General features: G+C 44.3%; 1 protein-coding gene across 1 annotated transcript; it reads left to right on the plus strand.

The window, feature by feature from the left end:
* Positions 1-6,822: 6,822 nt before the first annotated feature.
* Positions 6,823-57,702, plus strand: WFIKKN1 (WAP, follistatin/kazal, immunoglobulin, kunitz and netrin domain containing 1). The gene is made up of 2 exons (XM_069210487.1): positions 6,823-7,635; positions 54,987-57,702. Exons 1-2 carry the CDS (start codon positions 7,402-7,404, stop codon positions 56,475-56,477), a joined length of 1,725 nt encoding a protein of 574 aa, XP_069066588.1. The 5' UTR covers positions 6,823-7,401; the 3' UTR covers positions 56,478-57,702.
* The last annotated feature ends 14,387 nt before the right edge of the window (positions 57,703-72,089 follow it).

Consider the following 72,089-nt stretch of genomic DNA (forward strand, 5'->3'; position numbering starts at 1 on the left):
GTGATGCAAGTGCTAGACACAGGCACAGGAGAAGGCAGGTTTAGAGACTTTGATATCCCTGAGTCTCAAGCAACAGGAAGCAAGCCAACAAGCCCTTGGAGAACACTTCAGGTAGAAGGCAGAGTCCAGCCCTCCTTCAGAGTCAGAGCCCAGCAGACAGCAGGGCAACACAGAAGGAAAGCAGGCCTTCCAGGTCCAGCAGTTCAGCAGATGAGTCCTTTAAGCAACAGAGCAGTTCTTCTGACAGGGTTCAGTTGAAGGTCCAGAAGTGTCTGATTTAGTGGGGTCAGAGACCCATTACTTATATCCACAAGTGCCTTTGAAGTGGTAGTGACTTCGAAGAACAGTCTTTGAAGTGTACAGAGGTCCTTTCTTTCTAACCCTGGCTCAAGACTATTGGTAGGAGGTAATCACCCCTTTGTGTGGGGACGGGCACTCCCTGTTCAGGTGTGCCAGCTACCCCTCTCTCTTCCTGCTCAGGAAGCGCTATCAGAATGCAGATGCATGCACATGAGTACTCAGACACACCTAACCTTCCTGCGTTTCTGACTGTCTAGAGGGAATGTACAAAGTGTAGCTGCCACCCACCCCAGACATGTTTTGGAGACTGGCTGCAAGACACAGAGAGCAGTAAGAGCAGACAAATGACCAATTTCTAAAAGTGGCATTTCTAAAATAGTAATGTTTAATCCAACTTTATCATTAAAGAGGATTTATCATTCCCATTCCAAAGATATAGAATCTGATGCAACTACTCCTTTCTAATCAGGAATTACAGCTTAAAAGTGCATTAAGGAATTCCCAATGCTAGCCTATGTGAGGAGTAGGCCTCAAAGTAGTTAAAAAACGACTTCAGGAGTTTTTCACTACTAGGACATGCAAAACTTAAAAGTACATGTCCTATCTTTTACTTACATAGCACCCTGCCCTTAGGGCAACCTATGGCCTACCTTAGAGGTGACGTGTGTAATAAAAGGGAAGTTTAAGGATTGGAACTTAAAAGTACATGTCCTATCTTTTACTTACATAGCACCCTGCCCTTAGGGCAACCTATGGCCCACCTGAGGGGTGACGTGTAAGGGAAGTTTAAGGATTGGCAAGAGATCTTAAATGCCAAGTTGAAGTGGCAGTCAGACTGCACACAGACTCTACAGTGGCAGACATGAGACATGTTTAAAGGGCTACTTAAGTGGGTGGCACAATCAGAGCTGCAGGCCCACTAGTAGCCTTTAATTTAGAAGCCCTGGGTATATGGTATACCACTTTACAAGGGACTTACAAGTAAATTAAATGTGTCAATGGTGTGTACACCATTGTTACCATGTTTAGGGGAGAAGCACATGCACTTTTGCACTGATCAACAGTGGTAAAGTGCTCAGTCTTAAGGCCAGCAAAAAGAATCAGCAAAAATATGAAACAGACAGGGAAGAAGTTAGGGGGAAGACCACCCTAAGGCTGACAGGTCTAACACAAAGCCATTAGCTATTTCATAGGAGAGACCTATTGGCTTTACCAAAGCTTTTTAATAAGTATGAGCTGAAGAATACAGGGGTGTAGCTATCAGTGGTTTCCTTGGTGCAGTGGCACCGGGACCCAAACAGCAAGGGAGCCCTGCCTGCCCCACACCAGTTGGAATTTAAAAACAAGCATTTGCAATGCAATGGGTCTTGCATTTGCTCGAGTTAAAGCTATTAGCATTGTAAACTCCTAACTGGATATTTCTTGCCACATTAACTGAAAATGAAAAGTAAAACAGTTTCACATAAGCCAGCCGACGGCCACCATGAGCGTTAAGTAGACACACAAAAGGAGACAGAAGTTTGCTCGCAGTCAAAAGTTTTGGCAAAAAGTGCAATTAGCCATGTAACCAGCAAAAGTGCAATTATCCATGTGACAAGGTCGATGTCATGCAAAGTGCTTGACTACTACCCAGCGAGATCGCGCTGCGTAAAAAATAAAAATAAAAAGTAAACCAGAAACCATGCTGAAATCATGGAGCCTTGTATGTTTTCAGTAGTTTACTGGTGCGCTTAAAGGGTGCTAAACACCGGAGAAGGCATGATGCATGCATGCCTTTCACTAATGAAATCAAGCGAATTTTAAAAGGCAAGCCCACGAACCAACCAAACTGATGGGCATGATTAAAAGCCCACAGAGAGATTACAACAGGGGCCAAAGCGCTTGCGCGCTCAACCCTAAAAACAGGTCACATGTTCAGAAATTCTTTTGGAAGTCATTCCATAGGTCTGGCTCTCGGGGAGAGTGTGGTAGTCCCCAGGAAGGCAGTAGTACACACAGAATCAAGTGGGACAAGATTAGAGGCTACATAGCTGGACTTGACACTACCTGAGTTTCTTTGTTAATTTATCTGCATCCAGTCATCCATTTACAAAGTCGCTCAAGCCAGCGCCTAGGTGGAATACTAATAGGTGTTGGGCTGTGTCACGCATGCAGCTCCTGGAACTAGAAAACAGGGTGAGATAACGGCGCAAGGGAATACGAAGGAGAGAATATAATGGAACAGCAAGTGGGACAGAGAAAAAAACTAAATACATGGGAAAGAGTGAATGAAAAGAGAGGCATAATAGGACAGACATGAAGAAACGAGAAGCACAAAAATAATGTGAAACATGAGAGGGGGAGGAGACAGGGATAGGAAAGTACAAAAAAAAAGGTGGTTTGGTTGAGAGAGAAAGAGGGGCCAGACTAGAGGATAGTAGAGAGAAAGACAAAAGATTAGCTATGTAGGTGAGCTAAAATGGGAACACTTTATAAGAGCGGATAAGGGTAAAATGGAGAAGAGCGGAAATAGCAAAAGAAAAGGAAAGTGAGAATGTAGCAAGGAGAGAAAAAAGAAAGAGTTAAATGAGATATAGTTGGGAGAGAGTGATGATAACAAGCAAAGGAACATAAGTAGAAGGAGAAAGTGGTCGAAAAATGGATATTGTATAAAACAGTAGAAAGGAGATATCATGGATAGTGAAGGATAAGTGAAGACAAGATATAGATGTGTAAGGGAGGAATTAGTTAATGAAGTCAGTGGATAAAGAAAAGCTGTGTTGGGGGAAGGGTAGAAGAAAGATATAGGACAGGCGACAGGAGAGAAGCCGGAGAGCGAAACGGAAAGAAAAAAAGGAGCACTGAGAAGAAAACGTAAAACAAGAAGTACAAAAGGAGGAGTGGAAAAGTGGAAGTTGAAGGTGAGGATAGACATGGAAAGGGAGGAGGGGACGAGAAACGAGAGGAATGGAAGTAGGAAAAAGAGGGAATAGGCAAGTAGGATGATGAACTCAGAGATGTGTAAGTAGGGGTGTAGTTATATGTAATGCTGCAAGTAGAGTGGCATTAGTTGCCAAGTGTGCGAGGGGCCAACTGGCACAAATATGACCGCCCTTTAATACTGAGCCTGGGGGCGAAGGGACCATTTTCCTAGCCTGCATTAGAGTCCAAGGCCACGTTGTTAGGCTATTGAAAGTATACCAATGAAGAGTTCACCAGTTTTCCCATTTCGTGCATAAATGCCTTTCATTCTGGGCCTAATAATCATGTTCAGTCTTTTAAAAATGTACGACCATAAGTACACTGCAAAAAAATTACCAGGAGTGGGTGAGTTAAGGCACGCATAGGATTAGCGAACATGCTACTACCCTCAGTGCTTAATTTGTAAATAAAAACGTGCCTGTGCCCAAATCCCTCCTCTAAAACTCGCGGTCGCTGCATTTAATGTGCGAGCACGGAATACTGAGGCAGGTAATCCTGAAGCCATCTCAGACCTCTTCAATCCATTTGCAGCCACTCTCTGCCCCTTCAGCTAACTCTTGCACCTGTCTACTTTCTCCCTTTGTGACACTTTTTCGTTTTTCCCTTCCTCCGTCTTTCCCATGTGTGTCTTTTGCTCACAGCAAATGCTTGAGGCAGAAGAATAAGCCCCGGTCCTCAAAAATAAGTGCCGGTGCTCAGCACCGGAAACAACAAGCACAAATTAAGCACTGACTACACTACACCAACACTAATAAACATTTACTACAAACACTCACCCATCACATTCTGCTAATCTCATGGCGTGTGACCTGCAGTGTTTATGTGACCTGTGTCGAAAAATCCCTGACGACCTCCCACGTGGTCTATATGACCATTCACCTAGCCGCTGGTTGCCTAACGCTGGTGCCCTGCTCTTGTGTTGTGTGACCAGCCCAGACCTGGTGGTGCAGACTGACCGTGTTTATATTGACACAGAGTAGCGTGCTCACTTGGAATAGGCAGGGCTGTGAAGACATTAACGAGTCCTACTCTACGCTTTTCCGGAACACGCTGACCTGGTCCACTGACACTGGATTCTGTTTACTGTTTTTGCGTCACTTGCTCCGGTTGCTGGTTGGTTACGTAGACAGTGGCGGCCGGCAGCTTTAGGAGGGAGTGGGGCGGCGGGTCACACACACACACTAATTCTTTCACACACAGACACGCACAGACACGCACGCACATCCATTAACAACACTCATACCATTCAAACATGCACGTGCGCACCAAACATTCAATTTAAAACATCACACACATACATACACACACACTTACCTTTAGCGTCCAGGTCCCAGGAGGGTTGGGACTGCTGCCTTCCCTCATTGGCTGACCTGACCTTTACTTTGTAAATATAGCGCAAAGTTTTTGCCCTTCCAAAGCCACATTAGCATCACAAAATGACGCTAATGTGGAGTTGGAATGGCGCAAGCCCTCATAAATCTGGGCCTTAATGTTTGTCACATTTAAATGCTATAGGAGATAGTTAGTGGAGAAACCCGTGGTTGAAGGTTTTGTAGCTTCATGCGTGAACCGCTCCCAGATAGGTATGGGGAGTACATCAGGTGGCTTACTGACATTGGTGTTTACAACAATTATTAAAGACGTATCAATAGTGAATGTAGTTGAGAATGGTGTTTTCATGTTTTACATATTCAAATTCACTGGTCAATGAAACACTTTGATGAATGTATATATGCATTAGGCAATCACATTGTTAAAAATGATGAAATTATGTTATTTTTAAGGAAGGTTAGAGTAGCCTCAGTGTGCGTAGTTTGAGAAAATGAGTTTATATTATCATTTCCGGATTGGTCCATTGTAGAGGGACCCTGTGTAGGTGTATCAACTGTTAGAATCGGGGCGTGGTGAACCCCCCGCTGAGTTCTTTATGGGCCTCTTCTGTATGTTGGCAGACGAAAGCTCACAATTAAAGGTGAAGAAATAAGGGTTGACAAAAAAAGGGGAAAAATGACATAATGTTAAAAGGAATGACAGGTTAAAGAGTGAATGGGTGAAAGGATATGTGGATGAGTGAAAGGATGGATGAAAGGGTGGATGGGTGAAAGCATGGGTTTAAGGAAGAGTGGGTGTGCGAAATGATGCATGAGTGGGTAGGTGAAAGGATGGGTCAAAGGGTGGATTGATGAATGTAAGCATGCGTGGGTGAAAGCCTTGATTTGTGAAAGGATGCATGGGTTGGTGAAAGGATCTGTGAGTGATGAAAGGGGGCGTGGGTGGGTGAAGGATGTGTGGGTGGGTGAACAGAGGGATGAGTGGAAAGAAGTATGTTTGGGTAAAAGGGTGGGTGAAAGGATCTGTGACTGGATAAAAGGATGAGTGAATTGATGAAAGGATGACTGAGCAAGAGAAAGAATGTGTCGGTGGGTGAAAGGGCCGATAGGTGAAAGGATGCATGGGTGGGTGAAAAGATGCTGTGGGGGGTGAATGGATGAAAGGATGCATGGGTGAGTGAAAGGTGGATGGGTGAGTGGGATGGATGGATTGGTTGGTTGGTGAAAGACTGAATGATGGACGAAAGATTGAATAGATGACAGAATATAAAAGCAAAATGGTGGATATCCACGAGTGCAAAGGGTGCAAAGATGGATAGATGGATGCTGGAACTGGGCAAAGTTAAGGGAGCTCTTCTCGGGAGAGTCGGTCTCACATGCTTGGTGCTATCAAAGCTTTAGTTCAAAGTGGGGTTATTTTAATTTCCTGCTACTCCTTTGGTTAGAATTGTCTGGTTTGAACTGATGCAATGTCAGACAAGAACTGAGAAGCCTCTTTGCCTGGCTCTTAGCGAGAATCGGTTTTCCTGACTTAATAGCAGAACCTTTCCCAACTTAGCAAAGTATGGGACTCTTTATATGGGAGAACTGATTTCACCTCATCTTTCCTTTGAGACAATTATAGTTTGTCTTTGCTTTATGAATTACAATTTCATTAAACTTTACCTTGACTACTGCGTTCATGAATTAATTATGGATCGATAACAAATTGGATGAATTTGAAATTTGTAACGATGCTCTTCATCGCATCTAAAGATATACACACAGCAAGGTGCCACGCATGACTTCTTATGGGCATAGTAATAGTCCAAACGTGCTCAGACAGATAAATTATTCTTCATTCTAAACCGGGCTTTTGTAGTTCAATAAATTGTCTGGTGCCGACAAAACACTTTTCTTATCCTTTAAATCTCTTAGCTGCCATAAATGATAGCACTTAGAAGCCTTATCCGGTGTTATTGTGGTGGCCAACGTTTTGTGAAGTAGACAAACGTGTTTTGTTATCTGCGTTAACATAGAGTGCAACAGATAGAGGCATCCAGAACTTGATACCCGGCCCCCTTCCTGAGCGCGTGACGCACTGCCAGGCCTTGCAGGTAAGCGGTCTTTCCAACGGAAGCGGATAACACTGTCCCCTCCCTGCCAGAGTAACTGAATCCCCCAGTGTTTCTTTGTGTGGGTGTGTTTTTCTCCTACCGTCCAAAGCCGCCCGCTTTGATCTTCCCACAATGTTTGCCCGGGCAGCCTAACTCAGACAGAGGTTAGTGTCTGAGGTCAGACCTAGTAGACGAGCTCATTCACGACCCCCACCCCTTCAATTCCCTCCCATCCTCGGAGCTGACAGCCCCCGTCCCCTCCCCAAAGAGAATATCCATTTCCCGCAGCATGAGGGGTGTTTTGGTGCCTTTTCCCTCTGCCCTCTGTGAGGGGCGCAGCCACGCTGAGAGGTGGACCGCACGCGCTGTTATCTCCCGCCATTGCAGAAAGGCCGTACCAGTGTCCAGGTGGAACCTTCGGGTTTGGGTATTTGAAGGACGGGGTGATAGCGCCCTGAAGGGAGACAGATTTTGTGAAAGCGAGGATAGCCCATCTGAGAAGCAACTTGCTCCAACCAACTCTTTGGGAGGACGGGCAGTTCCCGCAGTGGATGCCTAGAGCCGGACCAACTCTACTCTGCCTCGCGCCCTGAATCTTGGTCGAGGAGCTACTGCTTTACATTGGAGAACCAGAGAGGAAATAGCTGTTTGGGTTGGTGGCGGGAAGCACATTTTCACGTTTGTATTGCTTCCCTCAAGCTTCAGAAGCCAGGATGGGACAGGAGTCTAACAAGCAGCGACGTTCGACAATGACTTCAAGTGGCACAGCGGTAGGGCCGGGAGCCTTGTGGGCAGCATGGGGACTGGCACTGCTGATGGTCCTGGCAGACGGGGCCATCATGCGACCGGTCAGAGTGAGCCACATGGGAGTGTGCCCCAACCAGCTGAACCCCAACCTCTGGGTGGATGCCCAGAGCACGTGCGAGAGGGAGTGCAAGACCGACCAGGTGAGATAATCTGCTAGCCTCAAGCAGCATGTTGGCTCTGTACAATTCCATAACAGAATACCATATTTCACAAGCTCCGAAAACTAATCGCAAACTGTAGACCGACTATACAGTGTGGGCTATATCCACGCCCCCCTCCCGCCCCACCACACACACACGGTTAATTGAATGTGTAGGTCTTATGTTGCACTCTGCTTTGACGCCCTCATTTGTTATTATTAGTATAGAAATAAATATACGAGAAATAAGATGCATTTTTTGCAGTTTTTTTATAGCGCGAATCGACCCGAAGGGTTTGGAGCGCTTTACATGAGCACCAGTTACATTACACGAGGACACATTATGCTTGCCCTTTCATGTACACACTTGTTGTCTACTTTTGAATGCACGTTTGGCTTTATTTACCTGGCTTCCCACTTATATCTCCATCACATTCTAGGAAAGTCCATTACAGAAGAACACAGGGGCAAATATAGGTTTGAATCCAATCTACTTTCCATACCTGCTTGTAACCACCTCCTCTGCTGTTACATAGCGCTACTTTTTCCTGACGAAGCGCCAAAGCGCAATTGCTGAAATATAGCACTCTACTTCGTGTGAGTGCTGTTGATGGAAGAGTGTCTGTCAGGTGGGATATATGGTGAGTGTATGATGTCCTGTGTGAGGACTAGAATTCTGTTATAATATTTTTGGTTATACATACATATGAATAGAAAAGGGCGGGCGGATAGGGCACAGGCATTAGGCTGGCTTCCGATGAAGTGAGAGTGAATTCTAGCTTCGGTGGTAAGTATTTTGTTTTTGTGCGTGTATGGTGGAGCCTGCTTTTACCATGTTGCCCATAGCCAGGGTCACTGGAATTGTGCAGCAAAGGTGGACCAAGTTATGCGGCAGGTTGACTAAATTGAAAGAACAAGTAAATTGTGAGACGTAATGTACCACATTTTGTTTTAGTATTACCTAATTATTTTGGCTTTTTTACATACATAAGCACTTTCTGACCAAAGGTTTTGTCTCGTTAGTACTTCTTTGACACCCAAATACAGAAATAAGCAACCGAAGGATGACCAGTCAATCTTTGTGAAGGGTCTTCCAGTGCTCGGCCACAAGTGTTACTGCTTTTTTAGTAACCTTTGATCCGTTTGAATAGAATTTTCTTTTACTGAAGCACCAGTTGATAGATTATGTGGCAAATACATAACTGCAGAAAACACAAGAGCTACGAAATTGCATAACTCCAGTGGCCAGTAGCTTTGCCTAAGCATGGGTATAGGAAAAATTGTGAGGTGAGGCGTGGCCAAGCAGACGGTATGCTGGTTCCATGTATTTTATGAGCACCTTCACTTTGCCGGACCCTGGGAAGGGAAAGAAAGATGTTGGACGGCCATGGATGACTGATGAATGAATAGACAGGTAGAAGGATGTATGATGGATTGGTAGATGCATGTATAGGGGTTGGTTTTTGAATGATGGACGGATAAGCGGCTGACTTTGGGATATGGTGGTGGGTGGTTTTGGGGGCCAAAGGATGGACTGATAAATAGTTTGTGGCTAAAGTGCGCAGGTGGATGGATGGGTACATGCGTGTTGTTTTAGATAAACTATTGGTGGATCTGGGCTGCATGGATGGTTAGATGGATGGGTGTTGGAACAATGGACGGATGGATGCATGAGTTTGGAATACTGGTGGTGATTGACTGAGCTTGAGTTTGTGGAAGAATCAATGAATAGATGGGTGGGTGAATACATAGATGTGTGGTCAGACTAGATATTTGGTTGTATCTGGGTTGCATGGATGAGAAGATGCATGTATGGGTGAGTGTATAGTTGTTGGAATGATGGATAGGTGGATGGATGAGTGATTTGGAGGCAGGACTGGACTAAGAACCCAAAGCAGCTCTGCAAATGTTGTCAGACCAGCAGCTTTAGGGTGCAAAGTGGGAGAGCCTGACCACTACAATATGGCTTGGGGCTCCCCAGCAAGAAATTATGGGGAAAAAACAGTGCTTTCTACAACACATTTTTCATTATATATTCAGTTATATTAGATTTTAAAGCATAGTAAAGGTTGACCTTACAGTGCACAAGGATACAGCAATCTTTATTGTGTTTTTTTTAATGATTTCCTCACCATCTCCCTCTAACAGTGGCTCCCATCTCTCCATAGCTCCCCCTTCGCATTATTTCATTTGTTATGTAGCGCCTCTCTTACCAGTGTAGGGTGCTGGAGCACTTTACATCACATACACATACAGAGACAACAAATCATATGTGAGTAAATCAGTGTATAAAAAGGGGACTACAAGGTGTAAGATTCATGTCATCCATGCTGGTAGGCATTTTTTAAGAGTGCTTGGTCTAGGGAAGCATTAATTCAGGATTCAGAACATAACACAGTGGTTAGGGTTGACTTTACCAATAACAATTTATTTCTACCCAAACAAACCCTTTTTAGCTAAATTAGGATAATCAAAGAGTGGGAAAAACATAACTTTCTAACCAGTACCATGCAGTTTGCATGCATCTCTCTGATGGTAGTTCATAACTCACTGTGCTAGATGATGACTGTAACTTATGAACTGCACAGTAACAAAAGGATCTCTGTGACAAAAGCAGTATCCAACTGAGCTATGCAGACACAATACTGTTGTGAGGTCTGCATAATACACATTTTTTTGGAAAGGGCATATTAACCCATTGCATTACCTTAGAGGAGTCAAAACTGCCAGTAGACAAGATCTGTCTCCAGCAGGTACATTAATCACCAGAGTTATCTTGGCACTTTTATTTTTGCCTGAAAACTGTTGAATAGACAAGGAACTCTGCAGTGATTTTAAAACTGCTGCACTGCTGCAAAACTGCACCCCTCCACACACCCTTCCAGCCTCCCAGGGAAACTCCAGATGCCCTGTATGGTCAGTCCGGCCATGTTTGGAAGCAATGATGCTTGGTACAATAGATGGATTTTCTTTCTTTAAAAAAAAATGTTATTCAATTTATAAAACAGAGCTCCGTACAAGCAGAGAGGAAATCACAGCATGGCTAAGAATAGGCAAAGACAAAGCAGTACATCACAAGTAAAGAAATCAGTTCATCCATGCAAAAGAGTCCAGGGATAGTGCAGGATGGAGCAAGAATTAGGATATGAACAGTAAACGAGAGTGGCCAGTGGTATTACTGGGAAGGACGGCAAGGTAATTCAGATGATATGTCAGTATAACTTGCCCTGGAGGGAGTGGGTGGCAGCTGAGGAAGGAGGTTAGGGAGTAGAGGCTGGGGCGTCCCCTCCACGAGAGCGGAGGATAGTCGACCCACTAAGAAAAAGGCCCCCAGGACAGAAAAATAAAATGGTAATAAACTTTATTACCGTTTTATTTTTCAGCGCCCCATCCTAAACCAAGTGTCAGGACGGGACAGGACAATTGCTGCTGAGTGGCAGCAGGAAGCTGTGCGCTTGTTTAAAGTGTTCAAGTCCTTTTGGCCGTCTTGTGACGGCCAGCCTGACATGCACACTTTAAACATCTCTAACCCAGCTGTCTCAAGACAGCTGGGTTAGAGAAGGCACAGGCCTCCAGCACTCTGGTGGGCGCTGAGAGAGGCCACTACCACCAATCCATGAAAGCAGCGCCAAGATTGGCTAGTGCAGCTTCTTGTGTCCCGTCGAGCGTTGGACCCAGAAGAGAAGAAGAGATGTCGAGAGGAGGACGTCCGTCCAAAGGCAAGTGCCGTTGTTTTTTCTTTTTGATTATTGTACTTCCCCCTTATAAGCAAGAGCCAGGCTCCGCAGGTAGGGGATAAATATGCATGAGGTAATGTCAGGGGGCCTCTATCGTCATCACATGAGCTACAGTTAAGTATGACGAGGTGGAGAGTGTAAGTGTAGTGTCAGTCCCGCTATCTCGTATCTTCCCCAGACAGGTGAGGCGGGGGCCACAGCTCCCTCCGCAGTAATACCAGCAGCTGCCAGCCTCAGCGAGGACAACCCTGGAGCCATCGCTATGGCGGGAGAGCGTTAGTATGCTGGGCACGGAAAACCTTAAGGAGGTCATCCCAACTCATCAACAGTGGGTATTTGCCGATTCCACAAACTTCTTCAGGATGGAGCAGTGCACCCTCGGCTCATGCACCGAGTCCCTGCCGCCAGGCGTCAATGCTAGGGGGCGTCATAGTATGATATGTATATGTATGAAATGTATATGTATAGTATGAGTATGAACGCCAAGCTGAGGAACCAAGAGAGGGCCTGTGGTACCTGGGCTGTGGGAAGAGGCCCAAGGCACATGCATTCTATCTATGGAGCTCTGCCCGCCTGGAAGCTTCATGGAGTTAGTTAGTAACTCCAGCCAAGATGTAGCTGAGGTTTGGATATGACTAGATCATGTGTTGTGGCAGCAGGGCAGGAAGAATCGGCTCCTGGAAAAAGTCTCTTTATTTACTCCGGCCCTATGTAACACGTAAAATTGTATGAGCTTCAGACCGGCAGAACTGGTCACTGTGGATGAGTAGGCAAGGACGTTTCCACCCCGCATCGCTGAACGCTTTCCCCAGCTACATCTCCCATGCAACATGTAAGGCAGTCAGAGGTGCCAAAGTTTGGGACACCAACGAGGAAGCAATCCGTCCGATAATATGACAACCATTCCCCAAGGAACAGAGCGTCTGAAGCAAGTTATGTGTTGGTGGTTCGTCCATATTCTGCTGGCAGTGGGGCAGTGCATGTAATAGCGCATTACATGCAATGAAGAGGCCTGGGGTCAGCCCCACAATTTCCACGATTGAGTGAAAAGGGAGCAAGGTGTAGTTCTCAAAGAGATCTCCTAAGGCTTCGACCCCAGCACACGCCACTGCTGAATGGGGAGAGGGCCTCACAAGTGTCTTTCTTATCCATGGCGCTAGAATTATCATTTGAAAATGCACAGTCGCAGTGCACCATCGCAACATGGTCTGCAGCAGTGCCATCTTCCATCACACTGTTGGGTATGTGAAAGAGACCAGCAGCACATGCTTCCTTCGCACAATTACACAGACAGCAGGGCACTCGTCCCACACACACAGAAGAGTCTGTACAATAAACAACATGTTAACCTCCCCTCACACAGAAAAGGTACAGCAGATACAGGAGCAGTGAATGCTTTTGACACTCAGTACGGTACGTCACAAAGACTGAACTTTTTTTTCAGTGCCCTGAAGCAACCAAGGTGGCATATCATAGCTTAATAAAACCATATGAAGAAATAAGCCATCCGAATGGCTGAGACAGACTGCCTCATACACTTCTCTCATACACTGCACGGACATCAGAAATTGACTCCTCTTCTTACATCCTTATGCCAGATCTTGCACTGGCAGCATCAGTGAAACATTGGGCATCATCCATCAATACAATACAATACAATGGGTACACCTAAAGCAGCAGCAGCGTACATTTAGGAAGCAACAGTACAAGCTCCCTTCACACACAGAACAGGTACAATACAGACAGCTGTTGTGCAAACCTTCTTCACACACAGAAGAGGTGCAATTCATACAAATGCTGTGCAAACGTTCTTCGCACACTGAACAGTACAAGGCAGACGGCTGCAGTAAAAATTCCCTCACACACAAAACAGGTCCAATACAGACAGCTACTGTGCAAACTTCCTTCACACAAAGATCAGGTACACAGACAGCTTCTGTACAAACCTCCTTCATGCACAGAACAGATACAAAGCAGACAGCTGCTGAGCAAACGTCCTTCACGTACAGTACAGCTGCAATGAAAACAGCTGTTGTGCAAACTTCATTCATGCACAGAACAGGTGCAATACAGACAGCTGTTGTGTAAACGTCCTTCATGCACAGAGCAGGTTCAATGCAGACAGCTGATATGCACATTTATTTCACGTACAGAACAGGTGCAATATATTTAGTGCAACTATGTTGAGATGCCAATATCTGTTATGTTAAATATGCTTCCTTATACCTTGTAATTGTAAGAATTTTCCAAAAAACTGATTGTAAATTTAGTTTTTCTTAATCTAAAAAACAATTCATTATTTAAAATAAACTTCCTATATACACACAGAATATTATCATGCAGGCAGAGGCTGTGAAAGCTTCCTTCACACCCAGGAAGTACTACATAAGCAGCAGTGCTAACTTCTTTCATACACGTTTGGAGCATTAACAGCAGTGCAAGCTTCTTACACATACAGAACAGGTATAATGCAGATAGAAGTTGCACAAGTTTCCTTCATATACAGAACATGTATAGTGCAAGCAGCAACTGTGCAAGCTTCCTTCATATATAGACAACGTCTAATGCAGACAAGAGCTTACAAGCTTCCTTCACATACAGAAAAAATATTGGGCAGAATTTAAGAAAAGTGGGTCTGCATCCAATGCAACGCCACTTTTCTTGCGTCCCACTGTGCCCCCCTAACGCCACCATGTGTGCGCCATATTTATGATAGGGCGCACCATGGCGGTATAAAGAACAATAGCGTCAACTTTTTTGATGCTATTGTGGCTATTTGCTCCATTAGCGTAAAAATGTTTGACGCTAGTGGAGCAAAGTGGAAGGAGGTCCATTGATTACAATGGGTGCGTCCTTTTAACGCCTGCTTTCAGCAAGTGTTAAAAATGACTCAAAAAATGGGGCAATTAAATCTTGTAGATTTCATTGCGCTGTTTTTTTCAGGCCTCGTAGCATCTGAACACTCCCTTTGAAAACATTATATATGGCGCATGCATAATGTAGCGCAAAGTGGCTCAATGCCTGCGTTGCACAACTTTGTCAATATGGCGCTGCGATTTTGCAAGCCTAACTCCACATTAGCATAACAAAATTACGCTAATGTGGCACTAGGCTTTCTTAAATTTGGGCCATAGTGTTGCCAACAGCAATCAAGCTTCCTTCAAACACAGCATGTGTATCATTATTAGAGCAGTGCAAGATAGATACACAACTCACAGTAGAAGGTCTGCTCCACTGCTTGTGCACACACCAGGCGTAGCACACCTTTCCCAACCACACCCATGCCACAAGCACATGGTGGGTACAGCGTTGCCAGGCGAGATAGAGACCATTCTCCTCTCGGCTTCTCGATCTACGAATCTCAATAAGCGAGTGAGAAGGTAATCCGTCCTTTGTCCTCTTTATCCACAGCCCGGCTACGGTCGGCCTGGAAAAGGATACGATATTTATTGCATTCAATATAGTCCAACACTGTAGAGTTCGGAATTTATTGGGTGTGATAAATAGCACCCAATGAGGACTATTGCCGGAAAAATGGGTCATAACATGCATGTACATTTCAGCAGATTTTATTTTCCAAAATGTACTGGGCGTAAGCTCCTGAGGGTGCGGTGCTTATCACATCAAAGGGAATCACGTATGTACGGTAACAGGCATTTTCATACCGCACACCCAGATCCTAAAAGACCTGTGTGTGCTCTAAATATTAATGATTGCACAACCTAGTGGTACCCGTTTTATCGATTTCACGAGAAGGCAAAACGGAGTCAGTTCTTTGATCAACAGATGATACTCGTCTCCCAGCAGCAGGCGATTAACCCACTGAGCTACAATACCCAGCTACTGAACAGCTGTCAACTGGACCACCATCTACTAAAAGCTAGAAATGACCTGGGGACCTCAGGGTGAAAGGGTCTTAAACCCTTTGACAAACACAGAGCCAAGGAGCACACATTCTAGGAGGCCAGCGGAGGAAACGGAGGGCTCCGAGGCCGCGTGGTTTTGGAAGGGCTGCACGGCGGGGAGTGGGCAGACAAGGGTCTGAGGTGGAAATGCGTTTGTAGAAGTCCAAGCAGCACGCACAGGGTTTCTTTTTAAAGTGTCTAACAACGCTGTTTACCATATGAGTTTCCCGTGTCAAGTGACATTCAACATACAGTGGCCCCGCCCCAGTTGTTTCTGAATAACCACTGAAACGGAGTGGCAGAGGACACGTAATGGCCGGTATATGGTCATTTCACCAACGTTCCACTGTTTCTTCTAGGCCTCGCCCCAGTCAAGCATATTTTAACTCAGTGGAGTCAATCTACGAATAACATTATCACCTTGGCAAGTGGAATAATACGATTCTGCATTTCATATAATTATGGATTTACCACACGACACAAAATTACCATCTGTTGCTTAATTTACAGGTTTGTAGCTCAAACTGATTAAATACTATTTAAAAACAACCGTCAGGATAGAGTAATGGCAAACCTTCGGTAAAAATTAACTGGTCACCTTTCAGTTGCTGATTGCTGTATTTAGGCATTACAATAGTGGCTAGTAGGGTAATATTTTGACCATGTGTTATTATTATGAGTTAAAGTGACACAAAAGCGAAATAATGTGCCACGTAGCTTTCCTTTACTTTCCGCATAATTTAGTAGGCCCTTCACATAATTTGGTCCTCATATAGCCTGTCTGCTGAGAGCTGTAGGAACTATTATGTGCCCCTGAAACTATCCCTCCACTGCCGCCATGACAGACCTGCTCATTAACTCGAGAGTGGGCCTTTAACTACATATATGGTTTGTGCTATGATGTTAAATAACATATAGGAGAATGATATCTCCCCTTGTTGGCCATTTCCTTTATGTTTGTGTTGTTTTGCATTATATCCTGTCACATAAGTGCCCATGCAAAAGCATAGTAAACAGCTGCCAAAATCTCATAAAGTCGTTGCAAATTTTTGGGCAAAGGGCACTCCTTATGTTTGAAAACACTTTATTAGCATTTTCAAAAAACTGTAGTCATATATCAGTGTAGGTGCAAATAAAGAGGGTCAACTAGAATAATTTACAGGATCTGCTTAAACAGTATTATGGACAGATCTTAAGCCAGCCAGTGCCTTGCAAGGTTTTAACTCATTCAACATTTTAGCACCTGCAACTAGGCTTAGTTCTTGGCTTTTTGTAACAGGTGTTTTTTCATAGCTAGCTAGCATCAGTATCAACAAAGACTGAGTCATATTGTAGACTTAATTTCTGTTCATTATATTCCACACATGAACCATATCCTGTTGGACTACATTGTAGATTGAATTTGACTGCTTTTTTCATCAATAATATAACAGGTAGGCTTTTCTTGCCACTTCCTGTTAAAGTAAAGGATATGATGTGATACGACACCTTGTAACATCACTTTTTGTGGCACAATGACCTTGTAGCACATTAACGATGCCATTTAAAACCCACATCGATTTATTAAGGATCTATACCCTGCCTTTTTTGTCATGGGAGAGACCTTATGTGTTAGTTGCTATTTCGTAAGCGCAAAACAAAAAGCACTGAGCACCGTATTTGGAAAATATCCACAACTCGCACAACAGCAATGCAAACAATAACTCACACACCAAATGCAGTAGTTACAACCTAAAAATATTTATGGCAATAAATAAAAATGCCTACAATCAAAGGGGCATATTTAAGAAAAGTGGCGCTGCACTGTGTGCAGCACCACTTTCTTTGCGCCCCTAGAGCTCCCTTACCACCACCATGTGTGCGCCGTATTTAAAATACGGCACACCACAGCACTGTGTTTGCGGCAACAGCATCAGAATTTTGACACTATTGATGTACTGTTCAGGTTTAGCACCAAAATGTTGGCGATAACCCTGAACAGTACATAGGGGCTATGCCCTCTTAAATCTGGACCCAAATGTCTTAGATAACAGCACATACTCAAACCAATTAAAGAGAAAGCAAAAATGACCGTGTTGTTATGGTTAATTCAGAGTTTATATTCAAAAGGTATGTTTTGTGTTCCAAAGAACACAGTTTATTCAATCTGAGTTCAGCATGGGAAGTTTTGTGCAGCTGTGTCAACGGGGAAAAAGAGGGACCAAAATAGGGACTTTTCTGTTTTTTTACTACCATCAGACTCTTTGCTCTCCATTACAGGAAAACAGCAGAAGGGAATTACACTGAACTTGACATAAAAGTAGAAATTCACTCAAGAAAGTACCATTGCTTGGTCTGGTCTAAATCCATTTAGTATTTTTTGAGGATTACTGTTTAAATATGTTTCGATGTGGGCTTGTATAGATTAAAAAGTTAGCTGTTTGGAATGTTAGTCCAGAAATGGACTACAAACCAGTGTTCAACAGCCATCTGTGGAGCAAATGTAAAAAAATACCCAAATCTGATTGGATAAGGCTGCTTTTTTCCTGTCATTCTATCCTGGGGTGTGGACCCACAGCCAGGTTTGAAGATCCAAAGTGACTGAATGCCTGACCGCAACAGAGAAAAATCTGTTGCACCTATCAATATAGGAAGGGAGCTCGATATCTGCAATTTGAAAAAAAGTAAAGGAACCAGGAGGCCCAGGGATAGTTTCCTCTAACTCCCCCAGTCATGTATAGTGAGCATAAAGACCCGACCAGGAGTGGCTCACGGGTACTAAAAAGGAGTTGGGTGGTGCGAAGCAGGTGAAGAGGGGGATTAATAAAAAAAAAAAACTTACCTCCGCCACCGTCACCACAGCGCTGCTCCACTCCTCTTCAGACAGGCTGCAGGCACAGGCTCCCAGCCTGCCCGTCGGCCAATCCTGAAGCTGCTCAGAGCAATGTTAGGATTGGCTGGGAGCACCCAGCCAGGGTGCTCCCACACCGACTGGGAGCCTGTGCCTGCTCTCTCCAGCCCAGCAACACAGGGCCGGGCTGGAGCGAGCCTACTGCGCATGTATGTTTGGACGGCCTGAGACAGCAGGCCAAACACACATGTGCAAAGAGGGGATGGCTGTACACTCCCCCTCAGTGCTCATTACAGCCTGTGGCCCTGCCCCCTTTTACCACATAGTTATTATCGTTTTTTGGTAAAAGTTTTGCAGCTACTGCTGCTGGCAAGGGGGCGACGCACCGCTGCCCTAGCGGAGGACTCGTGCCTGGACTCGATCCCATTCAGATTAAATATTTTAAAAATGGACATTTTGTAGAGGTTTAATGAACCCCGAAGTGGGGTTTGCGGACCAATGACAAGGGCACTTGGATACATGTTGGTCCCCTCTTGGGTTCGTGAAAATGATGCCTGGACCACAAATTCAAGTGGGAGGCCTAACATGGATCTAAGAATATCTGAGAGTGTGCAATCTACTTACTGGGCTCCTTGAACTCCCCCAAGATAAATACATAAATAATAAAATAATAAAGTAAAAATAAAATAAACGGGGTCAGCGAACACTGTGGGACAGATTTATCAAGCCCTCAAGTTGCGTTTGCGTAACACAAGGCAACATAAGGACTTAAGTCAGAATTACTAAGCCAAGCAAAGCCATCTTGCCTGATTCTGTGTGGCTTAGTAAATCTGTAGTAATGGAAGGCAGCAAAAGTCACTGTCTTGCGTTACTCACCATTGAGAAGGTGTTCTTAAGCTGGAGTGTGGGCATTTCCATGCATCCACCTATGGATTTTTTGCACATTCCCAGAAGGTGTCCCTTCCTGCACAAAAATAATCCTAATGCCGGCCCCCCTGCACCATGGCACAAGGATATTTGCGTTGGTGCTAGACTGCAATCAGTGCACCAGCACAAAGGGAGAGCAGGAATATGCCATATCAATAGTACTAGGAGCATTCCAGCACTCTATTTCACATGGTGCAGCAAGTTGCCTTGCTGCATTGCGATGTGTCAAAACATAGTAAATCTTGCCCTGATTTCCTTACGCAGTAGAGTGTTGACCACCCACGACGGGTTGGATGCACCTGAAGCCATTACTTGCAAGCCTAGTGCAATGCTTATGACCACACAGTATAGAAATAAGTAACAACACGTAAAAGCACAAAATCATTAAACAATAAATACTCAAACTAACAAATAACACTATGTTCATAGTCGCCACATTAATAGCGTCAATGGTAATGTGATGTGTAAACTCACATGTAAGATAATTTATGACATTTGTAATAGCATCCGTGACACCAAGGTCAAGAGCATTGCATTTGGTGTATGAGTTGTGGTTTGCACGACCGTTGTACAAGTTGTTGTTTGTGGAGCTAACCATAACTGGTGAAATTTAGCGGTTTGTAGGTTGTGTTTTGTAACCATAAAATCACTTTAGCTGTGATTTTTGGAGTGAATATAAATGTCTTCCAAGTGTGGCTCAAGGGCACAATTTTGATTGCGGATGCAAACATTGGGCAAAATAACCCATTCAAGGTCTCTTAAGATAGACTGAAGCTGTTTGAAATGCTTCTGTAGGTTTTATGCCAAATTTAATTTCCAGTTTTTCAAGTAAAATTAAGATTTATACTTGTTCCCATAGTTCAAATACATATGTGGAAAGGATACCATGCTATTTAGTAGCATTGTTACATGTGGAGGGGCCTTGGTTGACAAAAGACCAGCGGCGGCTCCTTTGCTATGGCGGAGAAGTGCCCCCCCCATGCCAGCAGCAGCCACTGCAAATGTTTAACAACAAAACGATAATAAACCATGTTTATTGTCATTTTGTTGTTAAAGGGGCGAGGCACTGGGGATGACGGGGACGAGGGGAGTGCACTGTGCACTCCACTCAGTGTGCATGTATGTTTGGCCGGCTGTCTCAGGCCGGCCAAACTCACATGAGCACTATGCTCTCTCCAGCCCGGAAGTGAGTTGCCGGGCTGGAGAGAAAAGGCACAGGCTCCCAGTCTGCATAGGTGCGCCCCAGCTGGGTGTGCAAGCCAATCCTAACGGTACTTTGAGCAGCGTCAGGATTGGCCACAGGGCAGGCTTGGAGCCTGTGCCTCCTGTTGGGAAGAAGGAGCAGCGGTGCGGCAAGGAAGCAAGGCAGATACATTTTTTTTTCCATTTAATGTTTATTCCCCCTGCGCACCGCCCTGCCCCTTCACCATGCAGCGAGCCGCGACTGCAAGAGACAGCACCCTAAGTGGGTTGTAATGCCAACCCCTCCTTAAACAGTGGTAAAAATGTATTGCATATTATATTCTGCATATATGATTTAAACCATGTTGTTTTATCTCGTTCAGCAGTTATAAACAAAGCTATCTGAGCACAAGAGGTTAAATCCATGCAGTGGGAGAGAATCACATACCTAGGACTTGTGAGTAGGGAGCCACATGTTTTATTCTGTCAACTAGCTATAATGGAATCTCTGAGACAAAAAGCATCGTTTTCTCAAATCAATTAGAATGTACGTTTTCACTTTAAATGAGCGTAGGTGTGTTAGTTAGTATAATAGTTTCAAGTGAGGCCTCGAGTAGGTCATGGTACTCCTACCATCCTCAATAATGGTAATAAATATTATATTAGTCTCTGCACATCTGCATGTGTGGTTTATGGCTTGCTGTTTTGCCAGTTGCTGTAGTTGTAAACATAGGTAGTTTAGCAGAACCAGAGCACAATATCTTTCCATATGCCAAGAGTGTGAGAAGTGACGTTCAAGAGTATGATGGTTCAGTAGTGGCAAATTTACTGTGGTGATGTGATGGGATTTCAACTTTGCACTGTAATAATACGTCAGATCCTGCTTTAATTACTGCACTTGCTCAAAATAATGTTTTATTTTGCCACATTTATTTTCATTGGTGACATACACACACATACATACATACAGTATACTCATACATAAATTACACACTTTAGTGTTTTTATTGTGTGAAATACAGTGGTATAAAACCCGTAGGTCACAATGAACAGTGTAATATGTAAAATATTTCATGGTTGCCTGTGATATATGAATTTTATCATCATTATAAAAGCCCCCAATTCATTCCTAAGAGCTTGATCACGGTCACGGCTACTAGTATTATACAGCATGGGGGAATAAAGTAAATGGCAAGGAAATCTAAAATGTGCAGTAAAAAATGCAAATTATGTTGCACGTTCTCCGGCATTATAGTTTTCATCGATGTGAGCTAGAAACAACATTTTTAGTATAATCTGTAAAAGTTTAAAATCATGTGTCAGATATGGTAAATACATAATTATGTGATAGACACTGCTTTCATAGAATTGCTTACATCTAATGACTTTCACAATTAGCCATTGTTTCAATAACAATTCATTCATAAAAGGTAAACAAAAACTTCTAACCCCAATCTTTGACCATTTTTCGCTGCCCTTTCCGGTAAAGAGTCATTTTTGATAATATTTTTTATTGTTTTACATGTAGTACAATATAAACCTGCAGTCAGAAGTTGCATTTTGGAGTGCAAAACTTCTAACTGCCTCACCTTCACAAGGTATCTGGGCACAGATCGCCCGCCACTTGGCAGCCCCCCACACTCCATTGCTCCATATACATATTGTCCTCAACAGCTTGAAACAGGAAAGCTCCAAAGTCACAGTTCCCTATCTAAGGGAGCCCAATGAAGCACCTTTCTCACCACCTGTTCCCAGAGTGCCGCAGTAGTTCTGACCAGATACGGAACCGGGTATTCCGATCAACCCCCCTTCACCAAGAGTTGGGCTAACATGTCTGCACAAAGCATGCCCCGAAAGAGCTGCTTCTCACATGTATTTGTCTCAGTCAGACACCTTGCGGCGTGCTGTAAATGGGCTGCATAATGGTATAATTTGATATTTGGAATTGCTAATTCCCATCCTCTAGATCCCTTTGGAGCGTAGATAAAGTAATCCTACTGCGGCGTCTACCCCACATCAAGGAGACGAACAGGCTGTCCAGTCTAGAAAAAAACTGTGGTGCCAGTGGATACAACAAATTCTGGCCTAGGTACTGACAACATAGGAGGAACACCATTCTGGCATAGGCAACCCTACTCATCACCGAGAGGGGCAGTCTATTCCAAAACAGAACCAAGCGTTCAAGGGCTTACACCACCCTATCTACATTGAGGCACCTAAGAGCTGCCTCAGTGTGGGTTATTCCCACACATCCCAAACATCGGAACCCCTTCATTTTCCAACGAAGACTGACTTCCAGCAGCTGATCCATAGACTGACTGCAGAGCCCTCCCAAAGGAAACAGGAGTGATTTGTGGGCACTCAACTTTATCTTCTCCCTGTGTAATCGCTGACAATGGGTCTTGGGTGTCAATTTATCAAGCACACTCAGCTCTTACGAATGTCTCTATGCAGTTGCAGATGTTCCCTATGCCGTTCAGCAGAGTGCATCTCTGCTTTTTGAACCTCATCCAAGCGCCCTTCTAAGTTCTTGAGCTCTGTTTCCAACTGTCTGCGGACTCCACATACAGTCCCCATACATTTCCCTTGGCTGCCTTTAGTGTCTCCCACTCAACCACCCTAGTATTCGTAGTACCCCAATTCACCTCCAGGTATTCCGTCGCAGAGGTAGCCAATACTTCCTGACAGACTACATCATTACAGGGTCAGGAGGCATGCACCAAGATCAGAACTCACCACTGCTGTCCCCCCCCAATGAAGTCTAAGAAGCACAGGAGCATGATTAGAGAGGAACTGCCCTAGGTGTATCACTGCTTCCAATTTTGAGTGGTCCAGACCCCCCAGTAGAAAGCGATCCAGGTGACCTTAAGTGTTGTGCGCTGTTAAATGACAAGTGTACTCCCAGCCCTCCAGGTGCCTTTCCCTCCAACCGTCCCAGAGTCCCAAATTATAGATGACTGTGGTGAGGGACCCCTCCATTAGGGGCTTAGTCTCCTGCCACAGTGAGTGATGATCCCTCTCCCCATCCATAACAGAATTGAAATCTCCCACCCATATAATGGGATACCCCACACCAGTCTCCAGTAAATCTAGCATTTTATCATAGAAGGACCAATCAACAGTGTTAGGCGGTACGTGTTCAGGATCGCAAGTGGTTCCCGATCCAATGTACCCTGAAGAAAGAGATAAAACCCTTGCACATCTGCTTCACTGTGTGTCTAAAGAGGACCCCCGGCACTACACAAATGGCTACACTCCATGCACATGACAAGCATGATACACAAAATAGTTGTCCACGCCATTTCTTTCCTAAATTCAGGGTCTCCCCATCCATCTAATGTGTTTCCTGTAAACAAGCTGTTGCAAATGGCCCTTTTTGCAGGGTTATACCCAAACCTTTTGCCTTCTTCCTCCAAGTTCTTCAGGTCAGTTTTTGCTGGTTTATTGTCTCTGCGCTCTTTACCACTGCCAATCAGCGCTAAAGCGCAAGTGCTCCCTAGGTAAATTGTACTGTTGATTGGTTTATCCATGATTGGCATATTTGATTTATTGGTAAGTCCCTAGTAAAGTGCACTGGAGGTGACCCAGGGCCTGTAAATCAAATGCTATTAGTGGGCCTGCAGCACTGGTTGTGCCACCCACATTAGTAGCCCTGTAAACATGGCTCAGACCTGCTACTGCAGTGTCTGTGCAGTTTTAAACAGCCAATTCGACTTGGCAAGTGTACCCACTTGCCAGGCCTAAAACTTCCCTTTTACTACATGTCAAGCACCCCTAAGGTAGGCCATAGGTAGCCCCAGGGGCAGGGTGCAGTATATGTTTAAGGTAGGACATATACTAGTGTGTTTTATATGTCCTAACAGTGAAATACTGCCAAATTTGGTTTTCACTGCACAAGGCCTATCTCTCTCATAGGTTAACATGGGGGCTGCCTTTAAATATCCTTAAAGTGCAGATTCCCTTTGAGAGCAGATGCAAATATGGAGTTTAGGGTCTCTGAACTTACAATTTAAAAATACATCCTTTAGTGATGTTGGTTTTTAAATTGTCTGTTTGAAAATGCCACTTTTAGAAAGTAGGCATTTTCTCGCTTAAATCATTCTGTGACTCTGCCTGTTTGTGGATTGTCTGTCTGGGTCAGTTTGACAGTTGGGGTGTTTTGCACCTGTCTAGACAGTGACACAAAAGGGGGTGGGGTGTAGCCTGCATATCCTGATGAGCCATCTGAGCTAGATGGGAGGGAGGGAGGAGTGGTCCTTCACACCTGAAAGGACTGTGCCTGCCCTCACACAATGCAGTCTCCGGCCCCCTGGTGTGCATCTGGGGCCTGGCCTGGACAAGGAAGGATCTTGCAAACACTTGAGGCTTTGCTCTAAAGTGTGCCAACTTCAAAGGCAGAGCAGAACAGAATAAGACCCAAAACCCCAGACTTTTAGAATCTTTCTGGAATCAAGAGGAACCTCTGCCAAGGAAAAGAGCTGTAGAGCTGGAGGAGGAGTACTGTTCCTTTGCTGTGTTGCTTTGCTGGACTGCCTGCAGTTGCTGCTACTGCTTTAAAAGAGTGCAAAGGGTGAATTTTGCTGTGTGTCCTGCTTGAGAAAGTTATCCAAGGGCTTGGAGTAGAGCTTGCCTCCTCTTGGAAGTCTCAGGGACACCAGAGACTTCAGTTTCCTCGACCTGCAGCACTAGGAACTGTGTGTTTTGTGCTGCTCAAGAAGAGAAACCACTGCGACGCCGCCAACGAAACCACTGGCCTGCACTGTGACCTTCCAATGCTGCATGGAGTCGCATTGCCCCGCTTTGCACGGCATCCCTGGTCTCACTGACTGCATCATCAGACGACTTCACCGAGCCACTGCTCGCACTGCGAGCTGTGGGCCCTGCACTCCGGCATCGCCTGCTCACACCGCACCCTGGGCCTCCCAGACGACGACGCTCCTGCTGACACCGGCGCCGCTATCTGCACCATGGCTTGTGGACACCACTTGTGAGGAGACGAAGCACCGTCCCGACCCGCACTGCAGCCCCGGTCCACCGACACCAGCACCATCAACTCCAGTGTACCCACCAGGCATCCCTGTCTGCACATTGGCCCGTGGACACCGCTCATGATGGTCACGAAGCACCGTTCTGTCCCGCACCGCTGGCTTGGGCCTCCATGACAGCGCTTCAGCAACGCCGCCACCGCTGCCTTCACTGTGACCTGTGGACACCGCACGTCACACCACCCCGCTTCACACCGCAGCCCTGGTCTCTCCGATGCGGCTGGATGGCGTCACCGAGCCGCTGCCTGCACCGTGACCTGTGGGCACCACACGTCGCATCATCCGGCTTCGCACCGCAGCCTCGACGGCATCCAAGACAGCGCTCCTGACTTCATCGACCCGGAGTTTGATCTGCAACGCGTGTGACTTCAAGGGCCCGACGACTCCCGCACCGACTCCGGAACCGACACTGCAGCACCAGCGTCGCCGCTCTCCGGATCTCACCACGAGGATCACGACGCCCTGCAATTCCAAACGTACTGTTTGGCGGGTCTTCCTGACACCGTAGCTGGCCCGCAATGCCACGGCTGAACTGAACTGTTGGCTTTGTTGATCACAACTCCGTGATAGCCCCAGGTGGAGCTACCAACTTCAAGGAACTGTAGTCTTGAGTAAATTTTGCAAAATTCATATCTTTAACACTGTAGGTTGGATTTTTATCGTTTTGGTCTTGGTTTACACAGATACATATTGTCTATTTTTCTAAAACTGGTGTGGTGTCCTTTTGTAGTGTTTTCACTTATTACTGTGTGTTATGTGCAAATGCTTTACACATTGCTTCTGAGATAGGCCTCAGCGTGTATCTTCCTTATCCTGACTAGAGTGAGGGTCCCTTTTTGGACAGGGTGCAAACCGACTGCCAACTAGAGACCCCATTTCTAACACAGACTATCTGAACTTTGTGTCTCTTAATGTGGAGAGGCAGCCCCGTAACCCCACAGAACAGAATATAGTGCCATATCATACAACATCATCAAAAGTGTATAGAACCCCCTGCCCCAATGAACCAAGTGTAGTTTCATGAACCTATATCTGCAACATCTTCTTACACAATAATCATCCTCCACCCCCACGCTGAACCCCACAGAGCTCAATGTAAAGACATAGGATAAATAGTATCATATCACCCAGCTGAGACCCCTATCATCAAGGCATGCTCAGTCGCTGGCAGAGAGCCCTACAATTCCACCTCCTGGGTCGAGGGAGCCAGCGCCATGGTGCTATCCCCTGGATTACAAGTCTAGGTAGGCAATCAGCAGCAAAGGACTCGCTCCCCCCTCTGCAGTCTCCTCACACAGCCTCCAGTTGGGGTCCAGACTTCCAGGGACCAGTCTTATCCTTGGGAACCTTGTCCCTTAGCTCCAGCCACCTCCACACATCGTCCGAAGAGTCAAAGATGTGAGACCTGCCCCCAGCCAGCACTCACAGCCTAGCCGTGTACAGGAGCATATAGTGGAGACCCATGGATCGGAGCTTGGCCTGGACCTCTAGGAAGTTTTCCGAGATCCCGGAACCATGTTAGTGTAATCAGGATAGAAATTCTTTGATTTTTAAACTGGATAAGATCTGTTTCTCTGGCCACCAGCACAATGCAATCCCTGTCTTTATAGTTCAAAATGCATGCTATGATGGCCCGCAGTGGTGCACCCGGTCTCGGGGCGCCACTAGTGCCCCACGTGCTTTCTCAATGGCTAACAGTGGAGACAACCTGCCAGGCTTCAAGGTGTTGCAGATCCAGTGCTCAACAAAATACTCAACAGACAGCCCCTCGGCCCACTCTGTGAACCCCAGCAGCCTCACATTATTGCAGCAAGACCTCCCCTCCGTGTTTTCCACCCACACCTCCAGGACCCCGGGCCTGGAGATGACCACAGCCTTTTGCTTCTTTAAGGAGGCTACCTCAGCCTTCATATCCACAATAGATCCCCCGGCCATCCAGACTTTGTCAGAGACCTTGTGCAAGTCAGTGCGAAGGAGGGTTACCTCAATGGCCACAGTCTCAACTTTCCCCTCCAAGGCCTCCATGAAACCTAGGATAGCCCAAAGAAATTCAGCACAAGTGGGTTCTTCATTAGACAAATCAGTTTCCTGATTACCCCAGCTACTGGTTTGACATGTAGGGCGCTGCGAGGGGGTCGCCTGGGTCATATATTGGTCCATGATATTCCCCTGGGGGGGTCTCGCTGCCTTATTTCTGCCCGTCACAGGCAGCCAGAATGAGAGGATCCACTCTGTAGCAGCACACAGCCAACAGGAGCAGAAGGGGAAACAATGTCCCACAGTCACTCCACCCAAAAACAAAGGGGGGTGCCACCCAGGTGCAAGATCACTCCCCAACGATCCACTGATGAAGGCCCACACAGGCCAGTACAGCCCTCCCAAAACCCAGGGAGGGCCAGCAACTACATAGGGACTCTCCGGGTGTCACTTGCCTGGCAAAGAGGGCACACAATAGCCACACAGCAAGATCAGTGGTGTCCTGCAACTGTGGAAGGGCTAAATGAAGTCCCCCAGGCAGCACGCACGCCATTTCTAGGGTTTGGCGCTGATCTACAGAAGGGTTCAAGGACCTCTGATGCCACCCAGAGAGCAACAGAGCGCAGCACATAAACGCGCGGGGGCGATCAGGGAACCTGGCTCCACCCGTGCACTCCTCTGCTCCTCTGATGAAGCCATTCACCGACAGCACTCCACTCTTTGCTGCCGACAGTGATTGGTGCATGCATATCAGGCAAGGTGCAGCTGCCATGTTGTTTCCTGCAGTCGCACCAGTCCCCCGTGTCACTGCCAAGCAGCCAGACAATGCCAACTGCTGAGTCCGCTGCCTCCACTTTCTATGGAGAATATGGCCAGTCACCAGCAAGTTCTCCCAGTGCCAACAGGTCACCTCCAGCAGCTCTGCCAACTCAACCCAGAACCCTGCTGAGAGAAAGCCAGGTCCTTGGGACCCAGTGCAGGATTCAGGTGTCCCCAGCAGACATCCCTATCGTCCACAAATCTCACTGTCTGGGTGCAGGGGTTCTCAGTAGCGTCGCACGCCAGGAATGGAACCTTTGACAGCAGCGTAAATGGCAATATTCTGCAGGATAATCCAGGGGTCGACAGGAGCTTCTTATGAGCGCATACTGTCTGCCATCTTGCGTAGTCCACAACCCATAAGGGCCAATCTTAGCTGAGAAAGTGTTCTAGCACACACTTCCACTCCTTCAACAAGGATGCCACTGAAGCTGCCCATGCCTTGGCAATGTCTTGTTTGGAAACCACCAAACCCAGCTGTAGTGTCTCAGGGCTGTGAGCATTAGGACCCTATGGCCCATGGCACATTAAATGAAGGGATTACGCAATCATTCTGGGAGGTGTTACAGTGTGGTGATTAACAGTTATGAGATATTGAGAAGTCAGTTGAATGTTGTACGTTGATGAATAAAGACACTGACTACAAGCTCCGTGTATGGCGTGTACTTGTGCATGCTCCTGGGCTGGGGAGGACGCAACAACTGGCAATGTGTAGGGGAAACGTGCTCCAAAGAAACAAGGCTGCTCTCCCTGAGAGTTTGTAAGAAACAGCAAACTGCTTGTGTGTGCCACGTGCGCCCAGGCCAGTACAAAATATCCTGCAGTTGGCATATGTGGAGTGAAGGCTCCACTCCAGACCGTACGAGACTTCATGGAGAAGTCAAAGACCTAACAGAGAATAACCTTTGGAAAAGCCTACCAAGATTTGCTGGCTAGGCTGAGAGAACACATTGTTCCACCACAACGCTGGGCCATCCTAAATATCAAAAGAATGCTAAAGGCAGTGACAACCAGATACAACATAAAAGGCAGCAACAACCAGAGACAATGCTAGAGGCAGCATGAACCAGGTATAACGTCAAAGGCAGCAACAACCAGATATAACACTAGAAGACAGCGATAACGAGGTAGAGAAGTGAACTTACTTACCGGCGTACAACCTCAGTATCAGGTAAGGTGACTCGAGAGCGAACATGGGTGTTGTGCTTGCAAAGCTGTTGGTCGCCGCAGGTAGCACCGAAGCCGCCTTCGGAACTGTGAATCTTTTCAGTTGGCTGCCATAGAAGCATGGAGTATGGTACTGCTACCTTTCTAAAGCCTCTGCCGCCATTCAACACCTCTAAGAAACAGAATATTGGAAGCAGATGGACCACGTCGCTCAAGACTTTGAATGACTTCATAGATGCCCTGGAAAAAGTGTATTATGAGAAAATGATTAAATATTCAAAGAATCTTACTGGTGATGGAGTGAAGGAAGTATTAAAGAAAATATCACAGACTGAGTCAATGTCGTATTGTGAGATCACGGAAGCATTTGGAGCCAAGTTCAGTTCGATGCCGAATGTCGACTATGAAAGGTACACTTTCAATCAAGCGAGACACCAAGTTGGTTAGACAATGGATGAGTTTGTTGAAAGACTTGATTTGCATCAAACATTGTAAGTTTAGTGAATTTAAGCATGAAGCTATGCACCTCAGAAGCATTAATGGTTGTTTGTTGGACTCGTTCAAAGTGCGCATGTTGTGAGAGACTCTCAGTCTAGGAATAGTATTGATGGCTGCCAGAGCCGAGGAACAAGTAGATTGGCAAGCTGCCGACATGGAAGCGGAAACCACAAAAAGTGAATCATCACTAATCATGAAGAATAAACACAAACACTACCCATATGCATCTTCAAAGGAAAACTGTGTTTCTGATGTGGATTTTCATTCTAGCCATTGGACAGACATGCAAAGGCTGCGGAAAAGACAACCACTTCAGAGCAGTTTGCAAAGCAAAGGAGAATCCAAGTGCGTCACAGCAAAACAAGGAAATCAGCACAAGAAGGTTCCAGAAGCACTCTCACCATGCCCACAAAGACAACAAGCAACCTCAACTGCGACAGGTGGAAACTAAATAAAGTAAATCGTCATTAAGTTCATCCTGCAAGGATCATTCGACGTTATCATTGAGTGACAGCAAAAGAGGGTGATTGTGCAATGATCGTGTCTAAAAAAGAGCAACATACACGAGTGGGCCTTGCTGTGTGTAAAGAGGACAAATGAATGACAAAAACAAGTGAGCTAATGAAAGAAAATAACTCTTATGGAAATTGCCCCAAGGTCAAGCTAAACGTCAACAGCATTTCCCGTATCCTTTGTAATGGACAGCAATGCACCATCAACATCATGCCAGTTGACCAATTTAACAGTTTGTCGCCTGTACCGCGACTCACAGTGCCCAGTGTACACCTGGGCTGCTTCCAAACCATTGTGGAGTCAAGGATGGTTCATGACAACTTTGTGGCACAAGAAGACGTCTATGCAGGGACCAATCCACATTCTTCAGGGTACTCCATCCTGTGCGTGCCTACTTAGTTTGGAACCTCTGCAGACATGAGACTGGTATCACTCAATTACAACCTAAATGCACAATCTGAAATTGTAAGTCAATTTCCATCCCTGTTTCAACATCTAGAAATGGTCAAAACAATGAAGGTGCAACAACACACTGATGAAGCTATCAGGCTTGTTACACAGCAACATTGCAGAATAGCATTTCATCTACAAGAAGCGGTTGCGAAGGAACTAGATGCCTTGCTAAAACATGACATCAAAGAGCACTTTACTCGACCCACACCATAGATGTCACCCATTGTGGTGGTGCCAAAAAAGGACAGTGGAGGTACAGTGCACATCTGCAGGTACATGTGCCAAGACAACAAAGCAATCGAGAGCTAGAGAGTGAGAGAGACATTGTGGTCTGCACAGTGAGGATATGATCATGCAGCGGAATGGAGACAAGGTTTCTTCCATCTAGACCTGAACAAAGGATATCATCAACTCCAACTGGAAAAAACAGCAGGTACATTACCTCTTTTTTAACTCATTTTGGTTTGTTCAGATACAAAAGATTGAGCTTTGGAGTGTCATCCGCTGCAGAAATATTCCAATATGTTATAGATATAATTATTCCACCTGTTACACATGCCTTCAATTACAGTGATTATATACTAGTGTTTGGAACAACACGAAAGGAACATGAAAAGGCTCTCAAACTGTTGTGTCAGTTACCTACAGATGGAGATGTGAAAGCTAAATTCATTACTAATGATTTTCATTTATTATGGGTTAAGAATTTGCACAGTATTGGGCTAATATAGAAAATAATGTGCGACTTGGAAAACGTGCCCAGTTGAGTGGCTGCCATAAATGTATTTCTTTTAGAGAATGCTTATTATTATTAGTCAAGGTGCACGTGTAGAGAAAAATAGTAGTAGTATGTCACATTAATGATTTCATGCGATGTAATTGCCTTATTAACTTTAGGCCTCACAATTAGTGAGGTTTGGGCCTAGTCTGCACAACCTCGTGTTAAGCTGCAATGCTTAATAAAATTGTGAGAATGTATGTCCCGAGAAATAGTGGTTATGTTACTCATACTATGCTGCCCAAACATTTAGCAGATGTTTTTAGCTTTCTCGCGAGAACTGCTTGCTAGAATGTTTTGTATTAGAAATTGCAACTTTGTAAAGTTTGATGCGTGAGACAGCAGTGTTCCCAGGAACCAACAATGGATGCATTGACTGGAGTATGGATTGTAACAAGAAAAGTTACCTGACAAATCTGACGATGGGAACAGGAGAAGAGGAGCCAATCATCGAAGTGTAAAAGACAGTTTAGTTATATCCTAGATTTGGGTCTTCATTTCTATTGGGTTAACTGTAAACATACGATTTTCTAACCAATGACAATGTGGGAAGTTTCTTTAGTGGTTCTAAATTAGCCCGACCGCACCGAGGAGAGGGAGCTCTTTCCTATTCTGATTTTTTCCTGCAGTGGTTCTGTTTGAGAGGCTGAAATGTTCCAGATGACTTTATTTCTATTTTTGACTTTATAGCTTAAATTTCTAATGGTGGTCGCTGACCCCTTAGAGATCGCTTCTTAAACGGTTCAGATAGCTTAGAGTCCCCTGTGTCTGAGCCATCCCCTTTCATTGCCCATTGCTGAAGCTGACCAGACGGACGTCCAACTGACGAAGAGAATCGCAGCTTGCTGATCTATTGGAGGAGAGGTATAATAAAATGTTATTGTCAATGTTGTAGATGTGTTCTTTGTATCTAGGTACCAACCGATATTTTGATAGAGCCATAGTTAGATGTTTTTCCAAATTAACTTTGACTAAAATTGTTTTGCTTGAAGCCCAAACATGCTATTCTAATCAGAAGGTTAGTTAGGAAGCCCTGACAATGTTAACAAATTACAATTAATAAAGAATTGTTCACCTGTTGAATGTAGATGTATGTTATTTCTATTGTGCAGTTATTTTTGTAATTAATTTGTACTGTAACTCTTGAATGCTTAGTTGGAAATGTTTTGGTTAAATTGAGATTCTTTAGAAGATTTGGTCAGCCGGTGTTATTCATGTATGCTTACTATTTGGTTTTTAGACTAATCTACATGATATTAGCATTGTTAATCTAGGGAATTAAGCATTTTAGCTCTACAAAAGGTGTGGTTATTCATGGTGTGTAAAGATTAATGATTCCAAAGTATTTGATGGTGTTTATTGGTTGGATGTTGTATTATTGGTGAATTTATGATTACGTCCAAAGGTCCTTCAAACCTCTAACGGGTCCCCTTATAAATTAAACTATATAAGACCAAATAAGCACAGACGCGCTCACAGAAATGGTAGCAGGTTTTGATGGTGTGTCTCCTTAAGAGGCTACTGTAAGGTCCTTTTTCTCCTTTGATCTTGCTAACAGACTTGGATGTTTTATCTCCATGTGAGGCCCCTATAGATGGGATGGGTAGTCTCCTTAAAAGATCAATATAATTCACAGATTTGGTAGAAAAGTTGGATTGTGCGTCTCCACAAAAGGCGCTACAATTACCGAGAGGTTAAGGTTAACATTTCCAGATTCTGTAATACAAAGAGAAAGGATTATGTGTGCCTAAGTACCTACCATGACTTTCCCAAAACCTTGAAGTTTGCCAATGCTTGTTTGAAGATGTTCTCGGCGTTCTAGTGACAGTGTGAATGAAATAGGTTTTGCGCTTGCACAGCTTAAGCAAATTGCAGGTGAATTGTGATGTTTGTGAGTTGATAGGGACACTGCATACTCCAAATGAGGTTGTTTAAGGAGTTTGCGAACTCCAAATGAAGTTGTTTAAGGGGTTTGCGTACTCCAAAGTGTGAGAGCAGGGAAGTCATCGAACTTCACATGTCTGTGGTGCTTTGTGCTACAAAAATGTCCACGTGGTGGTTGGTATATGGACCCTGCGTGGTCTAAGACTCCGCAGTATTAAATAAGTGTATGAGACACTTGGTTTATGTTGTAATTTGTCTGTTTAAAAGGTCAATCGGTTGTGGTTGACAAACTCAAGACTGCATGTTAAAGAGAGTGATAGTTTTTCGATGGAGATTTTGTGAGTCCTATGTGCGCGAGGAGGATCCAATGATCAGTTGAGAGTAAAATTTGCTGGTCGAATTTTGCTTGCGAGTCAGGGAAACTGAGATAGAAGGAGCATCTGTTAGAGTGAAATGTCGCAGTAAAAAATCAGTAAGGTTTCTGAAGCAATTGTGTTACCTACCTGTAGTAAACAGACAAGTTTGTGTGTTGATTTTAATTAGTCCTAGCAATATTTGCATTTAGTTTTGTGTGGATAGGAGTTTAAGAGGGCAAGCCGAAGGGCTTTGTCAGCCGCTGTACGTGTGAGTGTGATATAATTGGAGCTGCGCTTGGATAGGTTGGTTAGTGTGAAAAGCCACAAACAGATTGGTAGACAACCGTGAAGCGTAATTGGTTGAGAAGGTAGGCGAAAAGGATATTGGGATTGAAATTCACTTCCTAATTCGATTGAAAGGAGCATAAATTACAGAAATTAAAATTTTTAAAGCTTTAAAGAGTGCTTTAAGGGTAGATACGCTTATTCCAACTAGAATAGGAGACATTACACCGCCAGAAGGAACACCCGCCTATATTGTATTCGAAAAACAAGGTGCTGCGCCATGTCTTTGGATGAAATAATGGTGAAAAGAAACAGAGAGAGATGGGAGCTTAGCATTCCCTCCCCATGGAACATTTAATTTGAGGATTTTAGAAAACTTGATGAGAGCAGGGTATGATTTGAAACCTTCTCCGAGACCTGCACAGTTTGAAGCATTAGCTATTTGGGAATTAGTGGCTAGACATCAACAGCAACAGGAATTTGGGAGGAGAATGAGGAAAGCTGAGAAGACTCTAGCTGAGGTGAGATGGGATAGTGAACAGAAATTTTGGCAGATTGAGATTTTACAGGGAATTAAATTGTTTCCAGCAATCACACAAGAGAACGGGAAAAAGGTTAGAAGGAGTACCCACAAGAGGGGTTTCCCTATCCTTCAGATGACAGAGAGCAGCAATCCACAGTCTAGAAAGTCTTTAATTTATGATGAAGACTTAGATGATGATGAGTTTATTTTGCAGTTACTGAGAAACCGTCGCCCACCATATGCAGCACATGAGAAAGGTTCAAATAATAGTGTGGGCCCTACAGCTCCAATACCAATTGAATCTACACAGGAAAAGATACAGTTTAGCCATAGTCTTCCTAATACTTCTGCGATTCAAATGCCTATGCCGCAGATTAAAATACCCAGAATTAACCCACATGTACCTATTATAGATACTGAAACAAACTTAGTAGTGCTGACAGGACAAGCTGCCCACATGAGACAGGTTTATCAGAAGCCGACTTTGATCCATGTAGAGTCTACACCAAATTTGATGTCCTCAATGCAAGCACAAACGATCCAGAGATACACCCCCATAACAAGATCACAGACAGAGATGTCTGCATTGATGAGCCAGAATACAGGACTAATGTAGCCAAGAGATCCAAATGCCCAATCAAGTCCAGATGTAGTGTCAGTACCGGGGACCACTGGTCCAGTCATACCACTGTTTGCTCAGGGAAATAATAAGAGCAGTGAGCAGAAAATCCAGAATCCAAGCGTAGAAAGGGAGAGATTCACTGAAAACGCAAGAATGATGACCCCATGAGACCGGCATTTGATGGAACAGGTCCGTTAATTGATTTGAGTTTTTTTTAGGACTACTCCAAATAATCAGGGGAGATTCAATATAGATTTCAATCCAAGCATGGTAACACCAAAGACCCTGAGCCTAACATTAAAGCAAGTGCCCGATGTAAGAAATAACAACCTTTCATTACAAGGTTTAACAGCTCAGCAGTTAACTGAAGGGTTAGAGCAGCTGAGTAGCACCCACGGAGATTCCAGTGGAGGAAGTGCCCTGAATTTGACCAGGCATAGACTAGAAGCAGAAGACTTGATTGAGGGAACGATAGGGATAGACAGAATTGACTCACACTGAGAAGATAAGTTACGTTATTTGTGCAAACTGATTGCCAACAAAGCAGGAATAGTACATCAGAAATTAGCAGACCTAGCATAAACTATGATGTAGAAATTGAGAAAACAAAGCATTTAAAGAGGAGTTACAGACTAGAGTTTGACTCAAAGGACTTTGAGAACATGAGAATACCGTGAATGAAAATTCACATAAGGGAATTAATACAGAACATTCAAACATGGGGAACATTAGATAAGTGGTAAGGCAGATGGGTGAAGAAAAGAGACAAGAAGAAAAGGTATTCTGGGTATATTACTGAGAATGAGGACCCAGTGAAAATATTATCAATGAGAGAAATTCCAGGAGGGAATTTTGTTCATGTCCTTGCAGCAGGAGTGACATATTGTCATTCACAAATGATTATCCCAGGTTGAGAGAGAAGTCAGTGGAATGGTACCAGAAAACAGATAGGTTTGTGAAACTTGCAAAATGCCTGTGGGAGGATTTGAACACCCTGCTAGGGATATTAGTTCCAGCAGATTTGTGGGTCAAGTGCAAGAGGAGTGTAGTTTGGCTGACAAGAGAAGCACAGAGAGATCCAGCTACAGGTGCACCATCTCCTGACGTAATGAAATATTACTATAAGGTGACTGAATTTTTTAGGACAAGAATTTCGCCAACAATATCAACTGGCGGAGAATAGACAGAACAGCCCTGGAAGGAAAAGAGTCAATACATGCGTACTATGAGAGATTGTTGCAGGCGTTTAAGCATTACAGTGGTAAAGAAACAATTGAGCAGAAAGACATGATTCATTTTGTGTTCCGATTTGTTGAAGGATTGAGACCTGGGATTAGCCACTCAGAGCCATTTGAGTTGTTGGCAAGTGAAGCCGATTGATGAAGTATTGCAGTATGCGAAGTAGTGTAGTGATGATTGAGCTGAAGCAGAGAAAGTTGAAAGAAAAGGCAATGGTGATGCAGATTGAAGTGGCACAATCAGGAATGCAGGGAAGTTTTCCACAGCAGCAGCAGGGAAACGTGGTTGCAGAACCAGGTGAAAGGTAGCAGTCGTGGTGGAATTGGAAATGTGAACCCTGGTCCTATTTGAATACTGTGGTTAGTCAGAACGATGTGCAAGTAATGAAGAGAATGTTACAATGTCACGCTTGTGGAGGCCTCGGACATTGGAAACGGGAGTGTCCGGTGCTAGTTCAAGGAGGTGTTGTTCAGCAGGCTAACAAAATCAATTCTTTTCCAAATATGAGAGGACCAAGAATGAGAGGTCATAATCCAAATTTCCAAAATAATGTCAACCAGATTTAAGGTTTGCAGCCATACAACAAATGCAAATGCCATGTTTACAGATGCCCCAGTCGCAGCAAATACAACCTCAAGTTCAAATGGTACCTAGGCAGCAAATTCAAATACCCCAAGCCCCTATGGAGCAGCAGCAGGTGATGCTTCCTCAGCAGGTCACAGGTCAAAGGTTTAACCAAAGTAATAACACGAATACCCACTACACAATGAGGATGAAGCGAATGATGACTAGATGAGTGAGAGTTCAGATGAGGAGGAACGCGTGTTAACACCTTCATTAGAAGTATATCAAAAAGGGCCCTATGTGAAGGGAAAACTGATGGGTCACAAAATCTCATATTTAGTAGACACAGGAGCTACACGCTCTACAGTGAGGACTGCAGAAGTTCCAAACTTACCACTTTCAGGGAAGACAGTGCAGATCGTAGGAGATGCAAATCAGTATTTGACAAATCCAATCACAGAACAGGTTCAGGTTAAAATTGGCAACTTTAAAGGATTACCCAAATTCGTAGTTTGTGACTCAAGTCCAGTATTCTTACTAGGGAGAGACTGGCTGTGCAAAACAAGATGTTTGATTACTTGCTTGAACAATGAATTGCCATCCAGGCAAACAGTGATGATGAAGATGACTTGCCTGTAGAAACAGATTGTGACACAGTGAATGAGGAGTACCCTTTGATCAATTTCTTTTCAGTTTTTATAATACGAGGTCTTCCTTCTGACTTACAGGGAACAGTTAAAATGAAAGTATGCGATTTTACAGGAAAATACCTTAGTCTAATCAAAAGAGTTGAGCCAGTTAAGGTCCCAGTCAAGCCAAATGCAATTTTTCCCCTGATTCCTCAATACCACATGACACAATTGAAGGGACTGCACCCATAATTGCAGAATTTGTAAACCAAGGTGTTTTGAAAGACGTGCTGAGCAGCCCATGTAACTCACCAATAATGGGATTGCGAAAGCCATGTGGGAAATTTCGAATTGTTGAGTATTTGAGGAAAGTAAATTATATTGTGATATTGTGATTAAATGTTGTCCCATGGTGTCAAATCCAGCAGTGATATTGTTTTAGATTACATGCAAAGCTGAATGGTTCACTGTAGTGGACCTGTCTCAAGCATTCTTTTCTGTACCTCTTCATGAGGATAGACAATTTTTATTCTGTTTTAAATTGTTGGATTGAGTCTATTGTTGGTGCAGAATTCCTCCAGGATTTTCAGAGTCACTGTCCATTTTCAACCAGATTACGAAAAAGAGCTTGGAGTAAATGGAAAAGCCTTTCCAATGGATGTAAGTCCAATACAATGACGATTTATTGGTCACTTCAAAGACGAGAGAAGCATGCAAGTACAATACTATTGCCTTGTTCAATCACTTGGGAAATATTGGACATAAAGTTTCCCCAGCGAAACCACAGTACTGTCAAAAAGAAGTGAAATACCTGTGACACCTAACTGAAAAAGGAACTAGAAAGATTTCCATAGAAAGAGTTACTACCATATTGCAGATGAATACCCCGGCTACACAGAGAGAATGTTTCTGGGAATGGTGAGCTATTGTCCTCAGTCGATTCCCAACTTTTCAGTCATTTCACAGATATGGCAGCAGCTGACTCACAAAGAAATCACTTAGTGTTAGATCAAGCTTGTATGAAAGCCTTTACTGAATTGAGAGTTTGTGCAAAGCCCCGGGTGTGGGAATGCCCGACTACACAAAACCCTTCATGTTGTTTTGTCATGAGCATGATGCATGTTTATTGTCTGTTTTGACAAAAGTCCATGGTTGTATAAACCCCCCAGTGGCATATTTTGCAGCTACTTTGGACCCAGTTGCAGCAGCTTTACCTGGATGTTTGCGCACAGTAGCTGCGGTTGGATTGGGTCTCACTCAGAGTGAGAGCATTGTGATGGGACATACTTTAACTGTTATGGTCCCTCACTCCATTGAGGTTTTGCTTACCCGAACCAAGATCCAACATTTGACCAATGCTAGGTTGACCCGTATGAAACTGTGATTTTAGGTCTGCCCCATGTAACTCTGAAAAGGTGTACAGTGCTTAACCCAGCAACTTTGCTTCCAAAGGAAATTTGAAGCTGTCAAATTGAAGGAAGTTGAACGTGACTGTCTGTAGGTCACTGATTTGTGCACCAAACCTAGTCCTGACATTAAAGATACCCGACTGGAAGAAAATGACCAAATTATTTTTGTTGATGGTTCCTGTTTAAGAGATAACATGGGAACCTTGAGAGCAGGATATGCTGTGTGCACAATTTCTAGTATACTCGAAGCTTCTTGGCTTCGGGGAGTGTATTCTGCACAAGTGGCTGAGTTGGTAGCCCTTACAAGAGCATGCCATGTCTCTGCACAGCTTTAAGTTACCATGTATACAGACAGCCAGTTCGTATTTGGAATTGTCCACAACTTTGGCCAGCTATGGTCACAGAGAGGTTTCCTTACCTCTTCTGGTTCACTTGTTAGAAATGGTGAAATAATCCATGATTTGTTCCATGCGTTACAAATACCTGAAATGATTGCTGTGGTGAAATGCAGTGCTTACCTGAAATCACAAGATATTGTGTCACTGGGAAATGGATATGCGGATCAAGTCACAAGGTTTTGGGCATTAAACTTTATATCCTTCAAAAACAAATCGGAATTGTTATCTGAGGAAGAAATATGTACCAGTTATGCACTAAATGTGATTGACACTTGGGAAGAATTGAAAGCACTTCAGGATAATGTTGACAGGGAGGAGAAGAAAACTTGGCAAAAATTGAAATATGTTCAGCGTGAGCACGATGTTTGGGTGTCCAGGGAGGGACAAGTGGTTTTACCTAACAATTTGTTGACTCAAATGGCTAGATATTATCATGGCCAAGCACACGTTTGGAGGGATGCCATGATTCGCCCATTTAAGCAATTTTGTTTTAATCCAAAATTTAGACAGGTTGCCAAAGCAATTTGCCATTGTTGCATTACCCGCCAACAGATGAACGTGGGTACAGAGACTGTGGTCAATATGAGCCACAACAGAAGAGCGGGAGGTCCATTTAGCAGAATGCAGATGGATTTCATTAAGATGCCAGTATGTGGAGGATTGAGATATGTGTTGGTGATTGTTTGTATCTTCAGTCATTGGACTGAAGCTTACCCCATACGAAGAAAGGACAGTCTCACAGTACCAAAGTTATTGCTTAGAACAGTGGTTCCCAACCTGTGGTCCAGGGACGCCTAGGGGTCCGCTAAGCCTGCTCAGAGGACCCGACTGCTTAGAAAATTATTTAATGTTAACAGATTAGGTCCCCAGCTTTCAGTAATGACTCATTGGGGGGGGGGTCCCAGGATTCCAATAAGGATTCAGTGGGGGTCTCTGGATTCTAGTAAGGATAAAGTGGGGGTCCACAGAAGTCAGACGGTTGGGAACCACTGGCTTAGAGAACTGATACCTCGTTTTGGTTTTCTGGTCTCTTTAGAATCAGATAGAGAAAGTTACTTCAACATGAAGTAATTAAATTGCTATGTTCAGCTTTAAACATTGAGCAGAAGTTGCACTGTAGCTACCGCCCGAAGCCTCAGGACTTGTTGAGCAAATGAATGGTACCCTGAAGTCAAGAACTGCAAAAAAGTGTGCATCCACGAATCTGAAATGACCACACGCATTACCGTTAGTTCTGATGAGTATGAGAAACACACCTGACACAAAAACTGGTCTGTCACCACATGAAATCCTATTTGACAGAGCAATGAGATTGCCAGTGATTGATGCCAATGCTCTTGTGAACATAACAGATGATATGGTGTTGGATTATTGCAAGGGTCTGATGTGGTTCGCTCTTTCATCAGGTGGAAGCCACCACACTGCAACCATCTCAAGATCATAGCTACAACCTGAGAGTAGGAGATTGGGTTGTGATCAGGAAACACGTGAGGAAGACTTGCTTGAAGCCTCTGTGGAAAGGCTCTTACCAAGTAGTACTGGTTACTACTACTGCTGTGAAGTGCGCTGGAGTTCAGAACTGGATTCATGCCAGCCATACACAGAAAGTACCCTGTCCATTGGACAATGAAAAAGAGTTGTTGAGAGTACCAACAACTTCCGGACCAACTGCAGAATCCGAGAAGGAAGGGACCCCTTCCTGCACATAAACAATAATTCATGGCCTTTTGCTCTTTCTATGTGTGCTGCAGAATTCAGCACACATAGAAAAAGCAAAAACAAGGAGGAATAAAAGTTTTCCTCCTTGTTGGGCCAGGCTAACGCCACCTGTGGGGTGGCGTTAGTTTTTGGCGTTGTCACAGATTTACAATTTCTCATAAATCTGGGGCAGCATCAAAAGCAATGGGTGTTATGGTGGAAAGCCCACTGCAACACTCATTGCACGCCCCTCTGATGCAGAAAACTGTATCGGAGGGGCCCATATCAACAAGAAGGTTCTAAGCCACAAGAAGTGGATTAACGCCTCCTTGTAAATATGCTGCAGTGAATAGCGCCACCAGAGCACCCCTAAAAGTGATGCTCCAGTGGTGCTACGGCCTTGTAAATATGGCCTGAAATGTCCAGTTTTGATGGTCGTCTGAACGTGACCACAGCTTCAAAGGTATACAGTATGTAGTTGAAAATGGGACTGAAATGGTCTAATTTGATCTGAAACTGCACTCTGAGATCACTGTTGATGCAAGCCCAGCGGGCCTGGGAGCCATCCTTGCTCAGCATAATGGACATCCAAATGCTCAAAAATACATTGTGGCATACACCAGTCGAAGCTTGTCTGACAGGGAATGTGCTTATTCCTAGTCAGAAAAAGAAAGTCTAGCTGTAGTATGGGCCTGTGATCATTTTCATGTGTGTTTTTGTACAGAAAGCATTTCATGATCGTCCCAGACCACCAAGTGCTGCTTACCATCTTTGGAAATCCTAAGGCCAAGTTGCCCCCTCTCATGAATGGTTGGGGTTACATTTACAAGAGTACGCATATAAAGTTGTGCATAAGCCAGGCAAGAATCAAAACCCTGCAGACTATTTCTCACGAGTACTCCTACAGCGGCAAAGTTCAAAGTAAAAAACTTCTGAGGAATACACTAGCCTCATTGTAAAGTTGAGCACGTCAGTGGCTCTTTACATGGAACAGATTGATGCCACTACGAATGTCGACAAGGACATGCGTGCCCTTAAAAACATCATTTCAGTACAATCATGGCAACAGTGTTAGACATCTGAAAGACGAGGTTGAATTGAAAAAATATTGGAATATCCAGGAGTCTGTCACTAAAGAAGGCATTGTGCCAAGAAGATCCTGGATTGTCATACCTGCAAGTCTGTGACAGCAAATCATTGAATTACTCATGAAGGGCATCATAGCATTGTAGCCACCAAGGGGGCCTTCAGGGATCAAGTGTGGTTCCCTTGCTTGGATGAGAAAGCTCAGAGGGAATTAAAGGAGTGTCATTTATGCAATTGCCTGGCTTCCAAGCTGACCCAGCATCCACTAACCATGTCCATCCTTCCTGAGAATGTGTGGCAAAGAGTGGCCATAGACTTCTTTGGGCAAATGGACGCCATCATATGGTGGTCACTGACGAGCATTCCATTTTTCTCTGGTGGAAGACATATCATCAACTATTCTTGACAAAGTTATTGTGCAGCTGGACAACATTTTTGCAGTTTGGGGCATACTGGACACTCAAAACCGACAATGTTGTGCCATTCAACAGCAAGGAGGTTCTGGCAAAACTCAATGTCAAGCACCAGAAAAGTATGCCCTTGTGGTCTCAGGGCAACGGTGTTGTGGAATGGTTTATGGGGCCCCTGAACTGAGTGATCCAATGTGCATCAAAGGAGGGAATTGAGCTGAGTTAGGCATTATGTCAAACACTCCATGCATATTGGTCGACCACTCGTGACAGTCCTGCCACCCTGATGTTCAGGAAAGCTATAAAAACGAACTTTCCACAGTGGACTCCTGAATGAACTCTGAAACATGATGAGGTTCATACCATTGACACTACTTGGAAATGTCAGAAAAAGACATGTGCTGATCAACGTCATCAAACTCAAGAGATCTTGTTCGACAAAGGCGACTGGGTTCTCGTAAAAAAAAATGAAAACAAAAGACATATCCTCCAATTGACGCTGAACCTTCGAAAGTTGTGAAGCACAAGGGGCACATGATAATGCACCGTCCCGGTAAATAGATCACATGGGCCTCGCCAGATTTCAAACATCTGTCTGGGCGATCATCAATCTCTGCAGCTCCAGAAGAGGCTATTTCACCTGAAAGCCAAGATCAGACTCTAGACCTTGTACTCTCGGGGTCAACCCTGGATATAGCTCAACTACCTCATATCAAATGGTCTGGCTGAACAATGCGATCATCTAGACGCTGATCGAAGAAATGTAATGCTGATATTTGTTTTTGTCTTTTGTTTGTTTCTTTTCAACAATGGGGAGATCTAGTGTTTTAGGACTCTGAGCATTAGGACCACTGGGGCGGACTTAATGAAGGGATTATGCAATCATTCTGGGCGGCTTTAACGGTTATGAGATAACGAGAAGTCAAATGAATGTTGTATGCTGATGCATAAAGATATTGGCTACAAGTTCCTTGTGTGGCATGTTCATGTGCATGCTCTTAGGCTCAGGAGCACATAACACCAGCCACAACAGAGCCCGCTTATATTTAGTCCCATCAATGTCCTTGGCATTATGGCGCTATGCATGTATTGTGCCACTTTGTAAACCCTTGCACCACATTATGCCTAAACCAGGCATAATGTATGCAAGGGGGCGTTCCCCCGTTAGGGGGGGCCTAAAAATGGCGCAAGAAAATCTAAGAGATTTCCTTGTGTCATTTTTTTTTACACTTTTAACACCTGCCCTACCCTGCGCCATGGTGCGCCATATTTTAAATATGGCGCACAGATGGTGGTGGTAGGGGGCGCTAAGGGGCGCAAGGAAAGTGGTGCGGCACTGTGTTCAGCACCACTTTCCTTAAATCTGCTCCCATATATTTCACCGATTGGACAAGATCTTACACTCATAAGTAAATCCACTAACTCTATTCAGAGAAATTTGGCAGGGCCGCCTTCCTTACGACTGAGAAAATTCCTGATTTGCAGAAACTTGAAAAACTCCCTACACCTATACGAGTTTTCCTTTATAAGGTCCTCAAAAGATACTATGCCCGAGTAATAATAAAAATCCCCGAGTATGGTGAGCCCAAGAGCCTTCCAACAGGAGATACAGGGGCCTTGAAATATATCTGGTAGTACAGGATTATTAAAAATGGATGTGTAATAGTTCAGTCGACCAATGCCCATATGTCTGCGCACAACTGCCCATACCTTGTAAGCGTACAATAGGGGCTTAAATGGGACCTTTTTAAAATATCCAAATTCTAATTGCCTCCAAAGGCAACCCCAAGGCTCTTTCCCAAGCACCAATTCATATGGCGAGGGGACGCTGCCTGCAGCCTCTGAGTCGGAGATGTCTTCCTGAAACAAGATTCGGCTTTGTTCAAGGGTAGTCGCCCAATAATATAGTTTGAGATTTGGTACAACCCATCCTCCTCTTTCCCAAGGGAGTATCAGGAAGGACCATAGAAATCTTGTCATTATGTCCTCCATTCTCTTAAACCATGAATTCTCGTTCTCTTGTGGAATAGCTTGAAAGAAATATAACATTTTCGAGAGAAGCAGCATTTTAAGAGCGTTGCATCAGCCGACCAACAAGTGTGGTCTTTAGTTCCCTTTCCGGGGATAAATCGGTGTTGTTAAGGAGACACGATCTTACTGATAACCCTAGACCAGAGGTCTTCAAACTTTTTAATGCTGCGCCCCCCAGTTGAAAAATAAAAATCATTTGGCCCCCCTCAGAATTTTTCACAATTATTTTATAAACATGCCAATGTTTAAATATGTCTAAACCTATTTAAACATTGCAGTTAAGTACTGTTACCTTTTTAAAACTGCAAGAACATGCTTCTGATTAAAACAAAGGCCTGTTATCTGTAGAATATTTATTTTGGGCAGAGTCTGGGGCCCCCCCGGGATCACTTGAGGCCCCCCTAGGGGGGCCCACCCCCCAGTTTGAAGACCTCTGCCCTAGGCAGACATGTAGCCAAGGCTTAAGAGTAGATTTTTGAATCCCCATTAATCAGCCGATTTGGGCGATATGAGCCCAGTTCCTGCACTGGTTTACCTTTTTTTGGAAAAACCACAATGTTAGCTGTAGACCATGACTTTGGGGCAGCGGCACCATATAAATGTGCATAAATAATTCTACACATACTCTTTAATAGACGCCGAGAAGACCTGATAAAATTCAAGAGGGATATTATCTGCCCCAACTGCCATTCCTGATAGCAAACTAGAGATGGCCAACAGGATAACTTCCCATGTGATTGGGCCCTCCAATAATTCTTGATCATCTGAATCTAAGATATTAAGGGTGGTTTCTTCCCAGAATTGCTGTACCTCCTTATCCTCCCACTCTATGTCTTCTGTATAAAGAGTTGAATAGATTCTGGAAGGTGGCAAGAATGGCTAAGGTATCTACAACTAGCCTGTACATGGCATCCCCCACTTCTTATATGTCTCGTTGGTCCTGCTTTTGGCGGACACGTATGGCAAGAAAATGACCTACCTGTTCACTGAACTTGTAGGACTTCTCTTTCCAAGCAAAATATTTATCTGCAGCTTTTTTAGCAGCCACCTCTGTAATTGCACTTTTGACAATTGCTACTCTTTGTTGGGCCTCTTGTATATTCTCTCCTTCGCTAACCGCAGATACTAGCTTAGTTTCAGCTGTCGCCAGTGTCTTATATAATTCATTCATTTGTAACTTCTCCTTCTTTTCGCGGTTCAGACTGAAACGCATAGTTTCTCCACAGATACCAGCTTTGAATGTATCCCAGACAACCCCTTCACGTGCACTACTGGTATTTTCTTTCATAAAGATGGGTATCCAGTTTTTGATAGTGTTTATGTAATCTTCATCCAGTAAGAGAGCACGCTCAAAGCTCCATTTCGGGGCCTGTCTTTCCCAGCCCTTGAACGTGATAACTAGCACAAGAGGATTATGGTCAGGGATGAAGCATGGGAACTTCTAAATTTTACAGTCCCAGATAAAAGAGCATGCGATCAGGAAATAATTGAATTGTGCATATTTCTGATGTGGGTCAGAATAGTACATAAGCCTGGGGTCCAAAGGCATTTTATCCCTCAGACATCCACCAATCCGTGATTGTGAATCAAATCACACAAAGAGCGGAAAACCCTAGGTCTCAATTCGGATATTTTCGACCATTACCCTGGTAGCAGTCCCCCGAGATACTTCTATTAAAATCTCCACAAAGATTAATAGGTGGAGGCCACAAAGCAAGTTCCTTTTTGAGCCAAACACCATCGGGTTGTCAGAGATGTCGCCGTGTACTGAACAAAGAGTAAATGCCCTGTTTGGGAGGTGATATTCTGTTATTACCCAGCACCCCTGGCTAACAACTCATGAGCGCTTGATACTAAAAAGCTGCCTTCTCACGAGGACTGCCACTCCTCGCGTCCGAGCCCTGAACGAGGCCCCTCTGATTAAATGGAGCCCGAGGGTCTCAAGGATCCCTCGTCTGAGGCTTCAATATGAGTCTCTTGGAGACATACAGTGTTGGGCTTTAGTGCCTGGAGCTCTATAGCAATCCTTTGGCATTTCTTGACATCATTCAGCCCGCAGATGTTAACCGTAGCTACTCGAATATTGCTAATGATGTGAGCCCAATGAGAAAGAACCGTGACCAGACAACCCCCAAAGTAAACAGAACTTATAAAAGATATAGAAAGGGAATCTGCCTGACAAAAACAATGTAATTTAGCTCTTGTGAAGACCCTTCACCCCTCTTCCCCAGCACCAACCTCTCGCCCCCAACCCACGCCTTCCTTGCCCATCTGCCCCCCCACCAACCAACCCCCCACCAAAGCCCCCACCGCCCTCCACCGAATTGAGCAATCAGGTCTTACAACCTGAAGAATGACCATCCGATAACATTCCCATTGCTGCCACCCAACCCGTTACCCATAACCAATAACCATGAGGCGAAAAGGACAGAGGGGATTAGAGAGCGACAACAACTCCCAAATACCAAGATTCTAGACCAGATTAGAAGCATTTATGCCAACAAAGTAGCCGTAGTATAAAAAAAGCAGGAAAAGTGCCACCAATCCTAATCATGCATGGAGGCACTGATCACCAGTTCCTTCAACTATTCCTTGGCTTTAACTTCTGACAAGAAAGTCCGGGTTTTCTCCTTATGGTTACTTTGAGGCAAGCGGGGTTCAACAGGAAGACTTCCCCTCCCAACTTTTGCAATGTATTGAAAAGTTGTTTGAGGCCCCAGCGCCATTCCATCATAGAATGGCAGAAGTCGGCTCTAACAAGGAAAGAATGGCCATTGAACTCTCTTCTTATATCATTGCCCTAAGCTCCTTCAGCAATCCCCAGGAAGCTGTGATTATTTCTTCGCTGGCGATTTTCAAATTCCTCCAATTTCCACATTACATCTGTTCACTGAAATTCATGTGACCCTTGTTGGGCTTTAACTGAGCCCATCCCCATTTCAAGCATCACGGTGTGTTCTTCGACGGTGGTAATCTGCTCGCCGATTTCAGAGCAGGTTTTATTCACTTTCTTAATGGCTCTAATTTTTTAGACGCAAGGCGCGTGCAGTGTTTTTCAATGCGCACATCCTCTTGAAGTTGCTTTACGGATTGGAGAATAAGAGAGGGCAAAGGTTCCTTGGCTTCAGGAGAGTCTATCAGGGCACCGATCGAGGATTGTGATGTTTGCGATGGGCCCGTTAGGCTTTGTCCCTCTGGGTACACCTGCTGTGTGGCTGAGTCATCCTATTTTAACATATGGGTCACGTTCTCATCAAAGGCCCCCCCATTCTTTCCCCCCTTTTTCCTCCACACTCCGCCGCCACAAGCACACTTAATTGTAGCCATCAATTTGCCCACCAGGCTGCTAGTACTAGAATCTGAAACAGACTTGTCTGCGGATGATACACCGCTGAGGTTGGAAAAGTCAGAGTCATCAGTTAAGGAGAAGAACTTGTCACCAACATTGGTAGACCCAGCCATACTATGTACCTTCCCCTGTGCAGGTCCTGGTGACAGTACCATAGAGCTTGCTGCCGCTTGTAATTGCAGCAAGGACTGGCTTAAAGTGATCTTGCCTTCCAAAGGGTCGCCAGTCTGCCTTCACTCAGAAAAACAGATAAGATCCCCCTGATGGCCTAACCCAGCAGTGCTTGCTTCAACATACCCCCGTACCTGAAAGCATTTTGCCTGTTGGGTCCTTAGCAGGAGCTCCCCAATAGTTTGCAGGGCTTTTCTGTCTACTCTTGGCATCCACAGCGTCATCATCAGACTGCACAGGGGGTTTTAATGTCTGGGCTTCCGTGGGGTATCAGGGGTGCAGATTCATTCATATATCAGTTTCAGCGCCCATGGAAGTGATGGGAGGCTGAGAAGAGTGGGAGATCTTACTGACTGACTAGGTGGGCTGCCAGCCCATTTTCTGTAGTTTCTTTGATACCAGGCCGTAACCCAACACTGGATGTCTCTTCCATTTCTTCTTATCCCGAGGTCTGCCCGATACCCAGTGGGGCGAGTGCTGCGCCAGCCGTAGAGTGACTCTTCGTGTTCTTGGTGCCTCTGTCAGGCATATTCGGGGGCATATTTATACTCTGTTTGCGCCGAATGTGCATCAAACATTTGTCGCACATTCAGCGCAAACCGTGCACCATATTTAAACTTTGACGCCCGAGCCCGCGGACGTCAAAATTCCTCTGCGTGAGTCATTTTTTGGATGCGGGAACCTGCCTTGCGTTAATGACATGCAAGGTATGCGTTTCCGCCCAACAAATGACTTTAAGGCCTGAGGCGCCTTATTTATACTCCTGTGTCAATTTGACGCACAGGAGAGGGCGGGCCTTAAAAAATAGCGCACAGCCTGATGTGCGCCATTTTTTAACGCCTGGGTTAGGGCAGGCGTTAAGAGACCTGTGGGCTCACTTTCCATGGTCTCTGACCATGGAAGGAGTCCAGAGGTGCCCTCTCCTGCTCCCAGGGACACCCCCTGCCACCCTCGCCCACCCCTGGAGGACACCCATGGATGGGGGGAACCCATCCCAGGTAAGTTGAGGTAAGTATTTTTTTTTATTTTTTAAAGTGGCATAGGGGGGCCTAATTTGGGCCCCCCTACATGCCACTATGCCCAATGACTATGCCCAGGGTACAGACGTCCCCTGGGCATGGCCATTGGCCAAGGGGGCATGACTCCTGTCTTTGGTGAGACAGGAGTCATTTCAATGGGGGTTGTGCGTCACAAAATGGCGCAAGTCCGGTTTGAGGCATGATTTTTACCTCAAACCTGACTTGCACCATCTTTTGACGCCCAACCCCCATTTTCCCCTACGCCGGCGCTGCTTGGTTTGAGTTATTTTTTTTTACTCTGACCAGTCCGCAGCGCCAGCTAATGTCATTCCTTAAATAAGGCGCCTGCATGGTGCGTAGGAATGGCGTTAGCCCGCGGTAACATTTTTTATGCAAACCAGCGCCGTTGCTGGTTTGCGTCAAAAAGTATAAATATGGGCCTCAATGCCTTGCCTGTTGTCGCAGGGCGCCAAAGGGAGAAGCCGCTGATCGCCCACAAGACACGAGGGGCCAGAAGAATAGCGCAGAGAGCACAAAACAGTGGAGAGGCGTTCTTCAAGGCCATCCCGGGGAAGGTAGCGCGTCGGCTCCAGAACCATAATCCGTGTGGGCCGATCATGCTGCAGTCATGCCACAAAGTCGTAAAGCGTGCTGGACATCGCCAGACAGTGCTAAGCGGTGGGTATTGAGGGAATCAATGAACTGCTTCATCCCTCCCCAATGGGTCAGTGTCCTTGGGCTTCGGGCTGTGGCGATGGGGACAGCTGTGAACTGAGCCTGCTACACAGGCACCATATAGCTTCTCCAACCTGCAGGCTCTATTGCCCCCATTTTCCACAGCAGCTCCCTCAAGAAGTAAGCTTGACACAAGCATTTTAACTGAATGGAGTGGAAATGAGAAGTTATATCATCTTTGTGATAGAGGATGCTAGGGATTTTCTACAGTCGTGATCATCAAGTGCACCCAAGTATACCCATGACCCCTGTAGTTGGACAAAGGAGTCTGGGGTGTTGACCTTGAGGGATTTGTATATGAGGGGCATTTAATGCTGCTAGATGTGTGTCAGCAAGACTTTGGCCTCCATTCGGATGTCTTATGGAATGTCATCAAGGTCAGAGATGCGGAGGACAAGCGTGTATCAGATCTTCAGGTAGCAGTAAAACTTTGAGTGTTAAAGATCAAATTTTCCCTGCAGCTCAACAAATGACTTTAGTGACACCAAATGGACCAAATCTCCCAGTTTGGATCTACCAATCATGTTCCAGAACCTGAAGCCCAACAGTGCTACTACTACCCTGAGCCATGTGCCGTACCACAAGGGAGTCTTGCGGGTAAGACAGCAGGACCAGCCAAGGGACTTGAGTGTCACTCCAAGCTCTAAACACCTTGGGGCATATTTATACTCCGTTTGCGCCGAATTTGCGTTGTTTTTTTCGACGCAAAACTAACTCCATATTTATACTTTGGCGTTAGATGCGTCTAGCGCCAAAGTTCATGGAGTTAGCGTAATTTTTTTGTGTGAACACCTTCCTTGCGTTAATGATATGCAAGGTAGGCGTTCCCGTCTTAAAAAATGACTCCGATGCATATGCGTCGTATTTATACTCCCGGGCAAAAATGACGCCCGGGAGTGGGCGGGTCTAAAAAACCTGCATTAGCGCCGGATTTTAACGCCTGGGTCAGGGCAGGCGTTAAGGGACCTGTGGGCTCAGAATGAGCCCAGAGGTGCCCTCCCCTGCCCCCAGGGACACCCCCTGCCACCCTTGCCCACCCCAGGAGGACACCCAAGGATGGAGGGACCCACCCCAGGGACATTAAGGTAAGTTCAGGTAAGTATTTAAAAAAAAAAAAAAATTGTGGCATAGGGGGGCCTGATTTGTGCCCCCCTACATGCCACTATGCCCAATGGCCATGCCCAGGGGACATATGTCCCCTGGGCATGGCCATTGGGCAAGGGGGCATGACTCCTGTCTTTGCTAAGACAGGAGTAATTTCTATGGGGGTTGGGAGTGAAAATAAATGGCGCAAAACGGGTTGAGGCGATTTTTTTGGCTCAGCCTGACTTGCACCATTTTAGGACGCCCATACTCCATTTTCCCCCTACGCCGGCGCTGCCTGGTGTACGTCGTTTTTTTCCACGCACACCAGGCAGCGCCGGCGGCTAACGCCGGCTAACGTCATTGAATAAATACAGCGCCCGCATGGCGCTTCAGAATGGCGTTAGCCGGCGCTAATTTTTTTGACGCAAAACTGCGTTAGCGCAGTTTTGCGTCAAAAAGTATAAATATGGCCCCTTGTATCAGTGAAGGGAGGAGTTGCAGAATGGCACCTCCATAAAGGAGGAGTGATATTTGCATTACATTCTGTGCCCACCCTTCTGAGGCATAGGCCGGATCGCAAAACCCACCAAACCACCAGTCATTCAAGATCCTCAGCTGCGAGGCCCTCTAATAAGATACAATATTCAGTGTTGCTATGCCATCCTCAAAGCTGAATTTAAAACATTTGGACAACGTGAACCCTGCACTTTGGTGATTTCAAAGGAAGCCCAGTAGCTGTGCATTCAGAGACAGAAAGAAGGTCTCTGAATGGGATAGGGATAGCTCTGCAGTTAGTAAAGCAGACACAGGTGTTTCACCATCTTAAACATGGCTGACCTACCTAGAGAGAATACCGGTAGGAGGCCAAGAATCTGAAATCTTCTATCATTGTCTAATTGTAGGTGTACATTCTAGTCCCACTCCGTTTAAGGATTTGTGGTCATCTATACCTCCAGGTAGCGAAACCCATCAGAAACAACGCCTCTTTTAAGCAAAGTACCCCAAAATAAACATGCAATATAAAAACGCAGTAGGTACAATGTGTAATATGGTTCAATACAGTGGTGGCTGTCCATTATAGGCTCCAGGGCTACATGGTCCTTATTTCCTGGTCCATTTTGTGTTATTACACCAAGAATGAATAATAATCTATTATTCAGTATTGGTGTAATAAAGGCAAATACCGACCTACTTCAGGTTCAGCAACAGACTGTGGCAGCTAGGGGCACTGTCTGATGACTGTTGCAGGCACACAAAGGCACCCTCAGCAGCCATCAGAGAGCTCATCCAAGGTTGGTGAAATCATCCTTGCTAAAGTTAACCATGGGCGCTGCACTGCAGTGCCCGAATCTACATGCTGACCAACCTGTCACCCCATCATTTCCAAACATGTCATAGAGTTGGGAAAGAATGGGGTGATAAACAGAGACTGAAATCTTGTACCTGCAGTAGGAGTGGAGTGTGCCTGGCCCACAGACATGGTGGGTTGGTGAGCACTTTATTTTTCCTTTCTGTCCCAGGGAATGGGGTCCCAGGATGTTCTTGTGTTGGGCCTCGAGAGATGGGGTCCACACTGCCAAAAGGTGGCTCTGGGAGTGGGGCCCCCACACACAACCACCCATCCCCAGAATTATAACATAAATTTAAAGATGCGCTAACTCCCGAGCCCTAACTCACACCGTGGATTTAAAATAAAATACTGCATCCAGCTTTTTTTTAAAAGAAAAAATAAATTCAGCCTGTCCTGTGGTTCTGTTTAGGGGTTGAGATGCTGAAAATAGTTTTTTTTATCATTTTTGCCCCACCGGAGGCCACTCTTGACCAGACGCCCACCACACACACAAGGGTTACGGGGTCAGAATGACTTTCCCAATTATGTCCTTTCATAACATTTTCAGGACACTGAGACTAGTCATATCTCTTGCTCCAATAAGACCCCCTTGGCCAATCAGAACATTATAATTCTAAATCTATTTTTAAACCTAAATTTCGCACAAACTACTAAATGGATTTACACCAAATTACAAAAATTACAGTTTCTGGATAAAGATCTAGCTTTCTGCTAAAGTTGGTGCAATTCTGGTCATGGAATTTGTTGGGAAAGTTTTGGGAGGATTTCTCTAATTGCACAAAGGTTATTAGCACAGAGTGTGTGAGTATGTGTTTTACATAACTGCAATAACTGTTTACAGTTGAATTCTGACATGACAATGCGTCCACCCAGAACCAGCAACCAAGGTGAAAGGCAGGACCCAGAGCTTAATTACAGTGGCAGTTTAAACAATGAAGATAAGAAATGTCTAGTGATCAGCAGAAAGAAAATATATATGGCAACATGTCTATTTTTGCAAGCTACATGTCTTGACAGGAAAGACAGATTTTCTTTGCATATTTCTATGCATTGTGAGCTACTCCATTTTTACAAATTTTGTTTACACTAAACGGAGTATGATATTGTTTGAAAAAATAACAGCTTTTTCGTGTGTTTGATTTTGCATTACAGATTCTGCTTTTATTCTTCATGTCTGCAACCATACTATCTCTTTCATGTGAAAGAGAAAAACAGAAAGGATTTAGGTGATTTGTGGGAATGGAGATGGTGTACGTTAAAATAATATGGCAAGTTTCATCTGACTTCTATGGCTCCTAAGTGACTTGCAATATCCGTATCATGTACAGTAGAGTGTACTTTATCCCATGTATAACATTAACTCAATAAAACACAGTTAAGGTGCAGTTATAGTTATAAAAGAAAACTGACAAACCTATAAAGTTACCCAGTTTTGGTTAGCTCTGCGACCTTAGAACCCATGCCTGCCATGCAGGTGTTTGATTTATAGTTTGCATGGCAGGTGTGTGAGCCGAAGTGCCAGAGGTGAGACACCAGGAGCTGAGTACTTACCCGGCGCGTCTACCCAGGTATTTTGGGTGGTGGGTATTGTGTCTGGGATCGAGGAAGTTTCCCAAGCTGCATGTTCACCGAAGCATGAGCACCGTAAGGCCACAGCTGCCTATTTGAGTGGCTTGCCCAAGCTCAGTTGCGACCTGTCAGTGTAGTGAATGCTACCACACACACACTAGCTAGTCAGGCCTGGGCAAGGTGCCAGCTTGGTGAACACCAAGGGCCTTGCACTACAAATCCCATGAGGCATACGGTCCTGCTGAGACACCCAACCTACACGGACACAGCCTCCACTATGAACAACAAAAAGTATTGCAAGTGGTGGAATAGTGGAAACAGACACCTGACATAGCCATTTTGACTCTCAAAACGTGTAAACCTCACGTGAACTAACATAGGAGTTCACGTTTTCAGACTTTGCAAAGTGTAAAACTCAGAAACTTAGAAAAGTTTAGCAAGCTAATAAAACTTCAAACACCCATAATCCTATAGGATACTTGTAAAGTAATGTCAGTCATCCATGAGAAGAGGGAAGAACAGGAAAGCTCTTGAGGGGTAAATGATGGGGAGGGGTGAAGAATCTCGTGAATTTTCAAGAGAAAGAACTGCTATACGAAAAAGAAACAAAACACGAGAATTCTGAAGAAATCTTTCACCATCGTGGCAGAAAGACTAACAAAATGTCAGGAGTACTTTGCATTATCTTGGCAGGAACAGCTAGAAAAAGGCTTTGTGCCTGGACCTCCGTCTGTAAAGGTTGCCATTTAGTTTCTCCTAAAAATACAATATGATTTCCAGGAGTGAAGACATGCAACAAGAACTGGCGTGCACTTACTTTTGAGTTGTGTGTTTCCTATCACTTTGATTTCACTGTTGATTTATGCTTTGTGAAGTAGTGCTGCTTCTTCAGGTTTGCTTTTATTGGTTCGAGTTTTCTTTGACCATGGTCTTTTGCAACCATCATCAAGCCCTAAAGAAGACCACACAGAATGTGCGTGCTTGTTGGGCCATAAATTCAGCGAAAATTGCCGTATTTGTAAACAAACCGGACATTTAATGGCATTTGGAATCTGTGTAATAACTGGAACTCATGCTCCAAATGATTCTTCTCTTCTCTTTCCTTAGGACTGCGAAGGTTTTGAGAAGTGTTGCACTAACGTCTGTGGACTGCAGAGCTGTGTTGCAGCTCGCTACACTGATGGGAGCTTCTCTTCTTCAGACCCATCACGAGGGGCCTCCTGTGAAAGCTTTGTCTGCACCCAGCAGGGGTCGGACTGTGACATGTGGGATGGCCATCCCATCTGCAAATGCCGGGATCGCTGCGAGAAGGAGCCAAGCTTCACGTGTGCCTCTGATGGTCTCACCTACTACAACAAGTGCTACATGGACGCTGAAGCCTGTATAAGGGGTATCAGTCTGAGTGTGGTGGCTTGTAAGTTTATCTTCTCCTGGCCCAGCACAAGCCCGGGGCCCCCGGATACCACAATGCACCCAACACCTTTGTTACCACAGGAGATTCCAGTCCCTCCCGCCCTCTACCACAATCCACAACACCAGTCTGTTTACACAGGTGGTACTGTAAGCTTTCAGTGTGATGTGAGTGGCCGTCCCCGACCAGATATAACTTGGGAGAAGCAAAGTGACCACGAAGAGAATTTCATCATGAGGCCAGACCAGCTTTACGGCAATGTGGTAGTGACCAACATCGGTCAGTTGGTCATCTACAATGCCCAACAGGAAGATGCTGGAATCTACACCTGCACTGCCAGAAATTCAGCGGGGCTGCTGCGGGCCGACTTCCCCCTATCAATTATCAAGCGAGAACATTTAAGAGACAGCCAGTCGATAAGAACCTCTCAGTTCCCGACAGCCGAGTGCCAGAAGGAACCTGACCGACGTGACTGCCATAACAACCATGTGCGCTGGTTCTTTAACTCTCAGAAAGGGACATGCTCCACGTTTAGGTATGGTGGCTGCAACGGGAATAAGAACAATTTTGAAACCTATGAAGAGTGCCGAATATCTTGCATGAACAACGCTATCAATACCTGTGCATTGCCAGTGGTGCAGGGCCCATGTAAGAATTGGGAGCCGCGCTGGACATACAACAACCTAATGCGGCAGTGCCACTCCTTCATCTATGGAGGTTGTGAAGGCAACGATAACAGTTTTGAAAGCCGAGAGGCCTGTGAGGACATGTGCCCTTTCCCCCGGTCACTACAATGTAAAGCTTGCAAGCTCCGGAGCAAAATGGCACTCAGTTTCTGCCGCAGTGACTTTGCCATTGTGGGGAGACTAATGGAAATCATTGAAGACCAGGATACAGGTATTGCCCGCTTTGCTTTAGAAGATGTTCTGAAAGATGATAACATGGGGCTTGAGTTCTTTAATATCAAATACCTGGAAGTGACTCTGACAGACATGGATTGGAACTGCCCATGCCCCAACATGACACCTGAGGATGGCCCACTGATCATCATGGGTGAGGTCCATGAAGGCATGGCTGTTCTGGATCCCACCAGTTACGTACGGACAGCCAACGAGAAACGCCTCAAAAAAATCCGGGAACTAGTGGAGAAGAAAACTTGTGAGCTTCTCAATAGGTTTCAAGACTAGATAGACACAATTGTCTCCCTTTGATAACAGTTGGGACAGATTACATCTAACTAATTTGTCAGTGCCTTGTGCACTGGAAATAAGTGCCTCTGTCACTGAACTTAAATTGACTGACAGAACTCAGTCAGTCTGGACTCTAGACTATTGTCCATTACATCAGTGCCATAGACTCTGAGTACCATCCCTCATGGCAAAGCCAAACAGATGGATAACAATGGAGTCTCTTTCAATGAACAGCTCTACAACTGATTTCAGTTGGTTCCCATCATGACAAGTCACAATGTTCTCAATTGAGATCAGTGAGGCATCTCTCATAGCCAACCAAGATGGCCTCCAAAGACTTTAGCGTGCTCTCTTGTAGCAAGCACTGGGGGACCAACATGAACTACTGTGAACCTCACTCTTTCCCCTCGAATGGCCAGGTTCAATGGTTACCACAGACTTAAATGGACTCTCAATTACATCGTCAGTAACCACCCCACCACAGACATCAATGGAATCTAATCAACTGTAGTCTGTGGCCAAGGTTAACCTCAGCAAAGTCATATTCATTACAGCCTGAAAAAACCCTATAGACTCGGTCACCAAGGTGTCAGTTTTAGTGACTTCTAAAGATTTCAGGAGACTACATTACCACATATAACAATGTCCTTAACACATCTTGGGGGCAACTCCTCCAATTCACTCTTAAGGGGACGTAGTTTGAAATATTGTAACCAGAAACATTGTGGTAAAAAAATCAAGGACAAAATGTTCAGAGAATAAATGTATATAGGTAAGTATAGATGAACCAGATGTACTATTTTTAACTATTAACTCCACATCTACGTACCTTTGTACCTTGAATATACACTTATATATATTTATATATATATATATATATGTATATATATATATATATATATATATATATTACTGTGCTACTCTGTCGACGCTTTAGTGCACATTTAAACATGTTAATAATAGAAAATACACTTTAATAAACTATATTTGTAAAATAGTGTATTATTTTTTAACTTATTTATATTTTTTTAACTCTTTTTTGGTACTGCAGTAGTCATGAGGCAGTACTACGGTACACCATAATTTTTTTTTTCGAGAAACAGAAATGTACAAATATTTTCCCTACCTACTACCAAGTACTAACTTGGTAAAAGGTAAGGGAAAAATACCAAACCTAATACTTACCTAGATCTGAAGGCGTAACCCAGAACACAGTCAAGCTGCACTGAAAACAAGATGACTGCCTTTAATTTTGTAAAGCCAGTCATTAGCCAATCTTGTACTGAATTGTCATTGCTAACTATTGTGGTACTTCTATAAAATACCTTGACAACACATATCACTAAGTTAAAATACCTTACAACTTAAAAAAATTCTTATCCTACTTACCTATAGTACCAAAAAGGATCACCTGCACACCTGCACCTGTGGATGTATAATCCTGACAAATTTCATATAAATCTGTTCAGCTGTTTTGCTGCTACATCCATAATAATAAGTCTATGTGAAATGCTTTGGGGTCGAAGCCTGTTTTGGGACCCCGTAACCCCCCCAGACACAAACACACCTTTTTGCTTCACCTTGACCGTTTGCCGAAAAACATTTCATCATCTTCCAATGTAGAAGTCAGAATAGGTCTGTAAAGTTTCATGAAGATTCATCAAACAGGTGCAAGTTATTAAGGGGCAAGAATCAGAGGAATTCCTTTCTCTGGTAACCCTAATTATGCCACTATATATATATATATATATATACATACATATACACAGACTTATAACTTTATAGTTAGATTCTGAATTTACTCACACAATACCTTAGAAATTCAGCAGTTATAGTTACATAACTATAACTTGCGCTCTAAGGTAACTATAACTTGCGCCCTTGCCATGCACAGTTTTCTGATCAATAATTTTATTGCAAATGTTGCAGAGATTATATCAAAAATGCCACAGAAGGTGCCATCAGTGATATAAAATGTGGAGTAATTAGCTGTGCATGGTGAAGGTGCGAGTTATAGTTACCTTAGGGCGCGGTGTACAGTTATTTGAAATAACTCTAACTATAACTGCTGAATTTTTAAGGTTTTCTGCCAGTACATTCAGAACCTAACTATAACGTCCTTGTAACCTTTGTTTTTTCAGTGAATTTCTATGTTTTTTAGCATGTGAATGTAAGCAGCGACACACGCAGCCTTTGACCGTGCACGGCACAGTTTGGCCACAGGGCCTGCCTTTGGCCAGGCCCAGCAGCCAACCATCCTGCATGAACCTTTGGCCATGCGCAGCATGAGTTTGGATACAGTGGGTGTTTTTTCAATATTTCTCTGGAGTCACAAGTTCTCAAGTGGATTTGCGAATCCGTGGGTCAAACCATGGCTAAGCAAATCAGATTTAAAAAAAGGATGTAATTGGTCAATTTTTGCCCAAGAGTGACCTCTGAGTCCTATGGAGGGTCAGGGTCCTGCCCCTTTATGTTTTTTTTTCTCTCTTCTTTTTTCACCGCCAAGCCGACGCAACTAAGAAATTGGTGGCTGCAACTTTTCTGACAGGTTGCAGCCAGCCAATCAGATTCGTCTTGTGGAGCGTGGACCCGCAGATCGACCCCCGGTAGATCCACAGAGGATCCTCTCCTCTCTATATCTATATTTTTGGACCTTAAATTATTCCGAAACTACAGAACAGATTTACACCAAATCACAAAAAGTGTGATCTGTGCAACAGAATCTACTTATGTGCCAAATTTGGTGTAATTCCGTTCAGCGGTTCGGGCTGTAGGCGTGTCCAAAGGCCCTATGTAAAAATGAATGGGGAAAACGCAATTTCGAACTCCCTCTTTTTCTCGGTCCCCGCTTAACAGATCACCCCGAAACTTTCAAGACAGAAACTGCAAAGTATATGTTTTGAAATTTTCGTGAAGATTCATCAAACGGTACCAAACTTATTAGCAAAACAAAAACCGCTTTTTCTATGGAAACTAGGTCCTAACTATAACTACCTAGTGGCAAGCGCCACTACTTTTTATATATATTATATATATATATATATAAATATATATATATATATATATATATATACACACAGACACAGAGTCAAGATACATTAGAGTTAAGTAAAGTAAACCTAAAGTTACCTATTTAGAATTACCTCATGATATTTTGGACCTTGACATTCAGTCCATGATATTCTGTTAGCACGATTTTCTGGAGTCAGTGTTAAGGTGGAATACCTCTAAAGTACTGATTGTAGAACCTCATGGGCCTCCTTTATAGAGATTTATAGGAACAATTCTGCCTGATAGTGGAATCGCCTTATCTGCCAGCCCGCATATTATTGTTTGAGTTCCTCAGTATTTTACTGATTTTTACAATATTTTTTCTGTCAAACCATTGAAATGTGTCTAAGAGCCACACAGACATCAACGGTCCGTTGGACATGTACATGGCTGAGGAACGTAAGACATTCAGAACAGCAATTCCATTGCGCTATCACTGTCCTTTGCTCACTATTTTCCAATAACATGTGAGCCCAAATGGAGAACAGAAATCAGAGCAGTATGCTAAACTTTTGCATCTAATGGTGCAAATAATGAAATACACTTTCTTATGTGTGGTGACGAACAGCAAAAGCACAAGGCTGGGGCTATAAAGTGTCCGTTTTAATGGTAGGTGTAGTCCATAATTGTTTCACAGGTTCCCATATGGAAAAACAAGAGGATGGACATAGAAGTTTACCAATGGTGAAAAACGATTAGTGGAGAGACTTTCCTTATAGAGGCACCTCTCACACAAGATGCAAAAAGGAATCAGAGAGTGAGATGGACAACATCACAGTGGTGCTGGTCATCTGGCATCAGCAAGAAAGCTCAGCCACCAAAACTACATGGAGTTGAAAGTGGATGGAGTTACCAGTTATGCACATCTCTAGTTTTTTCCCCACGTCTTAAGAGGCCTCATCCAGTGATGCCAAAGTCAAAGAGGGTTATGTTGTGGTTCTGTCATGCCTCCCCTTTAGGTATTACTTTCATTACTCATTAAAGATTATAGGACTCTAGAACACTGGAGAAACAAATAAGCAAATTTGGGGTGTTTTTGCAAAAAGTGCTGTGGAAGAAAGGGGAGGGGCTGGGAATGAGCAAAGTAACTGTTTCCTCCTGTCTTGGAATGTAATACAGTAGTGTGAAAGGCAATGATTGGGAGGCTACTGTCACCGGGACACAAGAGTGACCATTTTGTGATACACCACAACAACTGCTGTTCCAAACAAGGGTGAAGTGAGAACGTTCCTCCACAAGCTCAGGAAAGTCGGACTTTTTCTCTCATTGTAAACGCTTGTAAAAGCTGAGGATGGAACACTTTTATCTGTCCCCACATGATGGACTGCTAGATCACCTACAGAGACAGAGCAAGAGAAGGTGGGGTAAACAGTGTCATACGTCTTTCCTGTCTTTTCCGTCAAAGCACAGGTCTTATTTGAAGCAGGACTAAATGATCGCCTTTTCCCTGTGATCCCTGGCCTCCTCACATATTTTAGATCATCTAGTGTCTCTTCCATTCCAGGACCTCTAGGGCCCTCATCTTTCCATTAAATCATTGGTTTTGTATCATTCCTCCTTCCAAGAATCCTTACCTCATCTTCCAAAAGCTCTGTGCCTCGCCCCTCCTCTCCAAACTCAATTGGATGCTTTTCCTTCCCTGTATTTTAGCCACTTTTTGTCTTCTCCCAGATTTCATGAATCTCTGAACCTTACAGCATTAACTGACAGTCTAAGATCTTATAATCTCTTGATCCTTGGTCCTTTCCATTTCTTAGTAGACATTAGCTTCTTCTCATTGAAATGCCTACAGTTTTCCATAATGCAGTCTGTATAACCATGCCATTTCTCTTCTGGCCAGTATAACCATTTTCCACCATATTCCTTTTCTGTTTGTGTTGTTCTTTTCCTAATGTTCCATGTCCACCTGCACCCTTCTCATGTTTTGGTTTAATCCTAGCATGGCTTTCTCTCCCCTTGTTTCGTCACAACTCTTCTTATCTACACGTCTTGCTTTGCCCATTTCACATTTGATCCCAGCACTCTCTTCAGCTTCACGGCTGTCTCCCTTTTTCCTGTGTTTTGCTGTCATGATCTGTGCATCTTTTTTTCTGATTGCTGTTATTTCCCTGCTTCCTTTTAACTTCTACTATAGGCCTCACTACCCGTGGCCTTTTCAATTCTGGTATGTGCAATAACTCCTGTTGTTTAATTCTTCCTTGGTTACCCCATCTTTCTCTCCTAGTCTATTGTACTTCCATGGTTACACCACCCTTCTCTCCTGCTCCATTATACTTCCTTTGTTGCACATTTTTGTCTCCTGACGCTTTGTTCTTCCTTGGTTTAATCACTTTTCTCTCCAGCTTCAAATTTCTCTTCTGTTGCATTTATCATTCTCTGCTGCACTTCTTCAGCCAATGCATTTCTCTCCATTTAAAGGTGGTTGTCCAATATCAGCGTATATCTTTTCTGTAACATGGTCTTTCCTCTGTTACGCCCTTTGTTCTATGGCTTGGTCACTGTGTGTGCCCTCCCAACCTCAGTTGCAGCTTTTCTTCTCCTTCTGCCGCTTATTTTGGTGAAATTGCCAATGGCTGAGCATATTTACAGCAAAGGGAAGATCTCTATTGAGGCACATCTGTTTGGGCACACTTGCTGTGGTGCTGCCTGAACATGAAAATGTGTGCTCCTATGTCCTTAAAGTTAGATCTAAATCAGATACCATAAAGAAGCCCTTTCGGCCTGTCCTGCTGCGGAAAACACCAAGCACCATTAAGATCTCACAGTCCCACCTTAGGGCTGCCGAAGATCAGCCTTCAAGTGCAGGTGAGCTGCGCAAAAACCCAACCTGTGTCCATATTTGCTTCTTCGCCTTTGTGGGACTCCCTCTTCTAATATCTTGGCCTTTTTCAGTTGTCTACAGTCTATGTCCCACGTGGTCTTGCACATAACCCCACATCATTCTTAGCGGCTGGGATGGCATTAGTGACCCCATGCACCACTTCCAGATCCACTGGCCCGTCCTTGCTGAGATCATGACCAACAAGCTCCTGTCTTGGCACTAGCTGGATCTAGAAACTCAAAATGGTATGTCCGATTACGAGGACTGGAGAAAAAGCCTGGCATTGGTGACTAGTGGAATGGCTCTAATTCTGGACATCAGGGAATAAGATGTTATAATGCAATGCTGAACTAGTCAACTAAAAACAAAACCCTAAAACAACTGTTCTAACATTCCAAGTTGAAGTGCCTGGCGATGTCTAGAGGAGAGGTAGTTCCTGAAAAGACCCAGCTGCTGATACATCTGAGTAATCTGCCACCCATCCCAATCCTCTGACCCTCTTATCCCATGATCCCTATCTCTCCTGGTGTGGTCGGTGGAGACAGAAGTGGGGAAAGTAAAGTTGACATTATTTACCGAAGGTGTGGTGTTTCAGGCGAACAAGCTATAAATGGAACAGAGGATAAGCAGAAAGGTAGGGCTCATGATTTTGAGGCAGAGCAACTAAAAACTGAAGGCCCTTAACATTCACTTTGCTCTGCTGTGGTTGCCCTTGTAAATTCTTCCGTCCCATCCCTTACTCCCCCATAGACACTTTTCAGATGTAATCTATGAGCAGAGATGGGTGGTGTGGCTGTCAGTGTGTGAGTTATCATGTGAGGTTCACAAGCCTCATGAGAAGGAGAACGGGCAGCACTGACTGGGCCGATCACCTCTCTATAGTCTGAACGCGATTACGGAACTGAGTGAAAGAAGCAGTCTGCGACATGAATGAGCCATTTGTTAGACAATTTCGGTAGAAGCAGGGTTCTGCCAAAACTTAAATAGTGGGGTGAATTGGAAAACGTTTGTCACTTATAGTAGTAACCTGTTTGAGACCTGCTTTGTTGAACACCTTCTGGATGCTTGCTGGTAGATCTCTCACAGGACATCACTGACTCCCTGATTGCTGACTCAAAGCTGCTGGTTTTGGTTGAGGAGCCAAGGTGGACCGGAACAGAAAGAGAAGTGCAGTTGCCATGCTCGTCAGTATGACAACTGTTCAAAACAGGAAGGCTACAGAGCCTCAGATCATTTGTTGGGATCCCAACTTCATCTTCAACAATTGGTGCCTGCAGTAAAAAGTAATTTGTAAAACGTTTTTGTTCAATCAGTTCCAAGTTCGTAGCAGAATGTCCACCAGGAAGAACCTCAACAATTGCTGTTTTGAAATGCCCAAAACTCACCTTTAGGCATATAAAATCGTTAATTAGTCTTTATTATTGGTGATTGGTTTAAAGTGTAATTTTAATATATTTTGTGGTAATACCTACATTCACGTTGTGTTTATTCTTATGATTAATTAGCTGAGCTATCAGTTATGTACTTGTCAAAGCATTTTGTCCATAGCTACCCTTCCTTCCCCAGGGGAAGATCTCTAATTTATCCAATCTAGAAGTTAAAGTAAAAAATGTCATGTTTTCTGAATGTTCATAAAAACTAAACTTAAAGAAATGAAAGTTTCAGGGATCAGTTTTTACAATCTTGTGATTGGTCTGTTTTAAGTCTTTTCCTAGAACACTGTGCGTTATATATCCTCCTGTCCTCATGCAAGGAACATTCCAATACCAATGTTCGCCTACGAGTTCAGGGCTAAATTCTGATCCCTGTGCCAACTATTTGCACACGAATCACAATTATGAGTTGTGTGATAATTGTCACACCCATGCAGCTTTTACTGTGATATTTTCTGACAGGGCAAACCCGTTGAAATGTACTGTGGGCATGGGGGAACCTAAAAAACAAGCATTGGCAAGGTCAGTAGGTCTCGCCTAAGCAAGAGCTACTAGCTTTACCAAATCTCTTAGCCATGTTTTAGAGTACGTTGAAGCATGGCTAAAAGTTATTTAAAAAGTGCTAAGGCACGGCCAGTCGTGGCTGTGTTACACCGCTTTTTTTGTTATTGCAAGTGGAGCTAAGCAACATAGACAACTAAGGAACGAGCAACACTGATAACAAGCGGGAGGGTGGGACGAAAAGGGCAATGGGACAAAAAAAAGCACCATAGTGTTTTTTTTTTCTTATGACGGGCAGGTGGTGGGTAACAGACAACAGGGGCATGGGAGGATGAAGAAGTAACACAGACAATGGAGGGGCAGAAGAGGGAAATAGTAAAAGGCAGAGATCTTGTGTGGAGAAGGGAATACACAACAAACAATGGGATGGGAGGGGAGAAAGCAACATGATCAACGGGAGGTGGGAGGGAAAAAGCACCATGGACAACGACGGCAGGGGAAGAAGAAGAAATAAAAATACCTCAATCACAGTGCGATCATCGGAAGGACAGCAATCCAGCTGAAGCACTCAGTACTTTGGCCATGACCCAGTTGATAGAAGTGAAGCCAGCAAACGCTGGGCGATCAGAAAGTAACAAATAAGTGATATTGAACCCAATGAATAGTAAGCAAATGGACGGGCTGCAAGACCCTTATTGTATACAATAGCCATTGCATTTCTAATAGTAACATTTGTTATTCATAGTATTAAGAATACACAAACCATGGAAAGAAGCACTACCTACAAAATGCGTTAATATTATAGCATTATAACCGACTCTTCTCCAGCCTTATGTGCCTTTCCAAGACAGCTGCCTTTCTGGGAACAGCAATTCAATATGCCCCACCAAGCATCTGAAAAACATCCTTACAAATAGCCATAATAATGTTTGAGGCAGTATGTGTATTGCTTCCTGTCTGTGTTTTGCTGTTTGTATGTATGTACGTGTGTGTGGTTAGCAGCATACATGTTGTTGTGTCTCTAGCTGGGTGTGTGTAATTTTGCCTTTGTGTATATAGAAGGAAGTGTCTGGCTGTGCATGTGTGTCTAGCAGTGCATCTGTGTTTAACAGTGCATATAATTGTAATGGTATTTATACAGCATTAACTACTTCTGACAAGGTGTCAAATCGCTTTTCGGCGAGTAGAACGCTACTCCGGAACCCAAAAGGATTAGTGGTGGATTAGTATAGGGAAATATGAGTATGGTATTATTATAGGGAGGTTGATTTAATTTGAGCAGAGGACATGTGAGTCTGTTAGTTGATTTGAATAGAATAATGGAGGGATAAAGAAGGGAAAAATCCAGAAGCGTTAATTAGGAGATCATAATAGCAAGATGATGTTTGGAATAAGTAAAGAAGAGGCGGAGGATGTAAGAGTCTGAAGAAAGAGATTAGGTAGATCATAATAGTTAAATGGGGTTTGGGATGAGTTAAAGGAGAGATAAACGAGGGAGAATTTAGTAGGGCTGTTAGGGACATCATAGTAATCAACTGAGATTTATGGTTAGCCAGGAGCAGTAGAGGAGGGAAGAGTCTGGGAAGGGTTATGTTGGAGATCACAGTAGAAGGGGTGGTTTGGGATGAATCGGAGAGTGGAGACAGAGGAAGACTGATAGAGGTATAGGGTGATGGTCAGACAGAGTAAAGTTTTCGAGAGAATAATTTGTTTCTCTTTTGTACAGTAGGATTAGAGTAGCAAATATATAGATACATGATTACATAACCAAGGGAATAAATGCATGAGGAATATAATATATTGAGATTTAAAGTTGTATCGTATAAACACAGGCTTTCAAGAGTTGCATTATTGAAGTTAATTTGTGTACTTTTATAACATTATTTTATCTTTCCTTAATACTTCAATAGTGAAATGCTTGTAGATAGTTACGATAATATTTACCTATAGTTATAGATAAAATTAAAACAGACTCATAATAATTTAATCAAGCAACTTATATAGAACTATGCAATGACCTATGAACATGTCAAGTGTAGAATAATATACACACACACACATATATATATATATATATATATACATATATATATACATACAGAAACGTATACATAATATATATAAATACACACATATACACACACCTACACATGGAAATACATACATCTATACATTTAATTGAAGTAAAATCTACATTTGTTTAACAGGCCTAAAGAGTATGTATATATTTTAAGATAAAATAGTTATTATACATATTTGTACAAAGAAATACACATATCTAGATATATACACATAATCAAATTATAACATGTTTATGTACACGGGAATATGCAGTCCATTGCTGTTTGAGTATGGTGGTTCTGTAGGAAAGAACCAGCTCTTGAGTAGTTTTCCAAAGATGAGATAGTTATCCGTGGATCTTATATTTGGGGGTAATGAATTCCATAATTCGCCCGCTTGAACATAGAAAGATGTACCACCTATTGTCTATTTCTTATACAATGGTGTTTTGAGGTGGGGTGCCAATCTTGAGCGGATGTTTCTTTGTTGAATGTATTTGGTGATTTTATTCCTGATGAAAAGCAGTCCTGTTCCCTGTATTGCTTTGAGGGTGATACAAAGCAGCTTGAAGGTAGATCTTCTGTTATAACCAATAAAGGGCCCTCAAGGCAGGGAAGATGTGGGCTAGTGGCTTTACATGTGGGAGTAGTCTGGCATCCGAGTTCTGACTACGTTGCAGTTTTTCCATAGTAGATAGAGATGATCCATGGTAGAGGCCACTGGCGTAAACTAGTTTAGATAGTACAAGACAGATAGTAGCCTGCACCTTGTGTGGAAATCCGAGGTGGGAAAGAGGTGTTGCAGAGTTTTCATGGTGATGAAGCCTGATCTTGCTAATTTGTCCACTTGAGCATTCATTGTTAACTTGGTGTCCAAGGTAAATTAAAGATTTCTTACTTCCTTAGATAATTTAGAAAGTGGTCCTAGATCGTCAGGCCAGGAGCACAGTGGGTCATAATTTTTCCAGTCACCACATGTGAGTATTTCTATTTTGGAAGCATTCAGTTTGAGATGGCTCCATATCATCCATAGATCAATGGCTCTGAGGAAATTGAAGATTTGTGAGTTTGCGATGCCTTTGGGGCATTCCAGTTTAACCTCTTTAGTGCGGGTGTCGGTCAGTGGCCGACACCCACACTACTTCCCTGGTGCGGGCCATGACCAGTGGCCCCCAGGGAGGGGGTTAAAAAATCTGCAACAGAGGATTTTTTTAAATTTAAATATCCCCTGGGAGACATGGAAGAGCATCCGGTCTCCCCCAAGCCCTCCACCCACCCCTTTGTGATGTGAGCACACCGCAGTGCGCGCTGACGTCACAATCTGTTTTCCTCACCGGAGCACGAAGTGGAGGTAAGGCCGCTTCCTGCTCCAGTGGGGAAAACTGGCCCAAATGGGCCTTCCCACCATTTGGGAAGGCCACGTTTGAAAGGGGAGATTCTCCCCTTTCAAACAAGGGCTTCCTGAAACCCCACTAGACACCAGGGATTTCTGTTGGGGGAGTCGGCCCCCTCTGAAAAAGGGCTCCCCCCCCCAACCCCAGGCATATTTTATAAAAATAAATGCAAAAGTACCCCTTTAAAAAAAAAAAAAAATTGACAGGGGGTCGCCCGGGAGCAGGGTTGACCCCCTGTGGAGGAAATTTTTTAAAAAATAGTTGTATGATTTCCCTGGGGGGTGACTATGGCCATACAGCTATTAAAAAAAATACATAGATCTATATTTATGTATAGATCTGTATATATATCTATATAGATAGACATATATGTGTAGCTGCAGATACACATGCTATGCACAGTTCCTGCCATCTAGTGTTGGGCTCGGAGTGTTAAAAGTTGTTTTTCTTCGAAGAAGTCTTTTTGAGTAATGGGACCGAGTGACGACTCCTTTTCATTGCGCATGGACATCGACTCCATCTTAGATTGTTTTCTTTCCACCATCGGGTTCGGACGTGTTCCTCTTCACTCCGGCCGTTCGATTCGGAAAATGTATAATTCACCGAAATTCGTCAGTATTGTTTTCGATCGCACCCCATCTTGCATCGACACCTGGGTACCGGCGGACACACACCTTCGGTTGCCCTTCGGGGCACCCACGCCCAACCTGGGCCTGGTCGGCCCGACGGCAAGAAGTGTCGAAGCCTAATAGACCGGACCCCGTTCCGATTCTGCCCTCGGTGCCACGCCAAGTATCCCTACACAGATCAACATTGGGTCTGTAATCTGTGTTTGTCACCAGATCACCGAGTGGATACTTGTGAGGCCTGCAGATCCTTCCGTTCCAAGAAGACCTTGAGAGACCGAAGGCCGAGAAGGCTACAAATGGCGTCCAAGAGCACCGAACGCCTCGACACGGAAGAGGCTCCACCTGGAAAAAATCAAGCGGTGACCAAGTAACACTTTTGGCACCGAAAAAAGCCACACCCGCATCAAAGTCTTCGGACTCGAGTCAAGACACAGTCTCCGAAAACATTCGACACCGACCTGTTGAGTCGAGACCCCGAAAGTCTCTTTCAGAACCAAGGCCTACTACCACCCCGGGCATTTCGGTACTGAAAAAAACGGCTCCGGAGCCGAAAAGACAATCATATACTGAGGAACATGGACTTTCAAAACAGCTTAAAGAAAGCCATAGATTTGAGGAAGAGCTTCATCAAATGGAGGAATTTGATGACAGACAAGCCAGGATACAGATCCACCAGGATACTGGCAAGATCCTCACAGCACCTCCCCTCAAATTTAAAAGAAAGCTGGCATTCCATGGACGTATGGACACTGATCAGTCAAAGGCTAAAGTGCCAAGAGAGCAATCTCTGCCACACCAGTTTTCCCCAGCCCAGTCTCCTCCTCATTCTCCTCAACGAACTGTCTCTCCACCTGCTACACCTACTGTACAGTCTCCCACACCCACTATGCAGTCACATCAAGACACAGATCCGTGGGATCTTTATGATGACCCTCTGTCAGACAACAGCCCAGAGTGCTATCCATCTAAGCCCTCTCCACCTGAAGATAGCACCTCCTACACACAAGTTTTGGCTAGGGCTGCAGCTTTCCACAATGTAAGCATGCACACAACCACTCGAGGACGACTTTCTTTTTAATACATTGTCCTCAACACACGCAACATACCAAAGTCTACCCATGCTCCCGGGTATGATCAAACATGCCCAACAGATATTCCAGGAGCCGGTTAAATGAAGGGCCATAACCCCAAGGGTAGAAAAGAAGTATAAACCACCACCTTCTGATCCAGTATTTATCACGCAACAGCTGCCCCCAGATTCGGTAGTGGTCAGCGCGGCGAGGAAAAGAGCTAACTCGCAGTCCTCTGGAGATGCACCCTCTCCAGATAAGAAAAGTAAAAAGTTTGATGTGGCAGGAAAGAGGGTAGCGTCACAAGCAGCCAATCAGTGGCGAATAGCGAACTCACAGGCCCTCCTCGCAAGATACAACAGGGCTCATTGGGATGAGATGAAGGACATTATTCAACATCTCCCCAAGGAACACCAAAAGAGAGCTCAGCAGGTAGTAGAGGAGGGACAGGCAATAACAAATAACCAGATAAGATCAGCGCTAGACTCAGCTGATACAGCTGCAAGAACCATAAATACGACAGTTACCATTAGGCGCCATGCATGGCTCAGATCATCAGGTTTTAAACCTGAGATCCAACAGGCTGTCATCAACATGCCCTTCAACCAACAGCAGTTACTTAGCACACAGGTGGACATAGCCATAGAAAAAATGAAAAAGGATGCCGACACGGCCAAAGCGGTGGGAGCGCTTTATTCCTCCCAATACAGAGGGACATTTCGGAAGCCTCAGTATAGGGGGGGGGAGGTCCGGCCACAGCCCTCAGAGCCATCCACCTCACAAACAAAGCCCCCATACCAAACACAATATCAAAGTGGTGGATTCCGAGGGTCCTTTAGAGGGCAATTTCCCAAATCCTGGGGAAAATTCCAATCTGCAAAGCAAGCCACTAACAATAAACAGTGACTTTCCCATCACCTTACCCCAACACACATCCCCTGTGGGAGGAAGACTGAAAATGTTCCACAATCAATGGTCAAACATCACAACAGACACATGGGCACTATCAATTATCCAACATGTTACTGCATAGATTTCACACATTTTCCTCCAGATATTCCCCCAAAGGGGAACAAACTTTCATCGCAACATCTGGCAATGTTACAAACAGAGGTGCAGGCACTGTTAACCAAACAAGCCATAGAACGAGTGCCTCATCATTAAAAAGGAACAGGGGTCTATTCCCTGTACTTCCTCATTTCCAAAAAGGACAAAACACTAAGGCCAATATTAGATCTCAGGAATCTCAACCTCTACATTCAATCAGAACACTTCCATGTGGTGACACTACAAGATGTAATCCCATTACTGCAACAGGGAGAAAATACATGTCAACACTGGATTTAAAAGATGCGTATTTCCACATATCCATACATCCAGCTCACCGAAAATACCTCAGGTTTGTTATACAAGGGAAACATTACCAATTCAAGGTATTACCTTTCGGGATAACAACAGCACCCCGAGTATTTACAAAATGCCTTGTCATAGTAGCAGCATACATAAGGAGACAGCACATGCATGTTTTCCCATATCTCGACGATTGGCTAATAAAGGCCAACACTCAAAAACAGTGTCAACATCACACATGTTATGTAATAGATACCCTACACACACTAGGGTTTTCGATAAATTATCAAAAGTCACACCTGCAACCATCACAAATTCAGCAGTACTTGGAAGCCACGCTCAACACTCAAAAGGCGCTTGCAAGTCCAAGCCCACAAAGGGTGCAATCATTCCACACCATGTTGCCAAAAATACAGCCAAATCATCACTACACAGTCAGATTTGTGATGAAACTCCTAGGCATGATGGCATCATGCATCGCAATTGTCCCACACGCACGGTTGCACATGCGGCCCTTACAACAGTGCCTTGCAAAACAACGGTCGCAGGCACAGGGTCATCTCCAAGATCTAGTGTTGATAGACCGCCAAACACACTATTAGCTTCAGTGGTGGAATCCCACAAATTTAAACAAAGGGCGGCCTTTTCAAGACCCTGTGCCTCACACCATTCTCACAACAGATGCATCAATGATTGGGTGGGGAGCACACCTGAACAATCACAGTATACAGTGACAGTGGGACAGCAAGCAAAAGCAGCTACACATAAATTACTTAGAGCTGCTAGCAGTCTCTCTAGCACTAAGAGCCTTTCAACCTCTTCTGGCTCACAAACACATTCTTGTCAGAACAGACAATATGACAACAATGTACTACTTAAACAAACACACTCATCGCAACTTTGCCTCCTAGCACAAAAATGTTGCCATTGTGCAATTCACAACAACATTCACCTAATAGCTCAATACATTCCAGGGATTCACAATCAAATAGCAGATAACCTCAGTTGAGATCACCAGCAAACTCACGAGTGGGAAATACATCCCCAGGTACTACCCAAATACTTTCGTCAGTGGGGGACACCAGACATAGATCTGTTCGACCACAAACCAAAACGCAAAATGCCAAAGCTTCGCGTCCAGGTACCCACACCCTCAGTCTAAGGGCAATGCTCTATGGATCAACTGGTCAGGGATATTTGCTTACGCTTTTCCCCCTCTCCCACTCATTCCATTTCTAGTCAACAAACTGCGTCAAAACAAATTCAAACTAATACTTATAGCACCAATGTGGGCATGCCA

The sequence above is a fragment of the Pleurodeles waltl genome, chromosome 10, assembly GCF_031143425.1.
Source record: "Pleurodeles waltl isolate 20211129_DDA chromosome 10, aPleWal1.hap1.20221129, whole genome shotgun sequence".
Lineage (NCBI taxonomy): Eukaryota > Metazoa > Chordata > Amphibia > Caudata > Salamandridae > Pleurodeles > Pleurodeles waltl.

What these genes read in the sequence shown, in the direction of transcription:
- WFIKKN1 (XM_069210487.1), top strand. Translation starts at nt 7,402, where the DNA reads ATGGGACAGGAGTCTAACAAGCAGCGACGTTCGACAATGACTTCAAGT. An exon ending in GGGAGTGCAAGACCGACCAG is followed by an intron (nt 7,636 to 54,986) that starts GTGAGATAATCT and finishes CTCTTTCCTTAG; the next exon opens with GACTGCGAAGGTTTTGAGAA.